Genomic DNA, 72,089 nt, shown 5'->3' on the forward strand with positions numbered 1-72,089 from the left:
AGTAGGGCCTTTTTTTTTTTTCATGGTTTTTTGTTTGTTTGTTTTTGTTTTTGTTTTTTGGAGACAGAGTGTTGCTCTGTTACCCAGGCTGGAGTGCAGTGGTGTGATCTCGGCTCACTGCCACCTCCGCCTCCTGGGTTCAAGTGATTCTCCTGTCTGAGCCTCCGAAGCAGCTGGGATTACAGGTGAGCGCCACCATGCCCAGCTAATCTTTTGTATTTTTGTAGAGACGCGGTTGCACCATGTTGGCCAGGCTGGTCTCGAACTCCTGACCTCAAGTAATCTGCCCACCTCAGCATCCCAAAGTGTTGGGATTACAGGTGTGAGCCACCACGCCCAGCCTTTTTTAAAAATGTTTTTATTTGTTCTCATAATTGTTTATATTTTCTCCCACCTCCCCTTTTTTGTTTTTTGGGTTTTGTTTGTTTCACTTCTGGCTTTCACGTTGGAATTTTCCTTGAGTTGTTTGAAATCTTTAGTGATTTGTTCATATTTAAGAGTGAGGCACTAAAAAGCTGCCTGGAAGTTCTGAATGCCTGGGAGAAGGGGTGGGCTTTGATGTATGGCAATTGGATAGCAGGATGCTTTTTGGTTGAGGTACCTGTACATGTAGACTATTCTTTGATGTGGCTCAATTCTTCAGAGAAGGAGCCTTTAAATCTCCTATCTGGGATATAAGCCTGGCTGCTTATATTCCAGGAACTAGATGTGAGAAATAGAATCCCAGACTTTATTCCTCCTATTTTCAGTCTAGCATACTCTACTCTCCAAACTGTCTCTAAGTCTATAACCTCCTTGGTTCATTTTCACTTATTTGCATTTTCGTCTATTTTAAAAACGTTTTGTTAGTAAATAACATACAGAAATGCACAAATCATTGGCCGGGTGCGGTGGCTCACGCCTGTAATCCCAGCACTTTGCGAGGCTGAGGTGGGCGGATCAACTGAGATCGGGAGTTTGAGACCAGCCTGACCAACATGGAGAAACCCCATCTCTACTAAGAATACAAAATTAGCCGGGCATGGTGGCACAAGCCAATTATCCCAGCTACTCAGGAAGGCTGAGGCAGGTGAATCGCTTGAACCTGGAAGGTGGAGGTTACAGTAAGCCCAGATCGCGTCATTGCACTCCAACCTGGGCGACAAGAGCAAAACTCCATCTTAAAAAAGAAAAGAAAAGAAAAGAAATGCACAAATCGTAAGTGTACTGCTCAATGAACTTTTACCAAAAAATCTACATAATGGGCCGGGCGCGTTGGCTCAAGCCTGTAATCCCGCACTTTGGGAGGCCGAGACGGGCGGATCACGAGGTCACAAGATCAAGACCATCCTGGCTAACACGGTGAAACCCCGTCTCTACTAAAAAATACACACACACACAAAAACTAGCCGGGCGAGGTGGCGGGCGCCTGTTGTCCCACCTACTCGGGAGGCTGAGGCAGGAGAATGGCGTGAACCCAGGAGGCGGAGCTTGCAGTGAGCTGAGATCCGGCCACTGCACTCCAGCCTGGGCGACAGAGCGAGACTCCGTCTCAAAAAAAAAAAAAAAAAAAAAAACTACATAATGAGCATCCAGATGTCTCTTGTTTGGTTTCTACAAATAATAGACCTCTTTTGCTGGAGAGTAACATACATAAAGCACTGTCCATCTACTTTCCATCTGCCTTTCGTTCTTTCCTTTCTTTTTTTTTTTTTTTTTCAACAGGGTCTCACTTTGCCGAGGCTGGAGTGCAGTGGCACACTCACGGCTCACTGCATCTTTGACCTTCTAGGCTCAAGCGATCCTCCCACCTCAGCCTCCCTAGTAGCTGGGACTACAGGTGTGTGCCCACCACATCGAGCTACCTTTTCTATTTTTTGTAGAGATAGGGTTTCACCATGTTGCCCAGGCTGGTCTCAAACTCCTAGGCTCTAAGCAATCTTCCCTCCTCAGCCTCGCAAAGTGCTGGGATTATAGGCTTGAGTCACTGCGCCCAGCTCTAAGTAGTGTTTTCATGTAGCATTTACCTCTCTTAGTTTCATGGAAGGTAAAGTCTACATTCCAGTTTCTCCATTTTCTTGTTTTCAGGAGATTTCTGTACTTCACTATCCTCCTTACAAAATTTTAAATTTTGATGTAGTCTTACCTGTTAATGGATGGCCAAAAGGCATTGGATAAAAATCAGCAGCTATTCCTTATAAATGAGTACAATGAGCATAGAAAGTACAACGATAATAGAAAAAAAAACTTTCTGTGTTTTTTTGTTTTTTGTTTTTGTGGGAGGGGGGTTTTGTTTGTTTGTTTGTTTTTTGTTTTTTGTTTTTTTTTGCTGTAGTCTCGCTCCGTTGCCCAGGTTAGTGTACAGTGGCATGATCTCTGCTCACTGCAACCTCTGCCTCCCCAGGCTCAGATGATCCTCCCACTTCAGCCTTTGGAGTAGCTGGGACTACAGACACACACCACCACACCCAGCTAATTTTTTGTATTCTTAGTAGAGACTGGTTTTACCATATTGCCCACGCTGCTGTCGCACTCCAAGGCTCAATCCACCTACCTCGGCCTCCCAAAGCGCTGGAATTACAGACATGAGCCACCACACACAGCTAGAAAAGAACTTTCTAAACACAGTAAAAAGTATCAAAAAGCCAATAGAAAGCATCATAATCAAGTCACTTCTCCTGAAATTCAGGAATAAAGCATAGATGTCCACTATAGTGTTTTGAAGGCTCTGGAATGTGACAAAACAAGAAAACAAAATGAGCTGTATAAATCTAAAGGAAAGAGAAAAGAGGAAAAAAGTATAATTATTTGTAGATATGATTATACACATTAAGAATCCGAGAAACGTAACTTAAAAACATTAAAACTAATAAGCCTATGTAGTGGATATCTGCTGTTTTGCTTTGCCCAGGATTCCTTCCTCTCTGCTTCTAGCAAGAGCATTCTTCTTCCTTTGGATACCTGCTCCTACTTTACCCTTTCAGTATAGTCCTGGTAGGACAGGCAATCACAATAGTCCCCTCCCCTGCCTGTGGCTGGGCACCTAACCCAGGATGGACTAATCATAATATAATCATAATATCCAACCCCATTGGACCCAGTGGTAGCTCCAAGTGGTAAGCATGAGACCTGGCCCAGAGATACAAGACCTCCCTTGGAATTTTCCAAATCAAAGGTAAAGATGTAACTTTGTCTTTTCCTTGGATCTTGAACTGTAAGGATGTGATCCTAGAGCAAGTGGTAGCCATGTTGGGTCTCTACCATGTAAAAGAGTCTTAGAGAATTAGGCGATACAGAGAGAAGCAGAGATGAAAGATGAGACGGAGTGAGAGCCTAGATCCCACTGGAGTCCCTGGATCTAGTTGGGTCTGAGATCTGCCCTATTCTTCCTAGTTACATTAACCAATAAACTCAATTTTCCTCTTAAGCTTATTCAAGTTGGGTTTCTGTCACTTGCAAACAAGAGTCCTAATACAAGCCAGATGTAAAATAAATATACAGAATCTCATCATTTCCATTTTATTCCTTTTCAAAGTATTATTAAATAGCTCCCTTTTATTTTTCAACATTTGTTATAAAAATGTTCAAACATGCAGAAAAGTTTAAAGAATTTTTACAGTGAACATCAATACACCCACGACCTAGATTTCAAAATTAACATTCTTTTGTTATATTCCAATAATTTTCTCTTATTCTAGTAATAACAGAACTAGACATTATGTGTACATATATATATCACATTCACAACAGTGTGAAACACCAATAGATACAGACTAAAGCCTTAACAAAACTCGTCTCTCAAGACAAAGGACCAAAAAAGGAGCAATCTAGCAATCGAGAAAATTGTAGATAGCTAATCTCGTCAAGCCAAACGCCATGGGGAAAAAGAAATGCAGACTCACCCTCACCCACGCCAGCAATGGCGGAACAGGAGCCTAGACTTCGGCTCTTAGAAGGCTCCAGTTCCCATCTCCCATCCCCCACCTTTTCCCGCTCAGCAGAGACCACGTGGAGAGCCTGATGCCCCTCCCTCTCCCCTTGCAGGAGACGTCAGCATTACCCCGATGCCCCTCCCCCTCCCCCTCCCCATGAGGGTGATGTCAGCACTACCCAATTGTGAAGACACAATCCCTCCCCAGCAGTTTAGTTTAGAAACTGCCAGTCTTGGTATAGAACAACCTTGGCTTATCTGTTGAAGTCCCATAGGTAGTATTATTAGAGAATAACCCAGACTTTGGGAACTGTATAACTCTGAGATCATTTGAAATTTTCGTTTTGTTTTTCTTTTGGCTCCAACCAGGCCCCTGTTGTTAGTCTAGTGGGGTTTCCCCCTGCAACGATTGGTCAGATCTGCTGTCTATCATCCTGGAAGGTGTTAAATACAGGAAGTCCAGTCTCAGTGGGCAGGACCTAGCCTGAAAGGGCAGGCATTGCTAATGTGTTTTCAAAAGGTCTTCCCAATCGTCTGCTTTAGACAGATCGGACCTTAGAACACAACGGATCCTCAAGTGACTGACGGTGAGCTAATATGCCCTTTTGAGATTTTGGAATGTGGGGAGGATCTTGTTTAGGAACTTATTGAAGGTGGACCTGGTTATGTACCTGGTTATGGGTCACAAGACCTAAGCAAAGCCATATTTTTAGGCAATTTTAAGTTATCTCAATGTTGTGCTAGGTTTCGTTATTCCCAAATATTTATAAGAGGTATGTTAAAAGTTACAGCCTTTACTCACCTGTGACGTGGATAACTTAGGGAAAAGCTCGTTAGAGTCATAGTTATTTGTGAAGATCCTACCAGCAAAGTGGTGATCACAAGATGGCCTTCAACAACCATAGCACTGCAACTTAATGAAGAGGCAGGAACAGAAGAAAATCTGTGACCTGATTCAGATCGTGAGATAGTATTTTGAAGAACCTCCAGAAATAGCTGGAGGACACTTTGAGGGGAATCTGTTTTGTTGACATTCAAGCCAGTAGGCGTTCAAGCCGTTGTAATTTAAAAGGGCATGTCAGGCTTCCAATTTAAGAGAGTCTTAACAAATGTGTTTTCCTACCCAAATCAGCTTTAAATAACAAAAGAAAAAAAACAAGTAAAGAATAGCACTAAAATTGCAAAGGTTAGCAAGGAAGGATGTGATTAGCAGACCAAAATTTTGATGATTTCCTTGAAAATATCGAACAAATAGGATAAAATTGGCTGGGAAACCAGAGTCAGTGAATTCATAACACTGTACCGATATGGGAGAGGACTGCTGTAAAAGTGAATTCTCTGTTTTCTATCATAGACTCAAAGCATTGATGATGTCACAGTCATCTGGATCAGGAGATGGGAGTGATGATGAGGCTACTACCTCTAAAAACGGTGGTAAGTAAATGAACTAGTAAAACTCAAGAGTTAATCTAAATAATTGTTAACAGCATGTCTAGGAAGCTTGAGTAAATTATTATGAAATTATTCCTCAGGGCCGGGTGCGGTGGCACACCTGTAATCTCAACACTTTGGGAGGCCGGCAGGCGAGGGCGGGGGGCGGTGACGGGGGAGGAGGGGTTGCGGGGGAGGATCACCTGAGGTCAGGAATTCGAGAGCAGCCTGGCCAACATGGTGAAACCCCGTCTCTACTAAAAATACAAAAATTAACTGGGCCTGGTGGCACGCGCCTGTAATCCAAGCTACTAGGTAACAGTGAGCGGAGATTGTGCCATTGCACTCCAGCCTCAGCAACAAAGCGGGACTCCATCTCAAAAAAAAAAAAGGAAAAAGAAGGAAATTCCTCAGAAGATCAGAAGATCAAGAGTAATGAAACAATTAACAACAACAAAAAAATGAATAGCATGGTAAAAACAAGTTTTCCCAGAGAAAATTGGGATCAGGGGATGGTGGTCAAGAGGGCATTCCTGCTTTTACTTTGTTTTTGTTGCTTTACAGTGAGAATGAATTCATGTAATATTTTGGCAAAAACTTTAAGGTCTGATAAAATTTAGTGTTACTAACGATATGGGGCAGTTAACGGTCATTCAGAAGGTGGGGATCATATGTTGGCACAACATTTCTGAAGGGCAAATATAACAGTGTATCGAAATTTTAAACATACCTTCTCCTTGAGCCAATTCTACTTTTTCAAATACATCCTCAGAAATACTTTTATACATGCACAGATTTATGTTACAAGGATGTTCATTGGAGCATGTTTGTAGTCACAAAAATTGGAAATAACCAAATGTCCGAAAATAGGGGAATAGTTTAACACAATATGGTATATTTTTACTGTAAAATAGTATATTTTTACTGTAAAAAGAATGAGGTAGATCTCTATATACTGTCATGGACAGATCTCTAATATATATTAAGTGAAAAAAGCAAATTGTAGAGCTATATGTATAGTAATTATGCCTTTTAAAAAATATGAAAGCTTCCTATTTGTATATATACAAGTATATATGTACATAAATGCTGAGGAAGGTGATGCACCAAATTTAACAGGTAAAAGAGACACTTTTAATTTTATTTTATTTATTTTTCTTTTTTGTATGCTTGTCTGACAACCAACACTTACACTTTTTATCCTATATTCTTCTATATTGTTTAAATTTTTTCTTACAAAAAGAATGTTTATATATTATTTGCATAACTAAACAGAACTGAAAGGTGACCATTAATAGAATGTAAATAGTATGTAGAACTTCCAAAACACTAATAGTTGAAAAAAGAAACAAAGGACCTGACTTCAAACTATACTACAAGGCTACAGTAACCAAAACAGCATGGTACTGGTACCACAACAGAGATATAGACCAATGGAACAGAACAGAGTCCTCAGAAATAATACCACACATCTACAGCCATCTGATCTTTGACAACCTGAGAGAAACAAGAAATGGGGAAAGGATTCCCTATTTAATAAATGGTGCTGGGAAAATTGGCTAGCCATAAGTAGAAAGCTGAAACTGGATCCTTTCCTTACCCCTTATACGAAAATTAATTCAAGATGGATTAGAGACTTAAATGTTAGACCTAATACCATAAAAACCCTAGAAGAAAATCTAGGTAGTACCATTCAGGACATAGGCATGGGCAAGGACTTCATGTCTAAAACACCAAAAGCAACGGCAGCAAAAGCCAAAATTGACAAATGGGATCTCATTAAACTAAAGAGCTTTTGCACAGCAAAAGAAACTACCATCAGAGTGAACAGGCAACCTACAGAATGGGAGAAAATTTTTGCAACCTACTCATCTGACAAAGGGCTAATATCCAGAATCTACAAAGAACTCAAACAAATATACAAGAAAAAAACAAACAACCCCATCAAAAAGTGGGGAAAGGATATGAACAGACATTTCTCAAAAGAAGACATCCATACAGCCAACAGACACATGAAAAAATGCTCATCATCACTCGCCATCAGAGAAATGCAAATCAAAACCACAATGAGATACCATCTCACACCAGTTAGAATGGCAATCATTAAGAAGTCAGGAAACAACAGGTGTTGGAGAGGATGTGGAGAAATAGGAACACTTTTACACTGTTGGTGGGATTGTAAACTAGTTCAACCATTATGGAAATCAGTATGGCAATTCCTCAAGGATCTAGAACTAGATGTACCATATGACCCAGCCATCCCACTACTGGGTATATACCCAAAGATTATAAATTACTCTACTACAAAGACACATGCACACGTATGTTTATTGCAGCACTATTCACAATAGCAAAGACTTGGAATCAACCCAAATGTCCATCTGTGACAGACTGGATTCAGAAAATGTGGCACATATACACCATGGAATACTATGCAGCCATAAAAAAGGACGAGTTTGCATCCTTTGTAGGGACATGGATGCAGCTGGAAACCATCATTCTCAGCAAACTATCACAAGAAGAGAAAACCAAACACCGCATGTTCTCACTCATAGGTGGGAACTGAACAATGAGATCACTTGGACTCGGGAAGGGGAACATCACACACTGGGGCCTATCATGGGGAGGGGGGAGGAGGGAGGGATTGCATTGGGGAGTTATACATGATATAAACGTTATGCACATGTACCCTAGAACTTAAAGTATAATAAATAAATAAATAAATAAATAAATAAATAAATAAATAAAAAAGAAACAAAGAAATTGTCAGTCCAGCAACATGAGGTAAGAGAAAAAAGCAACAACAATAACGTGTGATAATTAGATTTTTTTAAGTGATAGGAATATGTATCCATATATAGTATAGTATGTTGTCCTTAAAAATAGTGAAGTAGATCTGTGTATAGTGACAAGGAAAGATGTTCATGATATAATATTAAGCAAAAAATAAAGTCACAGAAAAATTTTTAGTGTGTGATTTTTTTTTTTTTAAAAAAGCAAAAACTCTGCATGTTGGTTAATGTATAAAAAAAGAGCTTTAATCAGTAAATTCAACTGAGATTACCTTTGGGGGCTAGATTTAGTTGGGGAACAGGGACTGAGTGGAGATTTCACCTTATTTGTAGTCAAAGGTTTTTGAGACCTGGACATTTCTTTTTCTTTTTCTTTTCTTTTCTTTTTTTTTCTTTTTATTTTTTTGAGATGGAGTTTCGCTCTTGTTGCTCAGGCTGGAGTGCTACATGGCATGATTTTGGCTCCCTGCAACCTCTGCCTCCCAGGTTCAAGCAGTTCTCCTGCCTCAGCCTCCCAAGTAACTGGGATTACAGGCATGAGCCACTACACCTGGCTAATTTTGTATTTTTTTTTAGTAAAGACAGGGTTTCACCATGTTGGTCAGGCTGGTCTTGAACTCCTGACTTCAAGTGATCCACTCGCCTCGGCCTCCTAAAGTGCTGGGATTACAGGCATGAGCCACTGTGCCTGGCCAAGACCTGGACATTTCTAACTGTACCTCTGGTTATATTACTCCCTTCCATATTTGATGCCCTTCAGTGGTTACCCATGACTTACTAGATAGAATCTAAACTCTGGAGGATGACATACAATATTCGCCATGATCTGAACCCAAGCCACCTCTCTGTCTTCATCTCTCACCATTCCTCCAAGGCCTACTGAACATCAGTCACACAGCATGGTAATATGGTTGTTCCAAGGTATCTGCAGGGAACTGGCTCCAGGAACCCTGCAGATACCAAAATCGGTGCACATTCAACTCCCACAGTCAGCTCTGCGGAACCCACAGATACAAAAAGTTGGCCCTCCATTTACAGGTTACCAATCCTGCAAATCCTGTATTTTCCATCCGTGCTTGATTGCTGATGTGGAACCAGCTCATGCAGAGGGTCGACTGTATTTATTTAAAAAAATAAGTGTATAAATGGACCATCACAGTTTAAACCCCAATTGTTCAAGGGTCAACTGTACTAAACAGTTGCCTAAATGGACTATGATCTTTCTCATGCCTCCATGTCTTGTACACACTGTTTCCCTTTTCAAGTAATCCATAGATCTCTAGATCTCACCATCCTGATACTACAAATTAAGTTTGGATTTTTTTTTTTTTTTTTTGAGACAGAGTCTCACTCTGTCACCCAGGCTGGAGTGCAGTGGCACAATCTTGGCTCACTGCAAGCTCCACCTCCTGGGTTCACACCATTCTCCTGCCTCAGCCTCCCAAGTAGCTGGGACTACAGGTGCCCGCCACCACACCCAGCTAATTTTTTTTGTATTTTTAGTAGAGACGGGGTGTCACGGTGTTAGCCAGGATGGTCTTGATCTCCTGACCTCGTGATCTGCCGCCTCGGCCTCCCAAAGTGCTGGGATTACAGGCGTGAGCCACTGTGCCCGGCCTTAAGTTTGGATTTGTATGATTAATGTACAGATTACAACGTTAAGCCCCCATATTGTGGACCAAGAGAGTCCATTCTTCCACCAGGTTGGAGGGTGCATCCCCCGCCCTTGAGTAATTTCCAAAAATCCACAAGGTATGCTTAAATGTTACAAAATCAATCCTAGTTGTCATTTGTTATCTCTGCCAGCTATTCTTTCTGCATACTGCCATGGTCTGCCTTCAACAAGTCACCACTTCCTGTCTTGAAACTTTTTTAAAAAAACCTTTTTATTTAATTTTTTTAATTTTAAAAAATTTCTGCAAACACTATGGTCACTTGTGTAATTTTAATACATACAAAAGATGTATGATGTGTAATTTATGGAGCATAATTATTAAATAAACATCCAGGAATCCATCATCTGTGCATAAGAACTAGAACATTACTGATGCTTTTGAATCTACCTAAATTCCCCTTCCCTAAATTTTCCTCCCACACTTCCCCTAGAGCAATCTCCTATCCTGGATCTTATATTAATTACTCCCCCCACTTTTTTGTTGTTATCTCCCTGTGTTGCTCAGGCTAGTCTCGAATTTCTGGGCTCAAGTGATCCTCCTGCCTCAGCCTCCCAAGTAGCTGGGATGACAGGTGCATGCCATATCACCCAGCTATTTTCCTTCTATACTTTAATACCTTTACCATATTATATATCTGTAAGTTTTTCTTATTTCTGAGCTTTATTTAAAAAGTTATCAAATTGTAGGTATTCTTTGGTGATTTGTGTTTTTCACATAACATTGTTTGAGAGTTATGCACATGGCTGTAATTTATTCATTGTCCAATGCTGTATAGTATTTCATTATGTGACTATATCACAATTTATTTAGCCATTTTCTTATCAAAGAATATTCTCTTGCCATCCTTTGAAGTCTGCATGCAGACTAGGAATAGAAAATCCTTAGCATGTTCTAAATCACTTTCGCCTTTGTGCCATGTCTCTATTTTTAACAATTAGTATATTCAAATGCAAGGATTGGCAATTTTTTTTTTTTCTGTTAAAGAACTAGTAGGAAATATTTTAGGCTCTGTGGGCCATATGGTCTGTTTCAAAACTCTAAACTCTGTTGTTTTACCATAAGAGCAGCCACAGAAAACACATAGACAAATAAATATTGCAATGTTCCAATAAAACTTTATTTACAAAAACAGGTAAAGGACAGGATTTGGTTCATGGGCTGTAGTTTCCAAACTCTGCTGTAGTTCATTTGAATTTCTATAGTGTTGCCCAGTATTGTGGTTCTTATTATCAAGTCTGCCTTTGTCTTATTTTGCACGTGTCAAACCCTATTCTCACCCTTTGTGATTCTCACCTCCTATATCTAAGAGTGTGCCTGACCTGTAAATCCAGTTCCTAAACCAGCGTGGTTCAAGGCAAGAAGTGTTATCTGTAGCCACAGCTCCAACAGCAAGCAGGGTATATGAGTAAGATTTGGTGCTAAGAGGCCTAAAATTGCTGTACCAGACTTGAGATTGGGATGCTGCCTTCATTTCCTTCATTAGCTCTTCAGAGTTTCTGGTTAGGACTGAAGTTACACTCTAATAACTAGTCTCCTTGCAATGTCCTGAATGTGCCTTATTCTCGCTTCCTTTCGGATTTAAATGTGCTTCCTATCTTCTTTCTTTATGCCCCTTGCTCCCTTTCACTCCCTTTGTCTGCCTAATTCCCACTCACTCTCCGGGATTTAAATTGGATTTCTTTATCTGGAAGCTATTCTTAACTCCCTTCCCTTCCTCCACTGCACGCCACCTCACCCTCCTAGGCTGGGCCAGGTGTCCCGCCTCTGCGTTCTCATAGCGGTCTTTGTCACTCTGTCTTGTAATTGTGTGCCTTACCCACCAAATATATGACTTGGTAATAGAAATTTCCCTAAGGTGAGTGATAATTTAAAAGTTGGGCATTTAGGGATAGCTCTAAATCTACATTGCCAATTGAGAATGGAGGGCAAGGGTTGTCTTTGTATACTAAGGGAGTAGATTGTAATATGTCTGCGGGCAGGGTTCCTTCACTGTTTTCCTGAATTTGGCCAGGAGAAGCAGCCAGTTTCTACCTCTTGTGAAGATCAGCCACTGGCTGAGGGTCCAGCCAGAGAATAGACTGATTCTCAAGAACAAAATTGCCACCATCTCCTTAAATGTGCATTGCCTGCTATTTTGTCCTATCTGCTTGATGGTGGCCTGAACTGCATGCGAGCTTGGTCTCCTTTTGGGCATTTTGATTTGGCTCATCTCAATAAAGGAGTTATTTTCTTATTCTTCATTTTTTTTCTCTTGGTGAGTGGGGCTCTGAATGTCTTTTTCTAGCTTGTCTACTACTTGAGACTATTTTATGGTGAGTCTCCTTACGAAACTGTAAACTCTGGGAAGTACTGTATTTGGAGTCAGTGAAGAACTGAACTTAGGCCTGTGTGCTTTGTGACTTTAGCAAGTAATTTTAACCTCCTTTGCTGAGCCTATTTCTTATCTGTACAGTGGGGATGGTACTTGATCTATCTCATAGTGTGTTTATGAGGATAAAATAAGATTATATGTGAATGCTTTGGAAAACTGTGAAATCAACTACAAATTGAATTTTGTGTTATTCTGTATTCTCTCACGACATCTAGCACCATGCCTTGCCGAGAGTAGTTGCTCAATACATTTTTGTTGAATGACCAAAGGAATTGGAGACAGAAATAATGCTGTTGGTGGGAATAAAGGACATTTAGTAATAGAAGCAGGAAAAATACATGACTTGGTAATAGAAACTTCCCTAAGGTGAGTGATAATTTAAAAGTTGGGCATTTAGGGATAGTTCTAAACCTACATACCCAATGTCTGCTCTCTGCTTTGCTTATAAAAAATATTTAAATTTTCTTTTAGTATGATTTTGGCAGCTTAGATAAGCTGTCAAACTTGATTAGGTTTTAAATATGCAGTCATCAAAAAGCAGGATTGGCCCTAGGCAATACTGTGAGGTCAGCAAAGTGTACTCTCAGAAATCTTTCCTTCCTGGTTGGCAACTTCACCTCTCACCACTCCCTATTGCAGTGGCTTCTCCTAGTTCTGTTTACCTACAGGCTCCTAGGACTTTCCTATTAGCCTTTTTCCTCCAAGAGGCATTCACCTTAAAGGGTTAGGAACTAAGTCGCCTTGGCTAATTTGCACTTTAAAAGATTCCTAGAGAAGGAGGCAATGTGTTATCCAAATGAGTGAATAAATAATCATGACATTTCAGGCATTAAAGGGAATATAAGGGCTTATCAGCCCCATTCAAATCACAAGACATACTTATTTCACCTACAACTACGGTTTCTCAACCTTGGAGGTATGTAGAACTACCTGGAGAGCTGCTTTTTTTTTTTTTTTTCTTCAGAGTCTTACTTTGTCACCCAGGCTGGAGTGCATTGGCACCATCATAGCTCACTGCAGCTGGAACTCCTGGGCTCAAGCAATCCTCCCACCTCAGCATCCCAAAGTGCTGGGACTACAGGCATGTGCCACCACAGCCAGCTAATTTTTTGGGTTTTTTTTTTTGATAGAGACAGGGTCTCGTTTTGTTGACCAGGCTGGTCTGGAACTCCTGGCTTCAAGCAATCCTCCTGCCTCGGCCTCCCAAAGTGCTGGGATTACAGACACAGGCATGAGCCACCGCATCTGGCCAAGAGCTTCTTAAAAATACTGATAATTGAGGTCCTCCTCGCAGAGATTCTGATTGAATTGGACTGACTAGGTTTGGACCTGGGTAAAGATTTAAAAAAACAACTCCCAGGTCATTCTAGTGTACGGTGAGTTGGGAACCCCAGATTTAAATCTAAATTGGCACTGGGTGCAGTGGCTCACGCCTGTAATCCTACCACTTTGGGAGGCCAAGGTGGGTGGATCACCTGAGGTCAGGAGTTCGAGACCAGCCTGGCCAACATGGCGAAACCCCATTTCTACTAAAAATACCAAAAAATTTAGCTGGGCGTGGTGGCGCACACCTGTAATCCCAGCTACTTGGGAGGCTGAGGCAGGAGAATCACTTGAACCTGGGAAATGAAGATTGCAGGGAGCCGACATTGCGCCACTGCACTCCAGCCTGGGTGACAGAGCCAGACTCTGTCTCAAAAAAAAAAAAAAAAAAAAAAAAAACAAAAAACTAAACTGGCCTTGTCTGTGAGAAAAAGAAAAGCTGAATGACATTAGATCAAACACTGAGCAGGGTGGGGTGGAGGGACTTTGAGAGACATTGACAAAGTAAACAGAATGTTAAAAATAGGCCCATGCCATGGCACATCAGCTCGCCAAATATATATACAGGCCCAGCAACTCCATAATAAGCAAGTCCTTGGCAGCACCCAAGGAAGAAGTCATCTGTGGCTGGTCTGGCTCCCCACTCCCAGACCCCCAGGGAAAACAGCCTATCTCTAACTTTTAGTCCTTAAATCTGCTTTCCAGATGGTTCACAGGTATGACAGATAAAATCTCTGAGCTAAGGAAAGAAGTGCTTGAATGGTTGATGTACCAAGTCAGTAACTTCAGGCGATGTAAGATAAACAATTTTGTTAAAAATATGAAATCTGGCTGGGCGCGGTAGCTCACACCTGTAATCCCAGCACTTTGGGAAGCTGAGGTGGGCGGATCACTTGAGGTCGGGAGTTCGAGACCAGCCTGGCCAACATGGAGAAACCCCATCTCTACTAAAAATACAAAATTAGCTGGGCATGGTGCTGCATGCCTGCAATCCCAGCTACTTGGGAGGCTGAGGCAGGAGAATTGCTTGAACCCAGGAGGCGGAGGTTGCAGTGAGCCAACATAGCACCATTGCACTCTAGCCTGGGCAACAAGGGCGAAACTCCGTCTCAAAAAAAAAAAAAAAAAAAAATATATATATATATATATACACACACACACACACACACGAAATCTGTGTTATCTATTACATTTTATTTAGCACATAGGTTCAGCACATGTTATTACTTTCCTTGCTTTTATATAGCAATCCCAGGATGGGAAATGGATGAATTCACATTGTGTAGTTGGATTATTTTTGCTCGGCTTTGGCCTCCTCAGCAGCCCATTGGTGTTGACAGCATAACAAAGCCCTTATTATGATACAATCTTTACCATCTCAGCATTGCTTAGTTTGCCTTCTCTGTATTTTCCTGCTTCAAAGATGGTCCTTCAGAAAAGTAGATGAAGAAAATGGACTGCCTTTTACCTAGCAGTATTTTTTTTTACCCTTTTTATTTTTTTTGGTAACAAGGTCTTACTCTGTCACCCAGGCTGGAGTGCAGTGGTGCAATCTTGGCTCACTGCAACCTTTGCCTCCTGGGTTCAAACGATTCTCCTGCTTCAGCCTCCCAAGTAGCTAGGACCACAGGTGTGTACCATCACGCCTGGCTAATTTTTGTATTTTTAGTAGAGACGGGGTTTCGCCATGTTGGCTGGGCTGGTCTCAAACTCCTGGCCTCAAGTGATCCACCCACCCTGGCCTCCCAAAGTGCTGGGATTACAGGCGTGAGCCACTGTGCCCAGCCGTTTTTTCTGTTTTCTTTTGTTTTTGTTTTATGCATTCTCAGAAAGATCTTCAGATTCTCCTGGGCAAGCAGTCTCTCCCATTCCTAAGGAGAATCCCACCCACTGGATAAGAAGTCTTCCAGGAGGGTCTGTCTAGTGGCAAGCCACTGGTATGAGATATCTGGAGAGGACCTAAAGCACCTCAGATGGCTATAACTGTATGGCATTTTACATTACACATCTTGATTCCCCAAGCACACTGGGGAATCCCTGTGATCAAAAAGGGGAAATGGGTTACACTCTGCCTTTTTAGGGAGATGTCCACAGAAATAAAGGAATTGACATTATAAAAGCAAGTCCCCTGTCTTTGTATTTCTTCCTTTACGCATATACTTACCTTTACAAACAGCTTGGTTAAAAGGCGGCCAATAATAACTACACCTCATGTGGCAGCATTGTAAAGTTTAATTAATGTTTCTAAGGTATGAGTTGAACTCACAAGATGAAAGATCCTAAATATGGAATATGTGTTAAGTGCCCAGTCTGGTTTAGTCTGATAATGGCTATAATTGTATGGTGTCCCACATTACACATCTTGATTAGTGTGGCTCCCATGAGTTTAACCTTGAAAATGTATTTTAATGTTGAGAATGTGTTTAACGTTGGTTGGCAAACATTTGGGTGTATAGAATATATGCTTCTGTTCTTCAGCTAGCCTCAGTTAGTTGGTTCTTGATGTAAAAGATATTTTACAAACCAACTTGGGAGGTTTTTGTTTTTTTTTGAGACAGAGTCTTGCTCTGTTGCCGAGGCAGGAGTGCAGTGGCACAATCTCGGCTAACTGCAACCTCTACCTCTTGAGTTCAAGTGATTCTCTACTCAATCCCTCTTGAGTAGCTGGGATTATAGGCACCCTCCAACGTGCCCGGATAATTTTTGTGTTTTTAGTAGAGATGGGGCTTCGCCATGTTGACCAGGCTGGTCTTGAACCTCTGACCTCAGGTGATCCACCCGCCTCAGCCTCCCAAAGTCTTGGGATTACAAGCCTGAGCCATCTAGCCTTGTTTTGTTTGTTTGTTTTGTAATAAGGTCTCATTCTGTCGCCCAGGCTGGAGTGCAGTGGTATGATCTTGGTTCTTTGCAACCTCTGCCTCAGGTTCAAGGGATTCTTTTGCCTCAGCCATTTGAGTAGCGGGGATTACAGGCGAACACCACCGTGCCCCGCTCATTTTTGTATTTTTAGTGGAAACGGGATTTCACTATATTGGCCAGGCTGGTCTGGAACTCCTGATCTCATGTGATCCACCCACGTTGGCTTCCCAAAGTGCTGGGATTACAGGCACGAGCCATCACGTGTGGCCGGATCTGTGCTTTTTAAAACCAAGATATAACTCAGAAGACTGAAGGGCTTAGAAAACCATGTGAGATAGGGAACTATTATTACTAGAATGTAGTTATATATTAACAGGACTCAGCTATCATTTAGGTTAGTAGAAAAGTTTATCTTTGTATGGCAAAAGCAGCTTTCTCTTATCTTTATGTCCATTCCCTTTCAGTTGCACTAATATTTGTAATTTTTTAAATGGCTAGTACTTCATATGCCCTCCTAAAGAATTTAACTACATGAATTAGAACAACCGTGTTCATTAAATCCTGAAAATGAGCCAGTTAATCCTCCCTTATAAAGACACAGCATTATTTTATTCACGTGCAATGAAATACTCAATTCAATAAGCATTTACCCTGCGTTTACAGTGGTTCAGAGTTTTGTGAAATGTGAGACACGATAAAGGAAAACTCAATGTTTTAAGGCATCTTTCCTGGCCTTAAGAGTTTACTGTTTCTATTTGGGCAGCAAGAACTATATGGTAGGCCCAGCACTTTGGGAGTCTGAGGCAGCAGATCACTTGAGGCCAGGAGTTCGAGACCAGCCTGGCCAACATGGCAAAACCCTGACTCTACTAAAAATACAAAACAATTAGCAGGCATACTGATATGCGCCTGTAGTCCCAGGTACTCAAGGGGGCTGACGCACAAGAATCGCTTGAACCTGGGAGGCAGAGGTTGCAGTGAGTCAAGATTACACCACTGCACTCCAGCCTGGGCGACACAGCAAGATTCTGTCTCCAAAACAAAACCAAAAAACCTATGTGGTATATTCAAAACAAATAGGAGTGCTTCCATCTGTCCCCTTTCAGGCCCTTGTCTCCCTTCTCAGGGGCCTTGGGTTCTAAGTTTCATTAGAGCCTTGCTTTCAGCAGGTTGTCATCAAATAGCCATGATATCGTCTAATAATGCCAAAGGTTGATTTGCATTTTAATCAGGGACTTTTCAAGACACAAAAAACAAGTGAGCCTGTTTAAACAAAGTTAGAAAGTTATTTATTTGCAGGGTTCTGATTCACCTATCACAAGCCATACCATACAAGCTGCTTTTACTCCACTCACAATCCTGTCACTCCTGGTTTGTAAAAGCTCTGCTTGCTGGATTGTCTCCCTGCTATCTATGATCGCCTACAGAGTAGACTCCAAATTCTTGGCTTGGTGTGCCAGGCACTTTTGAGCCTCATCTTCCTTACTCCCAGCTAGACATCCTACTTCCCAGCCTCACTGCACTTTCCATGTTTCCATAAACAGGCCAGGCCCTTTCACTCCTTGCTTTGCCCTTGTTTCCATTCCCCAAAATGCCTTTCATCCTGTTCCCTCCTCTTTTTGGCAACTCCCACTTTGAGGCACAGCGTAAACACAATCTCTGTAAAACTCTTCCTATTCCAGATTTCCCCCAAATTTCTTGTTTTGCCTCTTCTGACAGCACTTTGTATATCTGTCATAGTATTGTTATGGAAATTAGTTTTGAAACTATCTTCCCCTACTGGCTTCTCAAGGGCAGAGACCTTGCATAGTGTCTTACCATACATGCTCACTGAATGCTTTTGCAGTTACAATGATCAACAGGTTGGCAAATTTAGTTCTATTTGACATTGCATTACCTCCCTCTGAGAATGCCCCAAGGTTAAGTAAAAACTCCCAACAGGGAATTTACAAGGTTGATTGTTGCTAATTTAACTAAATTTAAAGATTTTTAAAATCAGTCATCAAATGTAAAGCGTGGGCTCATGAAACACATTGGTAGAAAACATTGACTTTTGCCGATATTGTTCTAAAATGTCTCCTTTGGGACAGCTTGTAAGCTGAGATTTGGCAAAAGAAGGAAGTGGGTCTTAGCTTTGGTCTATAAATTACTGAGTTAAGGACTGATAGAGTGGGGGTTAAGACGGTCCTGGGAATAGTGCTCGGTGGGTGAGGGGTTAGTTACCTTTCTATTTCTTCGCCTTAGAATACACTCTTAATTTGGCCAGCCAGCTTAGAAAATGTTCCTGGTAGGAAGATAAAAGGATTTACAGCTACATGAAAGAGAAAGGCATCAAAACTCAGGCCTTATTCAGCCTTGGGTCTGTGGTGCCTTGAGATAAAAGAGAAACAATTTATAGCGGCACCGAATCAAAAAGTCCTTTTCTTCCTATCTTAGCTCGTTTTCTTCTCCTTTCCTATCTTAACATCGGGACATTCCTCTCCAGTAACGGGCATAATGGTATGATTATGTTTTCCTCTATTTAGGGTTACTCCCCTAGCCTTGCAACCACTCCTTATTCCTTTATCTCTTTCAAAGTTTCCATTCTCCCGGACCTTTACGTTTTATTCCGTCCCTCCCTCTCTCCTCCTCTTCCTCCTCCTCCGTTTTCCCAGCTAGCTCACTCCGCCCCTCGCCGTCACTACCTTCCCTCCCCCTGAGGCTCCTTCCCGCTCCTCCCCGTTCCTCCCGCCATCCCCCCACCCCCTCGCCTTCAGAAAGCTCCAATCAGGAGCTCCGAAGGTGTCTCGAAGGCCGCCCCCTCCTCCTATCCACTTTTCTTCCCCCCAATTTCTCCCTCCCCCCTTCCCCCCCCAACTCAAGTCCTGCGGCCTGGGGGCTTCGGGATCTGGGCGCTATGAAAAGTGTCTGCCCGGTCACTTCCGGTAAGGGCGCTGCGGCGCGGAGCTTCCCGCGGGACCGTTAAGGAGAGAGTGGGAGTTCCCGGTGGGCCAGGGAAGGAAGGCGCTGCCAGGAAGGGGGAGCGCGAAGGAGAGCGGCAGCAGGAGCGAACTAGCGCGCGCGTCTGGGGCACTTTAGCCGTCCCTTCCCAGCCGCCCCCTCACGCGCGAGCTCCCCCGCCCCCCCGGGCGGCTGCAGCGCTTCCCTCACCCCCAATCCCTGAGGTTGACACCGCCCCTCCCTCGGTACCGCGTGACCGGAAATGGCGCCATCTTTAGCCTCTTGTGCTATTGACAATAACAAGCCCTGGTTTTTTCCCCCTCCCCCTTTCCCCCAACCACAGCCTCTCCCCTCCCAGGGAGAGGGAGAAAAGGAGGAGGAGCTGCAGCCTCACAGACTCGCTGAGTCGCTCCTGCAGAAAGTGGGGGAGAGAGATCGAAAAGCAGGGGAGGGGGACGGCACGGCCGTTTACCTGTCTGCCTCCTCATTCGCTCTCCCCCCTCGTTCTGCTCACTCCTGGTGTCAGCCTATCCGCCTTCCCAAACCCTCCCATTCCCCCGGTGTAGCCCCCCCCCCGCCTTCACTTTCCTTCTCGTCCTCTGTGTTTCTCCTCTCTTCTTTCTTCCCTTCCCCCTCTAGCATTGCCACCTTCTCTCCTACACGCACGCAGGCATATAAACGTAGGTTTTTGATGCTCCTCTGCCTGTTGACCCCGCTATTTTCATGTTTCCAACAGGTTTTTCTTCCCCAGTCCCTCAGCTGCTGCTGCTGCTCAGGAGGTCAGATCTGCCACTGATGGTAATACCAGCACCACTCCGCCCACCTCTGCCAAGAAGAGAAAGTTAAACAGCAGCAGCAGTAGCAGCAGTAACAGTAGTAACGAGAGAGAAGACTTTGATTCCACCTCTTCCTCCTCTTCCACTCCTCCTTTACAACCCAGGGATTCGGCATCCCCTTCAACCTCGTCCTTCTGCCTGGGGGTTTCAGTGGCTGCTTCCAGCCACGTACCGATACAGAAGAAGCTGCGTTTTGAAGACACCCTGGAGTTTGTAGGGTTTGATGCGAAGATGGCTGAGGAATCCTCCTCCTCCTCCTCCTCATCTTCACCAACTGCTGCAACATCTCAGCAGCAGCAACTTAAAAATAAGAGTATATTAATCTCTTCTGTGGCTTCGGTGCATCATGCAAACGGCCTAGCCAAATCTTCTACCACCGTCTCTAGCTTTGCTAACAGCAAGCCTGGCTCTGCTAAGAAGTTAGTGATCAAGAACTTTAAAGGTAACCAAGGCCAAAATCCATAATCACCTAATAAGGATTTGACACTCGAGGGGTCACGTGCTCTATTTATGTTAATATATTAAACAGTTTGGAGGTGGCCTAATGTTTTATGCATAATCAATGAGGTGGAGGGGAGGTCCTTTTTTGGTGGAGGGTTCATTTTCCGGGGGTGGTTAGGATCCTTGTGCTGAAGCATACACCGGGTGTTTCTGTGCAGTATTTTGAGGTCTTTTTCAACCTATTGTATTTAATCTGTTATTCCTTATAACACTGACAATCGGTATGATTGATCCGGATTTTACAGGTGAGAAATTTGTATTCTAAAGAGGTTTATTTATTTCAGGTGCATAGCGAGCCTTGGCACTGCTGGGATTTTTATTTTTATGCTTCAGTAGGCCACATTATCCAATGCCTAGAAATGCAGGTAGCAATAGTGATCTTTTTGTGCTCAAATAATATTTATAATTAGATTTACACTGTATTCATGAAACTCATTTGGAAGCAATATTTGAAGAAAAATTTATGTTCTCTGCATTTCTTTTCAAAGGTAGGGTTTGAAAGTGAAAGACATTGTATATACACAGAAGTAGTAAGTCTGTGTACCACTGGTCTAAAGATAGGAACAATTACTACATCTATTTTTTCCATCACTAAAATGGATTTTAAAGTATCGACCTGCAGCTCTTGGGAAAATTTGTTCAGACCGTGTTTGAGATATGTGAGGAGAGTATTATGAATGCATTGATGCAAATATAAAATCAGCAATTTTTAAAACTGTATTTGAGCTGAATTTTTATCTGTTGAATGTGTTTCTGTTTTTCTGACTGACTTTTCAACACCCTTAACTGCCAGGTAATCAGTGCTACAGTGTTTATTAAATAGAGAAGTAAATGAATGAACTTAAGTAATATTTATGAGATAAGTGCTTTGTGGCTGAATATTAGTATTGAGAAGATTAGGTTCTCTATGCTTGTGTTTTTAACACTGAGTGGAAATCAGGAATGTGCTCTATTTTGTCTCAAGCAGAGGGCTATGGTGTTGTCTATTTTTAACCCTTTCTTTTTTATATCACTACCTTCCCATACCCAGTTTCTCAGTTTCTGATTTAATAGTAGAGCTTTCTGAAGTCAATATGAATTGTAATTGACTAATGTGTTCATTGTTTCACTTAAAAATATATGGATTTTTATAGCCAAAGATTTTTAAATGAGTTATGATCCTGGTTGCATTTTCAAATTGGTTTCAGAGATTTTTTTCTCTCCCTCCTAAGATAAAAGCATATTAAGGCATTTGGATGTTCTAATTAAAACTTTTTTCCCCACATTCATTGCTAGTCAGTGAAGTTTAAAGCCTAGAGTAAGGTGTTTCTTTCTATTCTGAAAATGCAGCATGATTTCTGGAGTCATTTGGATGTTTCAATCTTTAAAAATTTCACTCTGCTCATAAATGTAGTTTAAAACTACATGGAGTTAAGATGTTTCCATTTTTATAGATGCTGCATAAATTTGGGGGTCAAACAGACCTGGATTAGAATCCCAGCTTTGCCATTGACTAGCTATGATGACCTTGGGCAAGCTTACTAAATGAGTTCCAGCCTCAGTTTCCTCAGTTGTAAAATAGATTCCTCAGGGTATTGTTGGGAAGATTAAGAGGTTTATAAAGTACCTTGCACATAGGCAGTATTTTAAATCTCAGGTTAAAAATTCATGTCGACTTAGGTTTTACACATGATGCAATAAGATCAGGATTGTTTTTTTATGGTCATTCTTGAATTTTTATTTTTTTGAAGCAATACAATCAATAGGAGAAAAACCTCACCTTCACTTTTAATAGGTGAGTCAAAATGACTTAAATAGTATTCTGACATTTCAAATTTTATTCTTTATATTAAGCTTAAATACAGTGGTTACTTTAATGATTAGGTGTAATAGTTATAAAGATCACAATTTGCCCTAAAAATAGAGTAATGCTGTTGTATTTTATTGATCTTTGGTTACTGTATCTGACATGGTATTCTGATACCAACCTTTTACATATCATGTAGATAAGCCTAAATTACCAGAAAACTACACAGATGAAACCTGGCAAAAACTGAAAGAAGCAGTGGAAGCTATTCAGAATAGTACTTCAATTAAGTACAATTTAGAAGAACTGTACCAGGTATGTATTAATATGCATAACCAGATTTGATTAACATAAATTAAGGTGGGATGTATATTGATTTTGCTTTCTGAAATAGGTTCTTAAGTAGACTTTTGGTTCCCTTCTAATTTTAGTTTCTCAATTAATTGATGAACTCTATAATTAGACCATGTATTCTCACATAAACTATGGGTACAGTCATACCGGAATAAATTGTGCTTATCTTTGACCCTTCTGATGAGGAATTACAGTTAGGTGTACCTTGGTGTAATAGAAGTTCTACCTATAATGAAATCCTATAGCATGAATCCCAAAGATGATTTCTGGTGACATGTCATTCTATTGTGATAATTGTTTCTTAGTTGTGTTACCTACCCATAGGAAAGGCCTCAAGACATGGAGATATTATTCATATCCTTTATTTTACCTCCTTCTTTATAGTAGACTTTGCTATTCCTTTTTCTTGCTCTTTACATTTTTCTAATACCTGGGCTACAAGACGCACCTTAGCCCAGAAATGAGCAGCAGTTTGTAGTCCAGCAGCTTAGTCTGAGGTTCAGATTCTTTACTTAGCAAATGGTCCTTACACTTAAATATAATATTAAGGGCAGTTACTAATGGCAATCTCTTGCTACCGAGAAATTTTTCCCTACTGTGTATTTGACACACAACCAGTTCAAGAAGTTACTTTCATTAGAGTGTCAGGGATTTGGTGTTAAAAGATACTTCAGGCCGGGCACGGTGGCTCACACCTGTAATCCCAGCACTTTGGGAGATCAAGGCTGGTGGATCACCTGAGGTCAGGAGTTCGAGACCAGCCAACCAACATGGAGAAACCCCGTCTCTACTAAAAATACAAAATTAGCCAGGCGTGGTGGTGCATGCCTGTAATCCCAGCTACCCAGGAGGCTGAGGCAGGAGAATTGCTTGAACCCAGGAGGTAGAGGTTGCAGTGAGCCGAGATTGCACCATTGCACTACAGACTGGGCAGCCAGAGCAAAACTCCATCTCAAGAAAGATACTTCAGAGTACTTCAGAGTACAATAGCTTGAATTTTTGTATTGATGAGTACCTTGTAAGAATTATGTTGGTTCGATTTATCAGTATTTGTATATTTTAGTTGCAGAGCTAGTATGGTGGTGGGCAAATCCTGGATTAGGAGTCAGAAGATGGTTTGGTATCTAGTTTTGACTGCTGTGACCCTTGTAATATTGGGCCAGGTACTAAAACCGTCTCAGTTTTTTTCCTGTTTTTTTAAGAGATAGGGGTCTTGCTATGTTGCCCAGGCTGGTCTTGAACCCCAGGGCTACAGCAGTCTTCTCACCTCAACCTTCCAAGGTGCTGAGATTACAGGCATGAGCCACCAAACCCAGCCATCCCTCTCAATTTAAATTTCCTCCTCTCTAAAGTAGAGGAAATAATAATTTGCCCTACCTATCTCACAAGGTTGCTTATAAGAATCAAATAAGATATTTGTGGAAAAAACCTCCAGGCACTGTAATCTTACAAATATGATGATATCACGAGTCATACTTTTTTACAAGCCACAGTATAGCTTCTTCACTTGTAATATGTCAATTGAAATCACCGGTTTCTGTTGCTGTGAAAATTAGTACACGCAAAATACTCAGATCAGTGCACAACACATAGTAATAATGCCGTGTAACATTATAAACATTGTAATGCTATGTAAATGTCAGCTAGTAGTTGTAGTACTAAGCTATTACTTAAGAATAAGCCCGTTTCATATGGCTCTTTTGGCATATTATATGTGTGTCTCCTAAAATGTACAACAATAAAAGTCAAAATATGAAACTGACTTGGAAAGGCCTTAAGAGAGCATGTGGTCCAGTATTTTTCTTTGTGGTGTCTGTGACAGCCTGCAAAGGGGATTCATCTTGTATTATCTCGTATAAGCATTATGGAAACCCTTTCTGGAGTACGTAGGGTAGTAGTTACTATCTCCACTTTTTATTTATTTATTTTTATTTATTTATTTATTTATTTATTTATTTATTTATTTATTTTTGAGATGGAGTCTTGCTATGTCACTCAGGCTGGAGTGCAGTGGCATGATCTCGGCTCACTGCAACCTCCACCTCCTGGGCTCAAGTGATCCTCTTGCCTCAGCTTCCCAAGTAGCTGGAATTACAGGCACCTGCCACCACGGCCTGCTAATTTTTATATTTTTAGTAGAGATAGGATTTCACCATGTTGGCCAGGCTGATCTCGAACTCCTGACCTCAAGTGATCCACCCGCCTCCACCTCCCAAGGTGCCGGGATTACTGGTGTGAGCCACTGCAACTGGCCTATCCCCAGTTTATTGATGAAGAGACTGAGTCTCAGAGAAGTTGAATAACCTGCCCAGAGTCACATATTGGCAGTCACGTATTGGCAGAGCAGGGGCAACTCAAACTGAGATGCTGGATTTCTAGTTCGTTGCACTTTTACTCCTGTACCACCTCACTAATATACCCTGGTACTTTGAATACCACTGTAGTGCAGTGTTTGAAGCAATTAAATTGTTTTACTTTAGGGAAAAACTCTTTATCATTGAAGTAGTATTTTTATCTGTGCATGCATAAGTGGTGTTTATTTGGATAGTATATGGTGTTTATTTGGATATGCTGGTATACAGCATATTTAATTTCAATAATGTGTTATTTTATATATTCCATATTTATAACAAATGTTTATTGTAGTTGTTAATGAACCCTATTTACTTTACCTTGAATATTTTTCCAGAGCTTTTGCTTTGAAAATATTTTTCCTGATATATTGATTCTGTTAAATCTTTTTGTTTCAAGAGCATAGAGCTTGCATCTTTTGTTTTCTTGTACTTTGTTTTACCTGCTGTTGTTCAGTTGCATTTCTTTTAGCCTAGTCACAAGTCTTATAACTTCACTGTTTGCATTTTTCATAATACCTTACTGCTTTTGCTATAATGAATTCAAAAGCATTGGTTTTTAGCTCTTACTGTTTTTGACCTTAATTTTATAAATGTTCCTTTGGATTGTTCTCAGAAAGATTATTTTGAGATGTTCAAGTTCAAAAAGGAGGATAAAGGAGGTAAAGCTATTTCATATAATCCAGACTTCAGGTGCTTGTTTGATTTTGACTCATTGAAACGTAATTAGAAGTACTCTGTCAGTCTACCTGAGTGGGAAAGAAAAAAATAAGAAAAAGTACTCTTCTCTTCTAAAATCGAAATAATGTGGAAATATGTAGTTATACAAAAGTTCTCCAAACCCCTGTCCTACTCTCTTTCTCTGAAGTAAACACTTACTGGCATATATCTACTTAGAACTTACTTCTGCATGAAAAAACATTTTGCTTTAAATCTTTAAGTATGGAAGTCCCTAGTGTGGGTTGCATGTACTGCCTACTAAGTTTTTAATTTCTATAAAAGAACATGCTGTTCTAAGTACACTTGCAGTAAGCAAACATTGTCTTTTTAAAGTAATTTTAAATTAGAATTGGACCTGAGTTTTAAAATTATCTTTCCTTGACAACCTTGAGATCCTGTGGGTGTGAGGCAGTGATTATATGTTTTCATTTGACTGTTCTGTTTGTTTGCGGGCTTGTTTTTGATTGACTACAAGTAAGACTGATTAAATGCACTGACTTTTGAGCTGTTCAGCCTGCCTTAGGTTACAAATCTGTCACTTGTCATATAACTTTGGGCGAGTTACTTCTCTTTAAGTCTTGGTTTCCTCATTTATAAGATGGTGAGACTAATGGCTACTTATATGGCAAGATTTTTTAGACATAAATGAAATATCGCAAAAAAGTAATTATCACAGTCCCTGCTATACATTGGTATGTGTCATCAATGCTAGTAAATATTTGAGTCTTTAGAAAAGAAATCTTTATTTTAAAATTACATTTTATTTTAGAGCTCTGAAGCCACATGATTTTAAATTCTAAATCTACACTGGGCCAGAGCAGCTGGCTGATAAATAGATTACATTCCAAATGTGCTTCAGTAGACACCATTAGCGAAATTGAAAAACATAATAGAAAAAGACAGGAACTCTCTAGGAACAGTGTCCCTCTACACTTACAAAGAATGTGTCCTGTTTTCACATGGGGTATCGTACAGTTGGAATTTTGGTTTTGGTATGAGTTTTTTACTATTAATAAGTAATATTTTAAATAGGATTATTTTCATAATCCTATTATGAGCTCATGTTCTCAATTTTTGTGTGAGTAGTCGCAGTGTTTTGTTTTGTTTTGTTTTAAATAGAGATATGGGGGTCTTGCTATGTTGCCTAGGCTGTTCTCGAACTCCTGGCCTCAAGCAGTCATCCTGCCTTGGCCTCCTGAAGTGCCGGGCTTACAGACATGAGCCACTATGCCTGGCCTAGTACAGTGTTTAAGATCAGCTACCTTTTTTGGAGATGCTGGAAGTTTGTACAGGAGCGTGTAACATTTATCTTTCCTATAAATCTCTGGCTATTTTTAAAGTCAAGCCTAGTTCATACTTCAATTCTGATGAAAATAATTTTATTTATTATTAATGGGAACTGTAGTTATCTGTTTGTGAAATAAACCTTAAATGATGAACCTTTATTAATGATTCACTTATAGAGTAAATGACCACAGGACTAGAATCAAATAGTATAGGTTATTATCCATTGTAAAATCTGGTTGCTTAAGCAGTCAGTGATTATAAGAAAGCAGTTAGATTCTTAGCATTGTTGATGACTAGCGGTTGGATTCTATGTAACTTTTGTCACCCTGTTGGTGTCTTAAAGCTTAGTCTGTTATGTATTATGTATTTCTCTTTTTACTGAATCGTTAATCAGTACTATTGTTGCTGTTTTTTAAAATGTACAACTAAAATTCTACTCTTTAAGTTATTTTGAAATATACAGTAGATTATTAAATACTAAAAAATTTTTAAATGTGCACTTATAAATTCTTTGTCCTTGATAATTTTCAGTCTTATTTAAGCCCTGTTTACTGGAAGTAAAAAGAAAAGGAGTTTAGGTTTCATTGTAGTTGGTTTCCTTTAAACAGATTCTTAGTTTTTGAATATTTAGAGTATCTTAGCCATTTTTATTTGACATAAAAAGAGAGATAATGTAGATCTTATTGCTATATCAGTTGTTGAATTTTTGTTATGTACTTTAATTACTATCTGTAAACATAGCTTGAAAAATAAGACTGCACTCCTTAGACCAGTGACCAGAGTTCAACACCCTGGCGGAAATTCAGTATCTTTTTTATTGTCTGTTGTTCAGTAAATATTTGCATATGTCATTTGCTACACGTTTATATATATTTTTGGAGTGTGTTTTTTTTTGGACACTTTTTTTTTTAGCTCATCCTTGTGAAGAAAGACACATTTTTTTATGTATCCTGTGGATTTTGGAGGGGAGTGGCTGGGATTTGGAAGAATAAGGGTTAGAAGCTTGCTAGAATGTCTGTATTTTATACCTAAGTACCTTCAAAGGATTTAAGGCGGCATATTTACTGGTAATTAGTGGGAGCTTAAGTAAAAAGATAGTTTTATTAAAAAGACTTGTAAGGCTGGGTGCAGTGGCTCGCGCCTGAAATCCCAACACTTTGGGAGGCCAAGGTGGGCGGATCACCTGAGGTCAGGAGTTCAAGACCAGCCTGGCCAACATGGTGAAACCCAGTCTCTACCAAAAATACAAAATTCAGCCGGGTGTGGTGGCACGTGCCTGCAATCCGAGCTACTGGGGAGGTTAAGGCACAAGAATCACTTGAACCCAGGAGGCAGAGGGTGCAGTGAGCCGAGATCTCACCATTGCAATGCAGCCCGGGTGACAGAGCAAGTCAGGTTTCAAAAAAAAAAACTTGTAAAGTTATCTAGAATCTGTTTATTACAAACAGTTGTTACTTCTAGAGTTTCCCAAAGTGTTTTATTAGTGTAAATAATAAATACGTAATGCATAATATGTAAAAATACATAAATACATAATATTTAAATAAATACATAATGCATAATATGTAAAAATACATAAATAATAAATACATAATATTTAAAATAATATTTCTAAAAGTACATTTGAAAGATCTAGAGTAAAATAGAGCTTATCTCAAACACCTTCTTATTCCTGTTTCCATCCCAGCATGTAATAGGATGAAGAGTACGTAGTAAACAGTCATTCCTTGTTCAATCCATGACTGCTTACTGTGTCCAAAACTGGACTGATACCTTGGGGTTATGGAAAGCACTTAGTACTAGCAAGAGAGCATAAGTGCCTACCCTAAGGTACTTATGTTCTAATGGGTTCATGAAATTAATAGTTTGTGACCAGCATTTTTTAAAAAGAAATGAAATAGCAAATATCAGAATACGTCACATAGAGTAATGATGTGTAGGTTTGTGAATATTTCAGTTACATAAATTTATGTATGATAGATTGTGACATTAGATTTCCTACTGTGGCTTTGCGTCAAAACATTTTGGAAGCCACCGTTTTAGAGACACCACTCCAAATCTTGCCCAAAAGTGAGACAAGTGGAGTACTTGGATCAAAGGGTGTGAAAGGTTATAATCAGGGGTGGCCAAGGTGGCTCATGCATGTAATCCAGCACTTTGGGAGGCTGAGGTGGGCAGTTCACTTGAAGTCAGGAGTTCGAGACTAGCCTGGCCAACATGGTGAAACCCCAGCTCTACTAAAAATACAAAAAAACCTAGCTGAGTGTGGCAGCGCATGCCTGTAATCCCAGCTACTTGGGAGGCTGAAGTAGGAGAACCACTTGAACCCGGGAGGCAGAGGTTGCAGTGACCCAAGATTGCACTTTAACCTGGGCAACAGAGCAACACTCCATCTAAGAAAAAGTTATAATCAGACATGAGATGAAAATGGTAAGATTGGCCTTGAACACCATGCTAAAAAGTGTGGTGGTGGGGAAGTTAGAAAGGCTTTTATTGGGGAAGGCAAGTATTTAAGTTTTTTGAATACCTAATATATTTCTCTGGTTCGAAGCCCCAAAAGTATTGCAGAGCATGTAGTGAAAAGTCTCACTTTCACCCCATCCTCCAGTCCCCCAGTTAGTTAGGTTCTCTTTGTGACAGATATTATTAGTTTTTTGGGTATCTTTCCAGAGATGTTTTATATACGTAAAAAGGCTGTGTATGTTTTTATTTTGTCCCTTTTTTACATAAATGGTAGCAGACCATGTACCACATAGTTCTGTTTTTTTGTTTGTTTGTTTATACCTATTATGGGATTGCTCCATCACAGTATAGGAAATGCTTGATGGAAGGTTGTTGAGGAAGGAAAATACTAGATCTGGTCTATAGGTTAAGCAGTCAAGGCTAAATTAGAAAAACAGAATGTCGGCCGGGCGCGGTGGCTCAAGCCTGTAATCCCAGCACTTTGGGAGGCCGAGACGGGCGGATCACGAGGTCAGGAGATCGAGACCATCCTGGCTAACATGGTGAAACCCCGTCTCTACTAAAAATACAAAAAACTAGCCGGGCGAGGTGGCGGGCGCCTGTAGTCCCAGCTACTCGGGAGGCTGAGGCAGGAGAATGGCGTGAACCCGGGAGGCGGAGCTTGCAGTGAGCCGAGATTGCGCCACTGCACTCCAGTCTGGGCGACAGAGCGAGACTCTGCCTCAAAAAAAAAAAAAAAAAAAAAGAAAAACAGAATGTTGCCTTTGAACTTGACCTCAAAACTCACCTTAGATGCTCCTGCCTTTCTTGCCTTAAAATTCTTAAACCACCCTCCAGCTAAACAGGTGAGACTGTGTGCTGTAAAGCCCAGCTTAATTCTCGATTTCTCACTATTTCCACTAACTTTTTATCTGTTTCCCTGTGGGTCTTTGGGACTCTGTCCCTTTACCTCTTCCCTTAAATGCTGGGTTACGGGTCTCATCTCTCTGCTTATCCTCATCATAGCATCTAGCACACTCAATTGTAATTACATGTTTTCTGGCAATTTTTCTCATACTAGAAGCCCTTTCTATGTGCAGGACACATTGCTAGAGTTTTTTTGAATACTTGATGTATTCACTTGGTTCAAAGCTCAAAAAGTATTAGAGAAACTTATAGATAGATGACCACACAATGTCTTTCTGTCATTAAGGAGTCAGAGAGACAAGATATACACATAAAAAGATAAGTAGTTTTGTGTAAGAAGTATCCAGTGGTTGGGAGATGTATAGTGTTGACTCAATGACTAAGTGAGTGTGGTATGATGGGTGCGAGTGCCATGTGAGTCACTGGTAGCTGAGTCAATTAAGAAGAACTTATTGGAAGAAGTGGGACCTAATTGAGTAGTAAGGGAATGTGGTATCTTGTGTGAGAAGATAAGTAGATGTGCCGAGAACTGTTTTATGTGAGAAGGGAACGTAGCAGAAGAAAATGGGATAAATAGGACTTAGAGAAGTACTGGAAGTGGGCGATGTGGAAAGATGAAGTACGCACTAAGTCCTATGACAGAATCTAAGCAGAGAGATAAGAAATGCTGAGAAAACAGTTATTCATTCAAAAGGAACGGTGAGATGCAATGAGAGGAATACTATAGGTGGAAAGGGGACAGTCCACAGAGGACCTGTGTGAACAGAGAGGCACATGAAATAAACGTAAATTCCCTTAAGCATCTGTGGCCTAGCCTCAGGTCACATGAAGAGTGGGCAGGCCAGCAGGGTCTCAGCTTTCTTATTCCTCCATAGCTGCTCAATCTCATTGACCTGCTGTTTCCTGATGAGGTGTGGTGACTTGTCTCTTGTGGTATAAGAGGTTTCCTTTAAGTTCTCTTCTCTTCTCTTCTCTTCTCTTCTCTTTTTGAGACAGTCTCGCACTGTCACCTGGGCTGGAATTCAATGGCATGATCTCGGCTCACTGCAACCTCCATCTCCCGGGTTCATGTGATTCTCCTGCCTCAGCCTCCCGAGTAGCTGGTGCACACCACCACACCCGGCTAATTTTTGTATTTTTAGTAGAGACGGGGTATCACTATGTTGGTCAGACTGGTCTCGAACTCCTGACCTCGTGATCTGCCTGCCTCAGCCTCCCAAAGTGCTGGGATTACAGGCATGAGCCACTACGCTCTGCCAAGCTTTCTTTTCATTTGCTAATTTATTTACTGGACCTGCATATTGGGAATGTGACTTCTAACTACGTATTTTTAAAATTCCACTCCAACCCACAGAACTTGGATGCCCCCCTAGAGTCCATTTTAATGGAATTTTTTTCTTCTGTTGCGGTGAGAAAGGAATCTTGGTGTTATATTTAAGTCATTACCACTCGGAATTATAGATTATATCAGAGTTTTCCCAAAGAGTTTTACCATGCCTGTTGTTTTACATTTGAAAGTCTTTTATATACACATTAACAAGAAACTTACTGAAATCTGAAGGTCATCCTTCTGGAATCTGAGTATAAAAGAAGACCAGTTACTACAGTGAAGTAAAAATGCAGTCATTTCTTTTGTAATTGGTGTTAATTCCGTTGTACAAATTTTATTTATTTTATTTTTTATTCCTTTTTGAGATGGAGTCTCTCTCTGTCGCCCAGGCTGGAGTGCAGTGGTGCGATCTCGGCTCGCTGCACCCCCACCTCCTGGGTTCAAGCGGTTCTCCTGCCTCAGCCTCCTGAGTAGCTGGGATTACAGGGGTGCGCCACCATGCCCGGCTAATTTTTGTATTTTTAGCGGAGATGGGGTTTCGCTATGTTGGCCAAGCTGATTTTGAACTCCTGACCTCAAGTGATCCGCCCGCCTCAGCCCCCCAAACTGCTGGGGTTATAGGCGTGAGCCACTGTGCCTGGCCACAAATTTTAAAATCTATGTTTAACTATTATTAAGCTGAAATGTTGGAGAAAATTCCTTGGTATTATATCATACTCATTATCATACTGCTAGCAATACTTTCTGCTTTGTTCTGTTCAGGAGAACCCAAGAACGTTTAAGTAAATTTTAGTTCAGTTGTAGTAGGACTGCCTGACCCATCTGATACATAAACAATAGGTGAAATTCTTTTTTAAACCCAAAATGAAGCTCTGCTTGTGAAAATGATTAATATTTTAAACAATAAGACAGCTTTTTTATTTTTGAGACAAGGTCTCACTTTGTCCCCAGGCTGGAGTGCAGCAGCATAATCATGGTTCACTGCAACCTTGAACTCCTGGGCTCAAGTGATCCTCCTGCCTCAGCCTCCTGAATAGCCGGGACTACAGGTGCACACCACTGGGCCCAGCTAATTTTTAAATTTTTTGTAGAGATGGGGTCTTGCTTTGTTTCTGTATTAGTCAGGGTTTTCTTAGAGGGACAGAACTACAGAACTAGTAGGAGATATATAAAGGGGAGTTTATTAAGTGTTAACTTACACGATCACAGGGTCCCACAATAGGCTGTCTGCAAGCTGAGGAGTAAGGAGAGCCAGTTTGATTCCCAGAACTGAAGAACTTGGAGTCCAATGTTTGAGGGCAGGAAGCGTCCAGCACGGGAGAAAGATGTAGGCTGGAAGGCTAGGCCCTTCTCTCCTTTTCACGTTTTTTGGCCTTTATATTCACTAGAAACTGATTAGATTGTGCCCACCAGGTTAAGGGTGGATCTGCCTTCCCTAGCCCACTGACTCAAATGTTAATCTCTTTTGGCAACACCCTCACAGACACACCCGGGATCAATACTTTGTATCCTTCAATCCAATCAAGTTAACACTCAGTATTAACCATCATAGTTGCCTAGGCTGTTCTTGAAGTCCTGGCATCAAGCAGTCCTCTCACCTTGGTCCCCCAAATGTTGGGATTACAGGCATGAACCACTGCACCCAGCCCAAGTAGGATTTTCTTTGAGCGGCATGTTGACACTCAAAAAGCTTCAGATTTTTGAGCGTTTTGGGTTTCAGATTTTTAGATTAAAGATGCTCCACCTGTAATTTGTTCTTTTTTGATACAATGCATTGGTTATGAGAAAGTTTGCCACCCACATTGATATATTTTGTTGTTTTACCTTGTGTCTTAAGTGGATGAATAACCCTTTTTAATAAGCTGATGTGGTAGAAATATCAAATTAATAAGAATCTGATGTAAGTAGTTGAGAAATCCTTCATCCTCTCCTTAAGAAAGTATGTGTTTAACCTTGCAGGCTGTAGAAAATCTCTGTTCTTACAAGATTTCTGCAAACTTGTACAAACAGCTAAGACAGATCTGTGAAGATCACATCAAAGCACAGATTCATCAATTCAGAGAATATCCTTTTTAAAACAAAAAATCGTAAATAGTTTTGTCTTCCTCTCTGTCCCCTACCCCTCACTGTTTAACCCAGCTTGAAGTAGAATGCCTGTATTTTGTAGGTTTGTCATTTTTTTGTGCCTTGTGTTTCTCGAGAAAAAAACACATTTTGACTTTTCAGCCTTAATTCGTGTCCAGAACTACATGTGGTATTCATGTAAATAAGATGTCCTTATGTCTTTACCCTTTTTGCCCTAACAGATTTCCACTTGAGGAAAAATAATCTCCTAAGGGAAATCGTAAACTGAAAACATGATGTTCAGTTCTAAGACTTGTTTTTAAAGGTGTTTTTTAGTATAAACTATGTTTTTGTTTGTTTGTTTGTTTGTTTGTTTTTTACAAATTAGGAAATAGCACTTTGGTGCATAATCAAGTGCCATTTAGTTTCATTTAGTATACAAAGTATTCATATTTAAGACTAATGTGCTGTCTGTCACATGGCACATATGACTTGTACCAAATGCCTTAAAATATCCTTAACATATGTTTCAGGGATTCATTGGATAGTGTTCTTTTTTTAAAGAAGATTGATAGATGCTGGCAAAACCATTGCAGACAAATGGTAAGCTGGAAAAAGTATTGTATTACGGCTAAACATTGTATTAATAGTTAAAAACATTTCTTCAAATACAGGAATGTTAGTTTTTAAAACTTAGCAATAGGGAGATTGCTTCAATATCTGTTCCTTTTCTGAATTGGAAACTAGTTTTGGTTGAGTTTTCTATTTTAAAGCCACAAGTTACAGGTAAACCTGCATTTCAGAATGACTTGTACCTTAGGTTCATTTTTATTTTTATCACACTTACCAAAAATGTATTTATCTCATTCATTAAAAAGCTACATTTTGTCTGTCACTCTTATTTTTTTTCTCTCTTGATGGTTATCCTGTCCACTATTTGATTACCTGTGAAGGTGCCTGATGGTCCTATGTTTTAGTTTATTCAGATGACAACCTTTTCCATTTTTCTTAATCTGGTTTATACCTTATATTCTACAGATTAAAATCTTAAAATCCATCACCCCCACCCCAACCCCACCCCCTGCCAAAATAAACCCTCACATATGCAACGTAAGGCAGCTTCATTCCCTAGCACTGTGTCTCAGGAAGAATTATATGAGTGTCCCCTTGATTCCCTGTTATTATTTTCAGTTATTTCTCAAGTAGTAAAGAAGTCAGAGGGCCATTTTAAGTGTCTTTTCTAGAAAACACAACAAGGATTAAGACTGTTGAATAATAAAAATGATATGGGCATATTCTTAGATAGATGTGTTTATCTGCATGTTTGATCCCAGTAATCTAATATATATACAGACGAACCCTTCAGTTTTATTCTTATTGAAAGCAAATATTTCAGCTTCACAACATACAAAACTTGTTTAATTTCTTTTTTTTTTTTTTTTTTTCCATTGGCAGATCATGATCAGGAGCATTTTTTTGTTTCTGGATAGAACTTACGTTCTTCAGAATTCAATGCTACCCTCCATTTGGTAAGGATGCCAGAAAAACATGAAAAGATTGTTCCAAATCATACTCAGATCTTAATTATACTAATGAAAGAGTATAAGCTATACTGTGAATATTCTAAAAATTCACATTTGGCTTCTAGACTTTCCTTTGTAATGGTTTTATCTTCCTAATAATATGTTGCCTATGCTAATATTGAAGATAGCTAACGTTCCCTGGGCATATATTAATTTATCAAGAAGTTTTTTGTTAGCCAAGAGGACTAAAGTTTGCTCTGGAATGTCTATGATTGTGATTCATTTTGCTGCTGATCATCAAGAGTTCACTCATTTAACATTATGGAAAAGTATGTGTACACGAAAATAGAATAGTATCATGAACTCTTCCCCCTATCATGTACCTATCATCTGCCTACAGCAATGATCAGAATTCACTGATTCTTGAGTATTGAAACCAGTTAATAAATAACCAAATAAGCTTTCAATACCAGTACAGTGAAAACTGTTTTATGTCTTTGAACTAATTTTGTCTCTTGATTTGAGCAAGGAAGAAATCCACAAAAAGAAATAATACAACAAAACTTAGTTATGGAGGAAAATAGGAATTTAGCTTCAATTTTCAGTAAAGACAAAATGAGTTTCCTGTATGCTTTAATCTAATAATGTTATTCAAAATTAAATGTGTGGATTTTATTATTTGACAATTGCTGCTTCAAAGCCCTGGAGCCCTAATTAGCATGGGAACATGTGGTAAGAAGTAAAGCAAACCTCTTCAGAAGTGGTATTGTCAATTAATTTAGGTTATATGTGTTTTTTATTTTAGGGACATGGGACTGGAGTTATTTAGGGCTCATATTATAAGTGATCAGAAAGTCCAGAATAAGACAATTGATGGCATTCTTCTCTTGATTGAGAGGGAAAGGAATGGTGAAGCAATTGATAGAAGTTTACTTCGAAGCCTTCTAAGCATGCTGTCTGATTTGCAAGTAAGTTAACTACTACACATACTACACAGAGCTGATTGTTTTTCCTAGTTTTTTTTCCCCATGTCAGACAGGTGATGTGCTGATATCATAACAATGTCTGAAGGAAGCACATTTCATAGATGAGCATAAAAACCCAATCATCATGCTTCTAAACTACAAAAGGATCCTAGCTTGATGTTTAAAAAACAAATTCATAATGCTGTTTACATAGACATAGAGAACATTTAGTAAATATTTACTAAATAAATGAACTCCTTCATTTTATTGCCCCTCCCAGATTTATCAAGATTCTTTTGAACAACGATTTTTGGAAGAAACTAACCGGCTCTATGCAGCTGAAGGCCAAAAATTAATGCAAGAAAGAGAGGTATTTAAAAATCATGACTAATACATTCTCACTGTCTCTCACAATAGACCTTACTTTGTAGAATATAAGCTTCCCTTTGCATTTATCTTCCCAACATTGTGATGCTCTTCTCTCACTTAGGTGCTCCTTTCTTTTCTCTCTTCTTAAAGGCCAGAATTCTGGATCATAAACTCTACCTATAATTTTTACATATGATTCTACCCTGTCACATTTGACAGGGCCGCTTCCAGGATCTTTGGACTTGACATTTTCTGAGTGATTTATGGGGAGGAAAACAATAATATAAAAAACTGTCTTTGTAGGTTCCTGAATATCTACATCATGTTAACAAACGTCTTGAAGAAGAAGCAGACAGACTTATTACTTACTTAGATCAGACCACCCAGTAAGTATTACATGCTGAATTTAATAGTCTTAAACTGTCGTTAAATCACTTGCAGCACTTTAACCATCCTAAACATGTTAGTAACTGTTTTCAGGTGTGATTTGAAGTGTTAACAGTTGTTTTCATAATATAAACTTGAAGTTATTCTTTTCCCTAATTAATTAGTTTTCATCCAAGGATTCGATTAGTAGGGGTGGGTGGGTATGTGTGTGTGTATGTGTGTGTGTTTAGAATGTAATTTAGAAATAATATTAGAGGCTGATGTGATCTTTAAACTCTTCAGGCCAATTAAAATTCAGTGGATCCCCCTATTTCTGTGCTTTCCTAAGTGTGAATATTGTCAGTCGGGGGGTTTCTGTATGTAGTACTTCTTTACCTTCCTAATAAAAGTAGCAAAACTTGGAAAAAGCCAACTACAACAAGGTCTTGGAGATATTTATTTCATGATGTAAACCAAATTCTAAAATACACAGTGGTTTTTAATAATTTTGCATGTCAATTCCTTTATGTTTTTTTCTTTTAGTTGTAAAGTATAGTAACTCTGAGCACCAATAAATTTATACATAGGATAGGAATCTTGAAATTAACATAAAATGAGCTATTTGATTCCCCCCCCTTCAGGAGAGGCTTTACATTTTCTGGAAGTCAAACATCAATAATGCTAACTTTTTTTTTCCTCGTAGGAAGTCATTAATTGCTACTGTAGAAAAACAACTTCTAGGTGAACACTTAACAGCAATTCTTCAGAAAGGTAATTGGCAATTTGTAAATAAGAGATTGCTTTTTAAATGGTAGTGGCAAACTAGTAGGGAATTTTTAAAGATGTTGCCCTTTTAAAAATTTGACAGCATGTGGCTGCATTTCTGAGGATGGACACAATCCTTATTAATCACAGTAAACTTCCTGGAGGTGCCAGTTTTCTTATCTGAAAATACAGGAACTAGAAGAGAGGGATCCACAAATACCAATAAAAAAACAGTGGTTGATATGTGCCTGTAGTATCAACTACTTGGGAGGCTGAGGCAGGAGGATTGCTTCAGCCCAGGAATTTGAGGTCAGCCTGGGCAACATAGTGAGACTCTCATCTCTTTAAATAAAAGAAAAGAAAAAAAGTGGGAAATTCTTGACTTGATATGTTAGCTTTCAGTAAGGAAAGGTATTCCTTTTTACACTAAAGTGGTGAGGGTTTTTTGTTGTTATTAATGGCATGTCAAACCAAGCACTTCTAATCCAAAGTGAATTTGAAGTATACCCTGCATTTTACTTTGAGAATGCCACAAATAGGTAAAAACTTTACCTTTCTCTTCAACAATATTTTCTTTGGTACAAAAATTTATATATTTAGAAATTTAAGGCAGTTATACTGTTATTTTATCCTGAAAATCAAATATTTATTAGAGCCTCATTTAAATTAGACTTAATTTATGCAATGCTTTTGATATATCACAGGCCATATCCAGTATTCTGAACTATAACTATGTATATAATATGGCTACTACGTATATGAGGTATTTATAATGTATATTTATGTAAACCAGTTTTTATAAGTTTGTTTTTGCCTCTATCATGCTGAATGGCACAAACTATCATGAAGTTAACCATTTTTCTTTTTCTTTTTAATTTTTTTAACTTTTTATATTAAAATAGGGGGGGAGGTCTTACTATTGTGCCCAGGCTGGTCTTGACCTCCTGGGCTCAATCAATCCTCCTGCCTTGGCCTCCCAAAGTGCTGGGATTACAGGTATGAGCCACCGTGCCTGGCCTGTTTTTATTTTTATAGTGACTAAAGTCTCTATATTTAGTTTTTACCCAGAAAGATGATTGGATTTAATTCAAAGGAAATATTAGAACTCACATGCAGACTAGTCATAGTTCAAACCAGTATCACAATAATGATTATAACTCAAATTTTATTAAAATGTCTGATAATCTTGTTCACTTTTTTGTTCACTATATTTTAATGCCAAAATGTTTTAAAATACAGGTTTAAATAACCTCCTCGATGAAAACCGAATTCAAGATTTGTCTCTTCTGTATCAGCTCTTCAGTAGAGTTCGAGGTGGAGTTCAGGTTCTTTTGCAGCAGTGGATCGAATATATCAAGGTATTAACAATTTACCTGTGATTTTTCTCTCTTACAGCTTATCTACACATCAAGAGTGCATATTGGCAAGCATTTCTTGTTTGATCCATTTTTTTTTTTTTTTTTTTTTTTTTTGAGACAGAGTTTTGCTCTTGTCACCCAGGCTGGAGTGCAGTGGCGTGATCTCGGCTCACTGCAACCTCTGCCTTCCAGGTTCAAGCGATTCTCCTGCCTCAGTCTCCCAAGTAGCTAGGATTACAGGCATGCACCACCATGCCCAGCTAATTTTGTACTTTTAGTAGAGATGGGGTTTCACCATGTTGGTCAAGCTGGTCTTGAACTCCTGAACTCAAATGGTCCACCCGCCTCGGCCTCCCAAAGTGCTGGAATTACAGGTGTGAGCCACCACACCTGGTCTTGATCCAATTCTTTGAAGGGAATTTTAAATTTGTTTTAAAAAGTAATGGGAATTTTGAGAAGGTCAGCCTGAGAATGGTAGCTGTGTGGCGTATCAGCTGTAAAACTTGATTTATGTCTGACATGATTTCTGTCTCTACCACTTAAAGCAGTGAATGTAGAAAAAGAAGACTTTGAACCCCAAATTTCTTTCCTTTCTTCAATCTTACACTAAAGCCAGATTGCCATTTTAAGGAGATTGAAAGTTGACATCTTTAAAAATAAGGAAAAGATCCCAGAGGCTTCTAATATACCCTGTTATGATATCATATGCCCAGTGATCATTGCTTACTATTTTTGTGATTATAGATGAGTGGTTAACAGTGTGGATATTTTAGCACTTTATTTTTTTGTCCTCATTTCACCATCAGCTTTATTTTGCCAGGTGCAGTGGTACGTGCCTATAACCCCAGCTACTTGGGAGGCTGAGGCAGGAGGATCCTTTGAGCCCAGGAGTTTGAGACCAGCCTGGGCAGCATAGCAAGATTCCATCTTAAAAATAGCTTTATTTTACTTTTTAAAGATCTTTAAATATATATGCCACTTAAATATGATTTGGGGATTGTTTTCATTGTAGACAATTCAATTCCAGTAAAAAGTGGTAATTTTTCATTTTAGGCATTTGGCAGCACTATTGTAATTAATCCTGAAAAAGATAAAACCATGGTTCAAGAATTGCTGGATTTTAAAGATAAGGTTGACCATATAATTGATATCTGCTTTCTGAAGAATGAGAAATTTATCAATGCCATGAAAGAAGCATTTGAAACGTTCATTAACAAAAGACCAAATAAACCGCTGAACTTATAGGTATGTTTTCCAGTCCTTTTTCCAGTTGTTTAATGATGTTCTTTGAGTCATAAAATGTCAATCTGAAATTTTTGTCAGGTTGTAGTATTACTAATTCCTCCTTTCTTTGAGGTTGCTTAGCTGGTATATCAAGTTTGAAAAGTGTTTCTAAAAACCCGGATGTAAATACTGAAAGCCCACATGTCAAAACATAATGTGCTTTCTTTGAAAGACAGTATGTTGGACCCTATTTACCTTTATTGATAATAAGTTTATCTGTTTTCCAAGCCTAAAGTGATTTAGAAATGAGGCAGGGTGTTATTTCAAACTATAAGAAAGGGCAGCATGAAATTACAGTTGTCAGTGAAAAAGGAAAAAGTCCAGGGCAAAAATAAACCTAATAATCTGGGCCCATTTAGCATAAGGATGTGATATATACTACAGTGCTTCTCAGGTTTTTCCACCCAAGTACCCTTAGTGTCAGAGGAGGAGGTAACCTGAGAAGGTCTAGGGTCCTCTGCCAAAAGGATGAAGTTTTGTTGCAACCTATCTGCTATTTATCCTTAAACATGTAGCAAATTTTACCTTCTACTCTGTGATGTATCTGGTTTATTTTAATAGAAAAGTAATGTTTAAGATTGCTCACTATTCCTATAAAATGGACACTCCAGAAGATTCCCCATGTCTTTCCGTGGCTTTGATTATGCCCTCACAGGGCTACATGAGACCTCCCCCACAGGATATCCCGATCCTATTTTCATAAACGTCAGTATAGTGGAAAGTGCATTTGATCTGGAGTCAGAACACTTGGGTTTATGTTCAGGCCCTGATATTATTAGCTCTATGGCATTGAACACTTGATCTCCCTGACTTGGAGACTTTAAAAAATGCATATAAATGTCTGAAGTATTGAAAAACTCAGTGTATCATACTCCTCTTTGGGTATATATAGTGCCCAGTACCTCATGTATTCCCCTGGTTATTAAACAACAAACTTTTTCCCCATTTTAGCTAAGTATGTAGATTCAAAACTTCGTGCAGGCAACAAAGAAGCTACAGATGAAGAACTTGAGAAAATGTTGGATAAAATTATGATCATATTTAGATTTATCTATGGTAAGTATTTACTAATGTTTTAATACTTTTCTTTTAAAATAGCACTCAACGCCAGGCGCGGTGGCTCACGCCTGTAATCCCAGCACTTTGGGAGGCCGAGGCAGGCGGATCACGAAGTCAGGAGATCGAGACCATCGTGGCTAACACGGTGATACCCCATCTCTACTAAAAATACAAAAAATTAGCCGGGCATGGTGGTAGGTGCCTGTAGTCCCAGCTACTTGGGAGGCTGAGGCAGGAGAATGGCATGAACCCAGGAGGCGGAGCTTGCAGTGAGCCAAGATCGCACCACTGCACTCCAGCCTGGGCGACAGAGCAAGACTCCATCTCAAAAAAAAAAAAAAATAGCACTCAACAGAGAAACTAGCAAGCATATTCAGCCTGGAGGGAATATTTATTGGGAATTACAGATTTAAAATTGTTTTTAATTCATTGGGGGGATACATGAAGAATGTTACCTGATTGTCCTATGCTTTGATTCTTCTAGTATTAAGTGCCTTGATTTTTGCTACTTGACTTAATCTCTTAAATATTGGCACCAAAGCTACCAGTCCACAAAAGCTTTTCTGAAGAAAAGTTAATGCAGTCAAGACAGTTCTCATGCAAAAAAGTTTTACAATAAAGACTTTGAAATGTCTGGCACAAAAATGGATTTCTACTGCTTCTTGCATTTAACAAACTTAGATAAAATGTATAAAGTAAAATAACTTGGAATAATGGTGTGCTTTATTAAAGCACTTTGAAGCAATTTTGTCAGAACTTTTTATTGGAATATTATAAATTTTGCATTTTTTTTTTTGTTTTAACATAGGCAAGGATGTTTTTGAGGCCTTCTATAAGAAAGATTTAGCCAAGCGCCTGTTAGTCGGGAAGAGCGCGTCTGTAGATGCTGAAAAATCAATGCTGTCCAAACTTAAACATGGTAGGTTTCTCATTCTTTCTGTTCCTTTTCTTGGATTTCTGAAGGAGAATATTAGCTTCTTACCCTTTCAATCGATTTCCTCTTTTGTCAGTTGTGTCTATGTATATATGATGAAAACATAATTGAGCAAGCTCCTGAGGTTTCCAACTTATTGTACATATATCCAGAGCTGTTGTGTTTTTTAAGATAAAGCATTGTTCTTGGTTTTATTATTTGTATAAAAATTTCCCATTTATTTTATACCTAAATAGTAGATAAGGTTACTACAGGATTAAGAGTTTGACTCTGAATTAATGGGGCATACACTTTGGGGTAAGGATTTCTTTTTATTCTTATGAAGTTACAGATCATACTAAAGTCAGTTTTATATTTCATGTTTCCCACTTTTAAACCTCTTTTGTTTTTACCACTTTAAAATATTATACATGTAAAAACATCTTTAATAGAATGCGGAGCTGCTTTCACCAGCAAACTTGAAGGAATGTTTAAAGACATGGAACTTTCTAAAGACATCATGATTCAGTTCAAACAGGTAAAAGTGAGTTAAACTCTTACTTAATTCCTTGAACTTAGTTATATTTAGTTACCTGCTTGCTGTGATTTGTACTGAAGAGGATAAATAGAAACGTGTTTGTTGTAATTCATGGCAACTGAGGTGATATTCACAGTAGAAAAAAATCATTGGTGAAATATAAGTATATTTGACCTACTTTAGGATTTACTTTTAACAAACACCCAGAATAACACAAAAATAAAAATAAAATGTATTGAACTGAAGTCAGTACAAGAAGAGCTATAGTGGGAACAGGGCTTTCCCCAGCGTCTTATCATTTGGTGATTTGCATGTTCAGAGCTTGCAGTGGGGAGAGAGGAGAAGTGATAATGTAGCTGTATAAAGCCTTTGGGGACACTGGGGATAGAAAGCTAGATCCACAGTTTGAAGATGTAGGTAGAAAGTAGTTTTGAAATGTTTAAGAACATAGGTGATAGTGATGGCAAGTTAGATTTTCCTCTTTTGGGGTTTTAGTAGTGACTTCTTTACCCCACAGTGCTGCTAAGGTGGGAAGTGGAAGTGAAAGAATTAAGAAAAAATCAGGGTCAGTAAGATTATGAATTCTATAGTAGCTACAGAATAGGGCTTATCTGCTTTGCCCTTTTCCCCTCTTTTTCCTTCCCTAATCCAGGCCACTCCCTGCAGACAGGCAGTGGAGCAAGCGAAAATCTGGAGACTTGGGCTGGCTGGTGGGGTGAGGAATGGGGATTGCTGCAAGATGTTTAAGCCATGTAGGGGTATTCAAAGGTGGGGACTGCAGGTGGTACTGGGGAAAAGAGTGGAGGAGAGATCCTATAACAGCCCAGCTGTATGTGAGAAATTATTTAAGTTGATAATGCCTGTAATGAGGTCATGTGATCCTTGTATGCCTTTGTATCAAAATACTAACCTCTATACTTGCCTAATGCATTTGTGTAGGCTTCATTTAAAGTCCTCTTAATAATTGCCTTTTATTTTAAGGATGGTCAGTGTTTGCATGTAATTTCATAACGGGGAACTTCTTAAATAGGTTATTATGATACGAAATGTATGCAGTTTTAAGATCTCAGTGTGTGTTTTGATCTTATAGTATATGCAGAATCAGAATGTTCCGGGAAATATTGAATTAACTGTGAATATCCTGACAATGGGCTATTGGCCAACATATGTGCCTATGGAAGTTCATTTACCACCAGAGGTAAGAGTTACTGTTTAGAACCTGAGTTATAGGCATAGAAATCATAGCATTTCCATTTTGCTTGTCATTTAAAAATAGATACTTAGAAAAAAATAGAGACCCAGGGCCTCACTGTATTGCTCAGGCTGGTCTTGAACTCTTGGGCTCAAGTGATCCCCCCGCCTCAACCTTCCAAAGTGCTGGGATTACAGGTGTGAGTCACCAGGCCTGGCATAGATACTTTTAAAAGTGAATGTCAGTAAACACACCAACACCAAATATCAACTGCTTTAATATTTTACTTTTGTACTTCTAAGTCCAGTTAAGAGCATAGCTAATAATGCCAAGTTCTGGGTTCAGGGTCAATTTCCCTGGCTCTCTTCCATCTTCCCAGATTATACCCCTCACTCTACCTAGTTATTAAGAATTCTTGCACGTATTTCACCCATAGGTGGGATTGCTAAATGATGCTTGATTAAATCTATCCTGACTCCTGGGAAACTGTCTAGCCCAGGACTGAAGTCCATAAAAGGGATTAAGGCTAGACAGATAGATATTGAGAATCCTCCATGGAGATGATTATGAAGGCCCAGGGAGTAGATCTGTCTCAAAGAGGAAGAAAAAACAGCAGAGGCAGAACTTTAGAAAAGGCTCACATTTGGCAGATGGTAGAAAGAGGAACCTGTGAAGGAAACCAGTGCAGAAGCAACAGTGAGATAAAGGAACCAGCATAGTATAGAGGCACAAAAGCTGCTGCAGGTCAATGTTTCAAAAGGGGATGATTAAATGGTTCAGAGAGAGCAAAGGGTATAAATCCTAATAAATCCCATTGATTTGGTGGTTGGGAGATCATTATTTTTCATCAAAGTGATTGGTGGACCTACTGGATGTAGTCTTAAAATTTTCCAGAAATTATATCACATGAGGTAAGTATAAAAAGTGGTAAATGTGGTATTGGGTACAGAGCTTAAATAAAGCCTTATTTTATTTACTTTAGATGGTAAAACTTCAGGAGATTTTCAAGACATTTTACCTAGGCAAACATAGTGGCAGGAAACTTCAGTGGCAGTCAACCTAGGACACTGTGTGCTTAAAGCAGAATTTAAAGAGGTAAGTGGATGTTCCCAAAACTTTTAGTTTTCATCTTTGTCTTAATATTTAGGTCATCTTTCTTAACTGAAAGATTAGGCTATTGTTTTGTGGGGTTTTTTTTTTCAGACAGAGTCTCACTCTGTCACCAGGGTGGAGTGCAGTGGCGCTATCTTGGCTCACCACAGCGTCCGCCTCCCAGGTTCAAGTGATTCTCCTGCCTCAGCCTCCCGAGTGGCTGGGACTATAGGCATGCGCCATCATGCCCAGCTAATTTTTTGTATTTTTAATAGAGACGGGGTTTCACCATGTTGGCCAGGATGGTCTCTATCTCTTGACCTTGTGATCCACCTGCCTCGGCCTCCCAAAGTGCTGGGATTATAGGCATGAGCCACCGCGTTTGGCCAGTTTAAGCTATTGTTTTATAATTGTATCCTAGATATCCGCATGACAACAGTCAGAGCTTGTCATAGCTTTATGTATTTTTAAGTAATTTTAGCTGTGTGGTCTTTCCACAGTTGATTTGGCCCTTCTGCAAAACGAAAAGCAATGAACTTTCCCCCTACTCTTTCCTCACCTGTAGATGAAAACTTTATACTGCCACTTCCTATTTTTATTTATTTGTTTACTTTTAGAGACAGGGTCCCACCCTTGTCACCCAGGCAGGAGTACAGTGGCACAATCACAGTTCACTGTAACCTCAAACTTATGGGCTGAAGCTATCTTCCTGCCTCCGCTTCCTAAAGTGCTGGGATTACAGGCATGAGCAACTACACCCAGCCTAACACTGCCACTTCTTGACAGAAATCTTGTTGCTGGGAGCTACGAATAGAGTGGGAGTTAAGGGGAACAGTGTGCAATATCTAATCTCAAAAAACTTTAGCTTTTCATGACTAATCTGAGCCAAACAAATAAAAAATACATTTGAAATAGTGATTTCTTGCTGCTTGTGATAAAGATCTAGAATGACACATAAGGCTGATTAATTTTCATTACTTATTCTATTTATAAGGCTTAAAAAAAAACTTAAAAGGTCAGCTAATCCTTCCCCCTGTTTTAGGTAGGGTCACACCTAAACCCCACACTGAAATACTGTATTACCACGTCAAGTGGCTTTGCTGGATAATGCTAATCATTTTCTAAATCTACTAATTGAAAAATGCTTTTCCTATAAGAGATGATTTGATTAATTTTGCATGTGTTTTTAAAAAAATGATGGCTAAACACTTTTATTTCTTCAACAGGGTAAAAAAGAACTCCAGGTCTCTCTTTTTCAAACACTGGTGCTGCTAATGTTTAATGAGGGAGAGGAGTTCAGTTTAGAAGAGATCAAGCAGGCAACCGGAATAGGTTTGTGTTGAATTGGTTGGTTAGCAAACATTAAGTGTTCACTATGTGCATACCACTATGTTAAGAGGTCTGAGGGACATATTATAGGAATAATCCCTTGCCTCAGAACTCTTTTGAGGGTTGTTTTTTTTTTTTTCTTTAACGAGGGTCTCAGTCTGTCACCCAGGCTGGGGTCCGGTGGTACAATCATGGCTCAGGCTCAAGTGATTCACCTGCCAAGCAGATGGGACTACAAGTGCATGCCACCATGCCTGGCTAATTTTTAAAATTTTTTTTGCAGAGACAGGGTCTCACTATGTTGCTTAGCCTGGTCTCAAACTCCTGAGCTCAAGGGATCTTCCTGCCTCAGCCTCCCTAAGTACTGTGATTACAGGCATGAGCCTCTGCACCCAGCCAGAACTCTTTTTTTTTTTTCCCTGTCAAGATGGAATCTTGCTGTGTCACCCAGGCTTGAGTGCAGCAGCGTGATATCAGCTCACTGCAACCACTACCTCCTGTGTTCAAGTGACTCTCCTGCCTCAGCCTCCTGAGTAGCTGGGATTACAGGTGCCCGCCACCACACCTGGCTAATGTTTGTATTTTTAGTGGAGACAGGATTTTACTATGTTGGCCAGGCTGGTCTCAAACTCCTGACCTCGTGATCCGCCTGCCTCAGCCTACCAAAGTGCTGGGATTATAGGTGTGAGCCACTACGCCTGGCCAAAACTCTTAATATAACCATAGGGAAAGGGGGAAATGACACTTGAAATAACGTCAAAACCAATAAGTACTGTCTTGTGGTACTAAGTGTGGTAGGAGTTCAACAAAGCAAGGGATCACTGTGGACTAGCACAATTGGGAAAGCTGTCATGAAGCAAGTGGCATTTGAGCTGGGCCTTCAAGTTTTGGTCAGGGAGAAGGCATATACAGCAAAGGGAAATATTTTGAGATGAGATTGGAGGTAGGAATGGGCACAGTATAGGCCCATGAAGAGCTTAATTGTAGCATGGAATCATGAAGAATCATGAAGAGCTTAATTGTAACAGAATAGTGAGTTAAAAACTTAGGTAGGATGAGTAGGGCCTGATTGTGGAGAACCTGATAAATCTAGCAAATGCAAACCTACATTGTAGTGTCTCAACTATGTGGCGTGGTGGAAGTAATTATTTGGACCACTTACTGAAATCAATGTTCAGGGCAACTGGAAGGATCAAGGGATTCCAGTTTAGACGCTGTTGGGATGATTCAGGCATAAAGTGGAAGGGCCTTAGACTAGAATGAGGCCACGAAAATGGAGAAAACTCATCTCTGCGGAAGCAACTGCTAGCTAGTATGTTGAGGATGAGGGAGAAGGAAAAGTTAAAAGATGATTTCAGGGTTTCCCAATTGCGAAGGTTAGTAGTATCACCACTGACAGCTGGAAAGAGGACACAGTTATATAGAGATGATGAATCAAATTTTGGACGTGACTACAGTTGATAGTAAAACAGCCAGGCAGAATTGCCGTTTAAACGTGCAACTGGAGAGAAGTGAAATGTCATTTTGGAAGATTTGGTAGTTGCCCACATCGTATGATAATTGACACCTTTAAAAGATGACTAGGGGCCGGGCATGGTGGCTCACACCTGTAATCCCAGCACTTTGGGAGGCCAAGGCGGGTGGATCACTTGAGCTCAGGAGTTTGAGACCAGCCTGGGCAACATGGTGAAACCCGTCTTTATTTTTTTTATTTTTTTTTTTTTTTTATTTTTTTTGAGACGGAGTCTCGCTGTGTCGCCCAGGCTGGAGTGCAGTGGCTGGATCTCAGCTCACTGCAAGCTCCGCCTCCCAGGTTTACGCCATTCTCCTGCCTCAGCCTCCCCAGTAGCTGGGACTACAGGCACCCGCCACCTCGCCCGACTAGTTTTTTGTATTTTTTACTAGAGACGGGGTTTCACCATGTTAGCCAGGATGGTCTCGATCTCCTGACCTCGTGATCCGCCCGTCTCGGCCTCCCAAAGTGCTGGGATTACAGGCTTGAGCCACTGCGCCCGGCTATATTTTTTTTTTAAAAAAGGAGAGGACTAGGGAAAAAACCATTGGCTAGGACAAAGAAGAGTTGTTGGTGACCTTTGGGAAAAAATGAAACAGTTTTAATAGGGGGATGGAGTGGAAACTAGATTGAGGTAGAATGTGGTAGTTGTTCATGCTGGTAACAAATAACTAAACCTCTCTTTCTTCTTCAGAGGATGGAGAGTTAAGGAGAACACTGCAGTCATTAGCCTGTGGCAAAGCTAGAGTTCTGGCAAAAAATCCAAAGGGCAAAGATATTGAAGATGGTGACAAGTTCATTTGTAATGATGATTTCAAACACAAACTTTTCAGGATAAAGATCAATCAAACCAGATGAAAGAAACGGTATTTCTTTTACTTTCTCCTAGTCCTAACACATTGGAATTATACATGTTAATAATCAAAATATATAAAGATTTTATACCTGTAATACTGCCAATACCATTAACATTTTCTATGCTATGTCCAGCTAAATATATTTCCATATTTGATTTTGGGTTTTTGGGAGAGTGGTTGTACAGAATTGGGTTGATACTCAACATGGTTTTATATCCTACTTTGTTTATTTAATATTCAATCTTTAGAATTTTTCCATGCCATTAAATAGCTTCAAAAAATGGCAAATTGCAGTGTAATATTTTTACATGGCTCTTACAATTTATTCAACCACTGTTCATTTTGGGGCAATTAAATTCATGACTTTTTAGTATTATAAATAAAATTGCAAGAAACCTCTTTGAACCTAAATTTTAATCTCTTTGATATATGATAAATGTGTGGAAATAGATTTTTTTGGGTTAAAGGGTATGAACATTTTAGGAGTCTTAGTACATAATGTCATATTGTGTTCCAGAAAGACTGGACCAGTTTATACTCTGTCCAGCAGCATATGAGAGCCTGTCTTACTATGTCCACCAGCACTAAAGATTATATTTTCTTTTTCCAGCTTGCTTGGTGAAAAATCTGAATGATTTATTCACTCTTTGTTTGATTAACAGTGAAGGTGGACCAGGCATGGTGGTTCACGCCTGTAATGCCAGCACCTTGGGAGGCCGAGGTGGGTGGATCACCTGAGGTCAGGAGTTCAAGACCAGCTTGGCCGACATGGTGAAACCCTGTCTCTACTAAAAATATAAAAATTAGCTGGGCGTGGTAGTGCGTGCTTGTAGTCCCAGCTACTTGGGAGGCTGAGACATGAGAATCACCTGAACCCAGGATGTGGAGGTTGCAGTGAGCTGAGATCGCGCCACTGCACTGCAGCCTGGGTGACAGAGTGAGACTCTGTCTAAAAAATGAAAAAAACAAAAACAGTGAAGGTGAATATTTTGTTTGTTTTTGCCATTTGAATTTGTAAGAGACTTCCAACTGCAGCATCCTGAAACTGATGGTTTCAGTTCCAATAAGATTTAATGTAATATTTCAAAAAAAAAAAATTTTTTTTTTTTTTTGATGTGGAGTCTTACTCTGTCACCCAGCTGGAGTCAGTGGCGCGATCTTGACTCACTGCAACCTCTGCCTTCTGGATTCAAGTGGTTTTCCTGCCTCAGCCTCCTGAGTAGCTAGGACTACAGGCGTGCACCACCACACCCAGCTAATTTTTGTGTTTTAAGTAGAGATGAGTTTTCACCAGATTGGCCAGGCTAGTCTCGAACTGCTGACCTCATGATCCACCCACATCGGCCTCCCAAAGTGCTGGGATTACAGGTGTGAGCCACTGCGCCCAGCCAAGAAAAGTTTTAATGTAGGACAGCGACCAGTATCTTCAAACAAGTTCCTGTCATTTTCACGTACACATCAAAGGATATTTTCTTAAAGGATTATCATGTCCTTACTTTTAAAACGTTTATGCTGTACCAGGAAGAAACTGCTGCAAAAAGCCCAGACTTTTTTTGGTTTAGTTACGAAAGATGAACATTTTTGCTTTAGCATCAAGATTGGTAAACCGCCTCCTAAATACCTACATGTCTATAAGTCTTGAAGGATTGTAAGCATTAATGGCATGCATGTCTGATTTATATATTACAAAATAAAAATTAATTTTCAAAGAGTTTGACTCTTAACTAGTTTGCTTAGCCAGTTAATACCATGCCTTGAGTCAGGTCAGACAGAGTCAGTCACTTTATAAACAAGCTATTGTCGTAGAGAAATCTGGTTAACAATCCATTGAAACTGATATACATATTTAGAAGATATCAAAGACAGAGTAAAAAAACAAAATGTTAAATTCCACATCAGCTATCTCTACTTCTAGAAAAGCATTCAAAGATGATGTTTTTCTATTAACTAATATTAGCATTACTTCATTGGTATAGGGCAATATAATCAGAACAGAAAGGAGTTATGTTTGTAGGCTTTTTCTCTGTCACATCTATATGTATAAGACCCAATTAGAAAATTCAGTACCTTTAAAGCAATAACAATGCCATGTCCCTAAAATGCACAATTTATGTAAATAGTCAGGTTTTGCTTCTGGTATAATTCTTAGGTTTAAAACTTTTTTGTTAGGTTGAAGAACAAGCAAGCACTACAGAAAGAGTATTTCAAGACAGACAATATCAAATTGATGCTGCAATTGTTCGAATTATGAAGATGAGAAAGACACTTAGCCACAATCTCCTTGTTTCAGAAGTGTACAACCAGTTGAAATTTCCAGTTAAGGTAGGTACTTCTGTGTTTTCCTATTGAGCATGTTATAAATAAAAGAAAGTACATTAGATTTTCAGACACAAATCTTGCAGACATAAAGCGTCATGACCATTTAGAGAGAGAAAAGTTTTAATTTTCCATGTTGATGCATATGATTTCCAAAAAATCTTTGTTGGCATATGTGGGCAGCAGTGACAAAAGGGGAAAATAACAGAAAATCCTGGATACCTGAAAGTTTAACTGCTAAGTGAGTCTTTGAAATTTTCAAGTTTATTCACTATATTTCTTTTGAACTTCTGGTTGGTTTATTTACTTCTTTTCCTCTTGAAATACCATGGTATTTGTTGAAATTTGACAGATTCGGTTATTGTGGATTGAGTTAAATCTCCTGTTTAGTTAGCTTATATAAGAGATCATCTGTTAAAGACCATGCAGATAACTAGTCATCATTAAGCATCTTTTTGAAAAGTGTAGTGATAGTTCTGGTAAACTGAAATTGGTCATTAAATGGAAACGTTCCACTGTGAGTGCCCAATAATAAAGTCACTTAATGTGATGTCGTACTGGCCTATTTTCCAAGTTTTAGGAGGTAGATAGCCAAACCCTTGGATGATAAACATGGATAGAGTTTGAATAGACTGCTAGCTATTAGGGTTCTTATGAGCTTTAGACTTGCATAAATCACTTCACTTTGCTGATCTTGTTTCCTCTTTTGTAAAATTGAGATAATAGTGCTTACCTTGTAGGGTTATTGTGAGGTTTAAATGAGATCATGAATGTAAAAATCTTAGCACTGGACCTGGTACATAATAAGCACTCTGTAGCTCTTAGTTCTAATAAGGTAAGCATTTTCTTTTCTCCAAACCTAATATTGCACTCCTTATTACCACACTCTTACCCTCATGCTCTGCCTAACAATCATTTCACCTGAAGCCAGAGAGATCACTGATGCTGGGGAAATTAGGGGATCGCTGTAGTTAATATTTTGCTGATATTCTAAGTCTTTCACCGTAATTAAGAGAAAGTCATTTGATTTCCAAACCTTGGGATTACTGGATAAAATTTTCACTGTTGCATCGGACTGTCTCCCCTCTTTTCCCCTCTTGAACAAGTGGTCATTTTACTTATACTAAAAAACTTTCTATTAGCAAACAAGATTATATTATATTTACAGGCTAGATACATAAGATATATAGTGGAATTTTGTCATCCAGGAGCTTAGAATGCAATCATGAAGATAAAGCCACAAGCTTTCTTGATTACTTTTAAATCACAGGATGCAGAAATCCAAGTCAGATGTGTTAAACCAAAAGTATGAGGATCTAAATTATGAGGTACTTCATTTATCAAGCCATTTCACGTAGTATTTTTTTTTTTTTTTTTTGAGATGGAGTCTCACCCTGTCATCCAGGCTGGGTTGCAGTGGTGTGATCTCGGCTCACTGCAACCTCCGCCTCCCGGGTTCAAGCAATTCTTCTGCCTCAGCCTCTCGAGTAGCTGGGACTACAGGTGCGCACGACCACGCCTGGCTAATTTACGCCTGGCTAATTTTTGTATTTTCAGTAGAGACAGGGTTTCACCATATTGGCGAGACTGGTCTCAAACTCCTGACCTCATGATCCGCCCACCTCAGCCTCCCAGAGTGCTGGGATTACAGGCATGAGCCACTGCACCTGGCCAGTATTCTTTTAAATAGTGGTTTTTTGTTTGTTTGTTTTGTTTTTGTTTTTTGTGATGGAGTCTTCTTGCTCTGTCACCCAGGTTGGAGTGCAGTGGTGCAATCTCAGCTCACTACAACCTCCACCTCCCAGGTTCGAACAATTCTCCTGCCTCAGCTTTCCTAGTAGCTGAGACTACAGGCGCCCACCACCGCACCTGGCTAATCTTTGTATTTTTAGTACAGATGGGGTTTTGCCATGTTAGCCAGTCTGGTCTTGAACTCCTGACCTCAGGTGATCCACCTGTCTTAGCCTCCCAAAGTGCGGGGATTACAGGCATGAGCCACCGCACCTGTCTAAATAGTGATTTTGTCAATACATTTTAAATCTTAATTTATAAAAATTAAGCCAACTAACTCTTGCCCAAAGTAAAGGTGTACTTCACAAACTATCTTGACAAAACTAGTATTCTGTGTTCTTAAACTACCTTATAGTCCTCATGTGAAGTTACAATAAATGTAGTCTTTTGTATTTAACCACGCAAAGGGTAGCTGCTTCTGGCATGACCTCTTTAAAATAGAAAAGTAATAGAAAGTATTGCATAACAATATGACAAGGGTGGGACAGTTTAATGTATGTATAGTATATATAGTACAGGTTGAACACCTTTAATGAGAAAATCCAAAATCTGAAATGCTCTAAAATTGGAAACTTTTTGAATGCCAACATGATGCCACAGGTGGAAAATTCCACACTACGTCATTTGACAGGTTGCAGTCAAAACTTTGTTTCATGCACAAAAGGTATAAAATTATCTTCAGGCTATGTAAGGTATGTATGAAACATAGATGAATTTTGTGTTTAGACTTGGGTCCCATCTCCATGATATCTCACTATGTATATGCAAATATTCCAAAATGAAAAAATCAGGACCAGGCATGGTAGCTTATACCTGTGAGTACTAGGATTCCAGTACTTTGGGAGGCTGAGGCTGGGGGGATCACTCAAGAACAAGAGTTTAAGGTAAGCCTGGGCAACATAGCAAGACCCTGTCTATTTAAAAAAATTAAGAACTATAAAAAAAAAATCAAAAATCGAAAACATTTCTGGTGTTAAAGAATCTTCAACATAGCTGAGCATGGTGGCTCACACCTGTAATCCCAGCACTTTGGGAGGCCGAGGCAGGTGGATCACCTGAGGTCAGGAGTTCAAGACCAACCTGGCCAATATGGTGACACCCTGTCTCTACTAAAAATACAAAACTTAGCCGGGCGTGGTGGCTTGTGTCTGTAGTCCCAGCTACTCGGGAGGCTGAGGCAGAAGAATCGCTTGAACCCAGGAGGTGGAGGTTGCAGTGAGCCAAGGTGGTGCCACTGCACTCCAGGCTGGGTAACAGAGTGAGACTCCGTCTCAAAAAAAAAAAAAAGAATCTTCAACGTGTATAAAACATTTTTAAACCTGGTTTATTTTCATGATATTTTTCTCTAAAAAAGAGATTTAAATAAATAAAATTTTTAAAAAGGAGATTAAATTCATGAGTCAAAACTGTTGTCTTTTTAATGGGGTGTTAACTAAATGGGCTTGAGCCGATGATAATGAACTTTGCATTGAAAATTTGCCTTCTCTTACAGCCTGCTGATCTTAAGAAGAGAATAGAATCTTTAATTGACCGGGACTACATGGAAAGAGATAAAGAAAATCCAAACCAGTACAACTATATTGCATAGAATGTTGCAGCATTTGGTGTCATATGCAGTAGCCAGTGGATAAACTAACCTGTTGATTCAATATTATTTGACTCCTTTTTTACTACCGATGACCAAATGAAGCAGTGTAATTAATGGAAATAGTTGAGTGGACTTTTTCTCAGTGGTTAACATGCCCATTTTAAAGAGTAATACTTACCTTTAAGAAGAATGTTGTTGAACTCTTTGCATGTTATTTAGTATGATGTGCAGAAAACACTTAAGAACGTACTTGGTCTTCATGAATTCCTCTTTGGAACTGGGAAAGAGATCCCTGTGGCTATTAAAAATGGGGGAGGGTTCTTATACATCATTAATTATGAAGCAAAAGGTTTATTTGCTTAAAATGTCATTTAAAGATACTTAAACTGCATGCAAACTTTATTTACTGTACAGAGTTCTGGATGTATTTATCAAATAGAAAAACCACCCTTGACTTGGTTGTTCACCCGTTTTGTGATTTCCCTTGAAAAGAGAAATGAGTTGTCATAGCTATTGATATTTTACTAGGTATGTTCTGTTACACTGAAAGGGATGTTTTTTAAAAAAATTATTTGGAAACAAGTTTTCAAGTAGGGGGACAGTTGCTTACATAATATCTTGTATATTCACATCCTAAAAATTTTCATTTATGAGTATGGGATGTGTATATATGGCTTAGCCCCAAGTGAACTGTGCTGATTAACAAGTACTTATAAAAATAGCTAAAATAGAAAATTAATGATCAGTTGTACTAGAGGAACATCATAGAAGAGAAAAATCCAACTCTTTGTATTAAAAATGAATACAATAAGAAAATTGCGAAAGAGACCAAAATGAACGTGTTTTGTAAATTGTTACAGGAGCAAAACTTCTCAACTAGTTTTCAACATACTTTAGACTTTAAATGTTGTTTGGACCGTTTTGTCTTCAACTTGGACCAATTGTAGATTGTTACAGGCTTCCTAGGATTTAGCATTCCTATTTTCTCTACCAAAGTTTTTTTAGAAGCATCCCAACTCTTCTCTTTGTTGATAAATAAGCCTTTCCTGTCATCTTCATTTTAACTTCCTAAAACCCTAGATACAAAGGTCCTCCCTCATTTTTCCCACACAACCCCTGTTTGGGAATTTGAGATTCTGTGTCATGCTGGTTTTCCTTTCAGAATTGCTTGAAATTGAGTTCTCTTAGCCACTGGACACTAGTTTTCAGGAGAATGTCCCAGGATTGTTTATATATACAAAATGGCAAAAGTACTGTTTTTCGAATTGATAATTCAAGCAAAAGGCTTCTCTTTACCATCAGTGTTTGTTTTTGTTTTGCTTCCTTGTTTCTATTTCCTTGAAGCTTTGAAGGGAGGAGAAGCAGAAAATTTTGTTCTTGTTTTTTAAAAATCAGAACTACTTAATGCTTTTTGCCACAGCATATTTCTTTGCCTGTTGGAGCCGTTAGGAAGATTACCTATGTCCTAATCTTCAACCTGAGGAGATTTTTGACTCTTGTGTCTACTGTTGATTGTTTCCTTGAGTTCTCAAAGACCTGTGGCCAGGTATTTTAAAAAGTTGCCTATTTCTTTCTAGTTGCATCAACTTGCACACTGGCGTCTAACTATATGTGGTATTCGGAACTTGTAATTCTTATTGAGCAGCCATTGCCTGTATTTTCTCAGCTCCTCACTGATTTCTTTATATGAGCTCAGCTGACAAGCAAATGCAGCTATTTTGTTTGCCCTCTCTTCATACCGTACCATCAACAACAGTGTTCTAACTCATTTCTGATGGTCTGTGAGATGTAGACTATTACACAAGATTCAAGTTACTTGTAAGCAACTTTTAGATAGAGTTGGTCCTGTTAGGAGGAGACTCTTGATGTCACATTCGGTATCTTGAAAGCGGGTCCCCTCCCCGAGGCTCTTAATTCTTTGAAAACTTGATGCTGTTTCAGCTGGAAAATTAGCAAGACTGTTAAAAAAACAAGTTGAGGGGAGCTGTTTAAGAAACTGAAAAGTAATTGCAAACTACATTGGATAATTGTGACTTTCAGTTGTTGTTCTGTATCAGTTGAATTTTTGTGCTCTTTTCCCTGTGTACGTGGTGGTTCTATTTTTCTCCAATAAAACTTTTATTTAAAAAAAGTTTCTAGAGAAGATCTTTAAAATTCAAGTATTGAAAGAAAGTTATAAAATCACAGGACTTAAAATCTTCCTAACAACTTCTAGTGAACTCACATTTGTCGATTTTGTTACTTTTAAACTTTTTAAAATTTTTGTGATGATTTTGTGATAATTCTATACAAGTATGGGGGAGGGCATGGTTAACAGGGTGAGGAAAATTCCCAGGAATCCTCAAGGTGGATACTTATTCTTAAACATGCGATACAAGTATAAACATTGCTTCGTTCAAATCTTCAGTGTCAAATTGTTTCATAAAGTCAATATGAAATGAGTCTGGGTTTGAGTTCAGGGGAGAAGAAAATACTACTCTTAATTATGGCATTTCATTTGCCTTTTCTGTTAATAGTTTTTTGAGTTCTGGACCAAATAATCTCATCGTAAGATGTTCTCAAAGTTTTTGAACCCAGTTCCTGAGTCTGCTTGAATGGTCTTAATATGATGTCTAGCCATACATACTCTTGATATTTTTGCTGTGTATATGAGTGTACAGTTCAGAAAATCAGTTTATTTAGGCATCTGGATCTAAAGATTTGAGAAGTTTGTTTTTTAATCTTGATATTCATAAATCTTTTAAAATGAGCTGGTCTTTGTTTGTTTTCATGACCACTCTGTTTGATGCTGTGAATGGCAGGAGTGTCGTGAGCATGTTCTGTTCTCTTATTTACATAAAATTGCCGAAACAAATTGTTCATTAAAAAGAAAAGACCAGCACTGATGAAAATTTGCATAATTATGCTTTGTAAAGTGATATCTTGCTAATGCTTCATTATGAATATTTTTCAGTGTCCTACAAAAAAATCTGCTTTACATTTGAATATGGAAGTTTGTTCACCTACAAACACTTGGTTCAAATCAAACACTTTGCTCAATTATTTTCCTTTTTCCTCTTGCTATTATAAAAAAGAGTATTTCTTCTTTTGAATGGACACATAATGTACCTTTATGTTTAACAATCCTTAGAAGTCATCTCTAGCATAGTGAAAAAGACCCTAACCTTTCTTTTGTAAAACCCTTTCTATTTGATGCAGAATATAAGAATATGCTGCATTGGCATGTTAGAACTTAATAGTTTTGCCAACTATAACAACAGATCCTCCTCATTCTCTAATTTCAGAACTTTTCTTTAATTTTTGTTTTTCATTGTGGGTTACACACAAAATTTACCATTCTAACCATGATAAAGTATACAATTCTGACATTTACTACATTCACAATATTGTGCAACCACTATTATGTAGTTGCAGAACATTTTCATCAACTCTAAAGGAAACTTGGCACCATTAAGCAGTCATTTCCCATTCCCTCTTTCACCCAGCCTCTGGAAACCACTGCTTTCTGTCTCTCTGGATTTGCCTATTCTGGATATTTCCTGTCAATGGAATCATTATGTGACTTTTTGTATCTGGTTTCTTTCACTTAACATGATGTTTTCAAGGTTCCTCCACATCATATGTATTGATACTTCTTTCCTTTTTATGACTGAATAATAGCATGTATATACCAGAGCTTGTTTATCCACTCGTCAGGTGTTGGATATTTGTATGGTTTCCACCTTCTGGCTCTTGTGCATAATGCTGCCATGAAGATTTGTTTACAATTATCTGTTCAAGTCCCTGTTTTAAAATCTTTTGGGAATATACCTAGGAGTGAAATTGCTGGGTTATATGATAGTTCTATGCTTAACTTGTGGACGAACCACTAAACTTTTCCACAGCAGCTACACCATTTTCTGTTCCCACCAGCAATGGATGAGGTTTCCAATTTCTCCACATCCTCAACACTTGCTGTTTTCTGGTTTTCAGGTATTATCATAATCATCTTAGTGTGAAGTGGTAGTTCATTGTGATTTTGAATCTCATTTCTTTAATAATGTTGACCATCTTTTTATGTGGCTATTGGCCATTTGTACATTTTCTTTGGAGAAATGTCTATTCACATTTTTGGGCTGTTTTTTAAATAGGTTGTTTGTCTTTTAGTTGAGGTGTAAGAATTCTTTTTATATGCTAATAGTTTCTCCGGTTCTGTGAATTGCCTTCTCACTCACTTGGTGGTGATCTTTGCACATGAGTTTTTAATTTTAATGAAGCCCAGTTTATTTTGTATCTGTTGCTTGTGCTTTTGGTGTCATATATATTTTTTTATTTTCACTTATAAGCTCTCTATTTGTCATGGTGTCATATTTAAGAAACCATTGCCAAATCAATGCTCATGGTTTTACCCCTGTTTTCTTATAAGAGTTTTACAATTTTATTTCTTATGTATAGGTCTTTGATCTTGAGTTAGTTTCTGTATATGATATGAAGTAAATGTTTAACTTTATTTTGCATGTGGTTATCTAGTTGTCGCAGCACGATTTGTCAAAGAGACTATTCTTTCTCCCATTGAATAATCTTATCAACCCTTGTTGAAGATCAATTGGCCATAGCTGTATGGGTTTATTTCTTAAGACTATTCCATTTTTCTTGTATGTCAATCTTACACTGGTACTACACTGTTTTGATTACTGTAGCTTTTTAGTAATTTTGAAATCAGAAAATGTTTGAGTGTTTCACCTTTCCTCTTTTTCAAGATTGTTTTAACTATTTGGGTACCTTACATATAATTCCATATGGATTTTAGGATCAGCTTTTCCATTTCTGCAAAAAAAGGCCATTGGGATTTTGATAGGGATTGTATTGAATCTGTATATCACTTTGGGGAGTATTGTCATCTTAACAATATGAAGTCTTCTAATCCATGAACAAAAGATGTCTTTCTGTTTTTAGATCTTTAAATTTTTTTCAGTGAAGTTTTATACATGTCAGTGTACTTTTCTTGTATCTCCCTAATTATGTTCCTAAATATTTTGTTCTTTTTGGTGCTATCATAAATGTAATTGTTCTCTGAATTTACTTTTCATGCTATTCATTGTCAGTGTATACAACTGCATACAACTGATTTTTGCATGTTTATCTTGTATCCGGCGTTTTTGCTGGATTTGTTTGCTAGCTCTTATGAATTTTTATGGATTTTTAAGGAGTTTCTATTTATAGCATTTTTGCCATCTACAATTTACTTCTTCCTTTCCATTTTGGGTGCCTTCAGTTTCTTGCCTAATTTCTCTAAGTGGGGATTTCAACAGGATTAAATACAAGTAGCTAAAGTGAGCATCCTTGACTTGTTTCTGTTCTTAGGTGGGACGCTTTCAGTCTTTCATCATTGAGTATGATGTTACCTGTGGGTGTTTTATCTTATTGAGGAAGTTTTATTTCTCTTTTATTTAGTTTTTTAGAGATAGAGTCTCACTCTGTCACCCAGACTAGAGTGCTATGGCACAGTCATGGCTCACTACAGCCTCTACCTCCTGGGCTCAAGCAGTCCTCCCACCTCAGCCTCGCAAGTAGCTAGGACTACAGGCACCTGCTACCACACCTGTCTAATTAACATTTTTTTAAAAAGTAGAGACGGGGGTGTCACTGTGTTGCCCAGACTGATCTCGAACTCCTGGCCTCAATTGATCTGCTTTCTTGGCCTCCCAAATTGCTGGGACTACAGGAGTGAGCCACTGTGCCCAGCCTGAAGTTTTCTTTCATTCTTAGCTTTCTGAGTGTTTTTATCATTAAAGGGTGTTCAACTTTGTCAAACGCTTTTTCTGTATCAATTGAGATGATCATGTGGTTTCCTTCATTCTATTCATGTGGTGTAGTACATTGATTTGTTTTCATATGTAGAATCACTCTTGCATTCTTGGCATAAATCCCATTTGGTCATGTTGTATAATCCTTTTGGTATGTTGTTGGATTTGATTTGCTATTATTTTTTGAAGATCTTTGCATCTATATTCATAAGAATTATTGATCTGTACTATTCTTGCAGTATCTTTGTCCAGCTTTGGTATCAGGGTAATGCTAGTGTTATACAATGAACTGTCAAGCGTTTGGTCTTCTGTTTTTTGGAAGACTTTGAGAAGGATTGGTGTTCATTCTTCTTTAACAGAATTCACCAGTGTGAAAGTCAGAGGATGAAGGAAAAAAAAGAAAATTCACTAGTGAAGCTGTCTGGTCCTAGGCTTTTCTTTTGGGGATGTTTTCGATTATTCAGTACCTTACAGGTCTGTTCAGATTTTCTATTTCTTTTTGCATCAGTTTTAGGTCATTTGTATATTTCTAGGAATTTGTTCTTTATTATTATTATTATTATTTTGAGATGGAGTTTTGCTCTTTTCACCCAGGCTGGAGTGCAGTGGCGCGATCTCGGCTCACTGCAATCTCCACCTCCCAGGTTCAAGCAATTCTCTTTCCTCAGCCTCCAGAGTAGATGGGACTACAGGTGCACACCACCATGCCCGGCTAATTTTTGTATTTTTTATGTACAGACGGGGTTTCACCATGTTGGCCAAGGTGTTCTCGATCTCCTGACCTTGTGATCCGCCCGCCTCAATTTTATCTTAGATATTTAATTTGTTAGCATACAGTTGTCGATAGCAATCCTTTTTTCTTTTTTTGAGACAGGGTCTCACTCTGTCACCCAGGCTGGAGTGCAGTGGCACGATGATAGCTGACTGCAGCCTAGATCTCCCAGGCTCAGGCAATTCTCCTACCTCAGCATCCCAGGTAGCTGGGACCACAGGCATTCACCACCACACCTAACTAGTTTTTTTTTATTATTATTATTTGTAGAGATGGGGTCTTGTTGTGTTGCCCAGGCTTTTCTCAAACTCTTAAGCAATCCTCTCACCTAAGCCTCTCAAAGTGCTGGTATTACAGGCATGAACCATTGTGCCCAGCCTCATGGCAATTTTTTATCATCCTTTGTACTTCTGCGAGATCAGTAGTAATATCCCACTTTCATTTCTGATTTTAGTAACTTGAATCTATTCTATGTTTTTCTTTTTTCTTCTTCTTCTTTATTTTATTTATTTATTTTTTTTTTTTTTTTTTTTTTTTTTGAGACAGGGTCTCACTCTGTCACCCAGGCTGGAGTGCAGTGGCACGATGATAGCTGACTGCAGCCTAGATCTCCCAGGCTCAGGCAATTCTCCTACCTCAGCATCCCAGGTAGCTGGGACCACAGGCATTCACCACCACACCTAACTAGTTTTTTTTTATTATTATTATTTGTAGAGATGGGGTCTTGTTGTGTTGCCCAGGCTTTTCTCAAACTCTTAAGCAATCCTCTCACCTAAGCCTCTCAAAGTGCTGGTATTACAGGCATGAACCATTGTGCCCAGCCTCATGGCAATTTTTTATCATCCTTTGTACTTCTGCGAGATCAGTAGTAATATCCCACTTTCATTTCTGATTTTAGTAACTTGAATCTATTCTATGTTTTTCTTTTTTCTTCTTCTTCTTTATTTTATTTATTTATTTATTTTTTTTTTTGAGGCAGGGTATCGCTCTGTTGCCCAGGCTGGAGTGCAGTGGCACAGTCACAGCTCACTGCAGCCTCAAACTCCTGGGCTCAAGCAATCTTCCTGAATAGCTGGGACTATAGGCGCATGCCACCACACCCAGCTAATTTTTTTAAACTTTTTGTAGAGATTGGGTCTCCCTTGTGTTGCCCAGGCTAGTCTTGAACTCCTGGCCTCAAGCAGTCTTTCCATATTGGTCTTCCAATGGAATTGCTAGGATTACAGGCGAGAGCCACCATACCTGGTCTCTTTACTCCATGTGGCCAGAGAAGATAGTGTATGGTTTCCAAATTGCTGGGATTACAGGCAAGAGCTACCATACCTGGTCTATTAACTCCATGTGGCCAGAGAAGATAGTGTATGATTTCAGTCTTGTTAAATTTATTGATAGTTGTGTGGCCTAACATGGTCTGTCCTGGAGAATGTTTCATGTGGAGTTGGGAAGAACGTATATTCTACTGTTTTGTGTGGAATGTTCTATATATGTCTACCAAGCTGAGTAGGTTTGTAGTGTTGTTCAGTTTTTCTGTTTCCTTATTGATCTTCTGTCTAGTACTATCCATTATTGAAATTGGGGTATTGAAATCTTCAACCATTATTGTAGAACTGTTTATTTCTCCCTTCAATTCTACCAGTTTTTACTTCATATATAGTGGGACTGTTAGGTGTGTCTGTGTTTATGATTATTAATACCTTATTGATGGATTGACCCCTATATCAATATATATTATTGTTCTTTGTCTCTTGTAATAATACAGTTTTTTACTTAAAAGTCCGTTTTATCTGACATTAGTGGAGCAACCCTAGCCCTCTTTTGGTTTGCTTGCAATCAATGTCTTTTTCCATCCTTTCTCTTTCAACTTGTTTGTGTCTACAGCCTAAAGTGAGTCTCTTGTTGACAATCTATAATTAGATCTTGGTTTTAAATCCATTCTGCCAATCTCTGACTTTTGAAATTGGAAAGTTTACTTTTTTTACATCTAAAATAAATGATGAGGAAGGACTTCTGTCGTTTTGTTATTTGTTTTCTATATGTCATATATTTTTGTTCCTTAATAGCTTTATTACTGCCATCTTTCGTGTGTGTTTCTTTTTAAATTCATGGGTTTTTGTTTTACTGCTGTGCTTGATATGTAGGAAGTAACGGATACTGCATTTTTACTTATGTATTTATTCTTGGTTGAATTACAATAACCATAAACATCTGGTAGAAATAACATAAGCTTATTCGACTAGTAAACTCAGATAGAATAAAAGTTGTGTGTCTGCATTATATTTAATGCTGATGCTGACAACTCTGAAGGCATTTTCTTTCTTTTTTTTTTTTTTAAACTAAACCAACAGTATTATTTACCAAAGATTACCAGTCAAGTGAACTTGAAAAGCATTTGGGTTAGTTCTTCTGTTTTCTGAGAGAATACTTAATTTATCTAAGTTTATCTTTCTGTCTTTTTTTTTCTTGAGACAGAGTCTCGCTCTGTCGCCCAGGCTGGAGTACAGTAGCTGGGTCTCGGCTCACTGCAACCTCCACCTCCCAGGCTCAAGCAATTCTCCTGCCTCAGCCTCCCAAGTAGCTGGGACCACAGGCGCGAGCCACCACACCCGGCTAATTTTTGTATGTTTTGTAGAGACGGGGTTTTGCCATGGTGCCCAGCCTAGTCTTGAACTCCTGAGCTCAGGTGATCTGTCCGCCTCGGCCTCTCAAACTGCTGGGATTACAGGCGTGAGCCACCACGCCCGGCTTTTTGTTTTGTTTTGTTTTGTTTTGTTTTGAGACATGGTCTCTGTTGCTTATAATGGAGTGCAGTGGCAGGATCATAGCTCACTGCAGGCTGGAACTCCTGGGCTCAAGCAATTCTCCTGCCTCAGCCTCCTAAGTAGCTAGGACTACATGCACAAGCCACTATGGCTAGCTAATTTTTAAATTTTTCTTTTGTAGAGACGAGGGTCTCGTTATGTTGCTGAGGGTGACCTTAAGCAATCCTGCCTGGGTCTCCCAAAGTTCTAAGATTACAAGCCTAAGCACCACACCCGGCCAAGTTTATTTTTCTTAAAGCCAGTGAAGTAGACCTTGTTTACAAACTAGGTAATACCATGGGGATAGAAAAATGTCATATCTACAGAGACATACATAAACATACAGATACAGATTTTACAGCTTTCCTTTAAAAATTTTAGCCATGTATCAGGGCTGGGCACGGTGGCTCACACCTGTAATCCCAGCACTTTGGGAGGCCAAGGCGGGCGGATCATGAGGTCAGGAGATCGAGACCATCCTGGCTAACACAGTGAAACCTTGTCTCTACTAAAAAATACAAAAAATTAGCCAGGCGTGGTGGTGGATGCTTGTACTTCCAGCTACTTGGGAGGCTGAGGCAGGAGAATGGCGTGAACCCGGGAGGCAGAGCTGGCAGTGAGCCGAGACCCAGCTACTGCACTCCAGCCTGGGCGACAGAGCGAGACTCTGTCTCAAAAGAAAAAAAAAAAAGAAAATTTAGCCATGTATCAGGTACAATAACATGAAACTCACTAGTTTGTAAGAGAATAGCTGTATCTAATTTGTGTTTCTAGCAGATAGAGTAAGTTAAGGTTACCTACTCAGATGGCTACAGACTTTTACAAATATTTGTGGAAAAGACAAGATTCTTCATTTGCCCAGTTTCCAAACAGCTCCTTTTTTTCCTTCAGGTGAGAGTCATCTCCTTGAAATTTTCATTTCAAAAGAGATAGCCCTCAGGCCCTAGGGAAGAAATTTTACATCTCAAAGACACAGAGAAAGGATGAAAGTTCTCTCCTAGGAGTTTGGTAGCATGTTTGCCTATTTCCAGAGGTCAGTCTTATGAGGCTATGGACTAAAATGTAGGTGACTGAGGAGACACCTAGCAGTTGTCTACCTCTAAAGCCCATCGGAGTGGATGAAATATCCAGCCTATTTCTAACTAGCCTTCCTTTTCTTTTTAGCCTCAGGTAATTGCTTTTGGAGGTCCCTAAGTCCCTTGAGAGCCAGAGTTCTACACTTCAAGAGACTAAGGGGCTGGAGTGGGAAGGTCTGGGAGTGGTGGACAGAAGGATGGAGGAGATTGGGGCTTGGAGGGGGAACAGATCAAGGTTCAAAGGAACTGAATTAAAGATCGAAAGTGGCAGAAGGAGGAGCAGAAGCAATGGGGAGGAAGAGGTCTTAGCACCAGTTTGGGGAGATCTTAAGTTTCCTGAAGAAGCCAATGAAGTTTCAAGTTATTAGCAAAATTGTGTCAACAAAAAGGAGGTGGCCAGAGTTGGCAGAGCGTATAGTTTGCAGGATTTTGAGAAAGGAATTTCAGTTGACTGAGGTTTCCATGGGAGGAGCAGGATCAAAAAGAATAGAGAATATTCCTGGCAGAATTGAACTCCTTTTTTTTTTTTCTTTTAAACCAAAGGTGTAACCATAGTAGGTTTCTTGCCCAATGTACACAGCAAATCGATATGCTGAGACGCTGGGTTACAGCAGAGAAAGAGGTTTTTTGTTTTTTGTTTTTGAGACGGAGTCTTGCTGTGTCGCCCAGGCTGGAGTGCAGTGGCACAGTCTCGGCTTACTGCAGCCCGTGCCTCCCAGGTTCAAGCGATTCTCCTACCTCAGCCTCCTGAGTAGCTGGTATTAGAGGTGCGTACCACCACGCCCAGCTAATTTTTGTATTTTCAGTAGAGACGGGGTATCACCATGTTGGCCAGGCTGGTCTCAAACTCCTGACCTAAAGTGATCCGCCTGCCTCGGCCTCCCAAAGTGCTAGGATTACAGGTGTGAGTCACTGCGCCTGGCCAAGAAAGAGGTTTAATGGTAGGATAATTAAACAAAGAGATTGGAAGAAACCTCAAATCTGTCTTCCCAAGGAATTTGAGTTTAGGGTTTTAAAGGGTTTTGGAGTGGGCCAAAGTGTGGAGATTGTTGATTGGTTGAAGAGTGCACGATGAAGTCATAGGACACGGAGATGAAGAAACTGTATTCTTGGCCAGGTTGATGCCTATAATCCCAACACTTTGGGAGCCCAAGGCAGGAGGATTGTTTGAGGGCAGGAGTTCGAGACCAGCCTGGCTAACACAAGAAGACCCCATCTCTACAAAAAAAAATGTTTAATTAGCTGGGTGTAGTGGTATCTACCTGTAGCCCCAGCTACTAAGGAGGCTGAGGCTGGAGGATCACTTAAGCCCAGGAATTTGAGGCTTTAGTGAGCTATGATTGTGCCATTTCACTCCAGCCTGGCTGACGGAGCAAGACTCTATCTTAAAAAAAAAGAAAAAAGTATATTCTTATGCTGATTTGGTTCCTCTCTAAGGGTCTTGAAACTGGTTCGCTTCAGCCTTTCCACTGGAATTCAGGATCCAAAGAATATCTTAAGCAGTCTTTAAACAAAAGCCTTATGATTCCAATGTCAGAGATCCTATCTATAGGAACAATGGGAATGCAAATAGTCAATGTCTAGTACTACATGACTTTCAGCAAGAGGAAAGTGGGCCAAAGGGCAGCCTGATTAATTTTTAACTATATATTTCTGTCCAGAACCTGGCATGCAATTCATGTCACCCCACTGGGGACATTTTCAGAGGTATATTTATCGAGTGACTTGACCAACACCAATAAGCCCTTAATGGCTTAACTGTGGGTATAAGAGGTGTTTTCATAGAGGATGCAAAGATACAGTCCCCCCGCCCCCAAGATCCAGAGCCACTCCCAGAGATAGCCAAAAGACAGAGAACCCCCTGAGAGCTGGCAACAGTTGGTAGGACCCTAGATATAAGTAGGGTACAACCCCCATTTCCGTCCGGCCATGTTATTGGGGGCTGCCAACCTTTCAGTTGGCTGCCTGCAAACACAGGCTTGATAACCTGTGTGCCCAGACAGGTAGAAAGCCAAGCTAAGCTTTCAGGACACAAGATGAGACCAACAGGAAAGCAAAAGCTGTCTCTGAGAGGGAAAGGATCAAGCCAGAGTCATAATCCAAAAAAACCAATTTGTACAGATTTTTTCCTCCTGCTAATCAAAAGTTAGAAAGTAAGGAGCAAAGAAAAGTGTTTGCCTTCCTCTTCTCCACTAGGTACTACAGACAGATCCAGGAGAGTTGCCTTTGGTAAGAATTCTTACCTTTAGCCACCTTCTGTCAGTTTCCCCAGGATCCCATTGGCAGGTTCCAGAGTGAGCAGGGTACCCCAGAGATCCTATCCTCATCACCAGAAACTCTACGGGAGGAAAGGTAATTTTCTCTCTACCCTTTATAGTTTTTAGTTGTGATGGACTCCTGTAACAAAAGATAGATTCACAAGAGAAAAACAGTTTAATAGCTTGTACAGCAGTCCCCCCTGATCTGAGGAGAGTATGTTCCAAGACCCCTGGTAGATGCCTGAAACCGCAGATAGTACCAGACCCTATATATATGTTTTTTCCTATAAATACATACCTATACTTCATTTATAAATTAGACACAGTAGGAGATTAGCAACAATAAAATAGGACAGTTGTAACAATTTGCTAGCATTACTACTATTGTGCTTTGGGGCTATTAATTAAAACGGGTTACTTGAACAGAAGCGCTGCAGTACTGCAACAGTTGATCTGATAACCAAGATGGCTATTAAGTGACTAAAAGAGTGGTGTATACAGCATGGATGTACTGGACAAATGAATGATTTGCATCTTAGGTGGGATGGAGCAGGACGGCATGAGATTCCATCATGCTATTCAGAATGGCATGCAATTTGAAACTTATGAATTATTTCTGGAATTTTCCATGTAATATTCTTGGACCATGGTTGACCACAGGTAACTGTACTCAGGGAAAACAAAACTGCTTATAAGGGGGGACTATTATATGCCTCATGTATACATCCAACCAGGGAAGGATGAGTAAATCTCCCCTTATGTTGTATTTGATTTTTTTTTTTTTTGTAGTATATCGTTTTGATTCTCTTCTCATTTCCTTTTATGCGTATCTTTTTTTTTTTAATAGAAGCAAAGTATCACTATGTTACCCAGGCTGGACTAGAGCTCCTGGGTTCAAGTGATCCTCCCTCCTCAGCCTCCTGAGTAGCTGGGAGTATAGGTGCACGCCACCTCGCCTGGCTTCTTTTCATATATATCTTTTAAGTTTTTTTTCTTAGTGGTTACCCTGGGGATTATGATGGGCATCTTAAGTTTACAACAAACTAGTATGAATTAATACTAATTTAGCTTCAATAGTGTATATAAAAACTGCTTCTATACAGCTCTACCTGTCCTCCTTTATGTAGTTATTGTCCCAAAGTACATCTTTATACATTGTGTGCCTATTTAGAGATGAAATCTTTCTCATATTTCTTAGTCTGAAATAGCCAATGAGACATTCTTAAGTTGAAAGCAATATAAATATCAGTGCGAGTTGCTTTTAGATATTCAATTGTTTTGTGTTAATTTAAAAATCCCTTCTGTGCATAAACGCATTTTCTTTTCATTAACTCTATGTCAGAAGTTTGGTTTTTTTGTTTTTGTTTTTGTTTGAGACAGAGTTTCATTCTGTCGCCCAGGCTGGAGTGAAGTGGCATGATCTTGGCTCACTGCAACCTCCGTCTCCTGGATTCAAGCTATTTTCCTGTCTCATTCACCCGAGTAGCTGGGATTACAGGCATGCACCACCATGCCTGGCTAATTTTTGTATTTTTAGTAGAGATAGGGTTTCACCATGTTGACCAGGCTAATCTCGAACTACTGACCTCAAGTGATCTGCCCACCTCGGCCTCCCAAAAGTGCTGGGAGTATAGGCATGAGCCACCGCGCCCAGCCTATATGTCAGAAGTTATTTTTTTAAACATTTGGCAGATAGTAAGAAATTTTTATTAAGTACAAAGACATTTTTCCTTTGTTGATTTGTTTAAATCATTGGTGTGTGAATATCTTGTGAAAGCATTTTTAAAAGTGCTCATAAGAGTCTTCAGGCCAGGTGTGATGGCTCATGCCTGTAATCCCAGTACTTTGGGAGGCCGAGGTGGGCGGATCACCAGGTCAGGAGTTCGAGACCAGCCTTGCCAACATAGTGAAACCCTGCTACTAAAAATACAAAAATTAGCCGGGCATGGTGGCATGTGCCTATAGTCCCAGCTACTCGGGAGACTGAGGCAGGAGAATCGCTTGAACCCAGGAGGCGGAGGTTGCAGTGATCCGAGATCATGCCACTGCATTCCAGCTTGGGTGACGGTGTGAGACTTCTTATCAAAAAAAAAAAAAATTATTTATAATGGTTAACATTATACCTAAAAGGGCAGTATGGAATTTGCTGGATTTTTTTTTTTTTTTTTTTTTTTTTGAGACAGAGTCTCACTCTGTGCCCCAGGCTGGAGTGCAGTGGCCGGATCTTGGCTCACTGCAAGCTCTGCCTCCCGGGTTCACGCCATTCTCCTGCCTTAGCCTCCTGAGTAGCTGGGACTACAGGCGCCCGCCACCGCGCCCGGCTAATTTTTTTTGTATTTTTAATAGAGACGGGGTTTCACCGTGGTCTTGATCTCCTGACCTTGTGATCCGCCCGCCTCGGCCTCCCAAAGTGCTGGGATTACAGGCGTGAGCCACTGCGCCCGGCCTATTTGTTGGATTTTTAAAAGATAACACAAGTGAGAAGCAAAGACAAATTTTCTTAGAATCAGGCCTACATAGTGAATTATACTTCTGTCCTAAAACACAAGCAGCAATTCAGACTATGGAGTTAGCATCTTTCAAAGGTTTATTTCTAATTCCTCTTTGAGTTAAGGATTATGAGGCAGAAAAATAACTGTATAAGCATTTTCCTCTTTATCTTTCAAACATATTAAATTTTTAACATTTATATAACATTCAGGAATTTCAAGTATCCTATTTAATCAATATGGTTTTGCATGTGATTGTTTAAGAGGAAACTAGATATAAACAGGTCAAATGTTTTAACCAAAGATAAGAGTAGTATGAAAATCTCAAGCCTCTTTGAATGCATGAGGCCCATATTAGCCTTTTCACCCTCCTCTCGTGTAGGAATGAATAAATGGAGAGTCACTTCCTTTGCAACTAAAAGGAACAAGAAAAGATTATTTCAGACCAATATATATAATTCCTACCTAAAAAGATCACTAGATTCCGTCATCTAGGAATGAGTATCTTGGGGATATCAGGCTCTAGTATAACACTAGAACATTCTGCTAATTTAATTTCTAATTTATTGTTCTAAAGCACATCATTAAAATGTACATTTTATTTTATTTTATTTTATTTTATTTTATTTTATTTTATTTTTATTTTATGACAGAGTCTCGCTCTATCACCCAGGCTGGAGTGCAATGGCATGATCTTGGCTCACTGCAACCTCCACCTCCTGGGTTCAATCAATTCTGCTGCCTCAGCCTCCCAAGTAGCTGGGCTTACAGGTGCCTGCCACCACACCTGGCTAATTTTTGCATTTTTAGTAGAGATGGGATTTCACCATGTTGGCCAGGCTGGTCTCAAGTGATCCGCCCACCTTGGCCTCCAAGACTGCTGGGATGACAGGCATGAGCCACTGCGCCTGGCCTAAAATGTGCTTTTTAGAAGAAAGGAGTGGGATGCAAGAAGCAATGATGACCAAAGTAATTGATAAAATATATTCATATACCTAAATAAGCATTGGCTAAAAATAAAAATTACTGATTTTGTTGGGGAAGATTATTATTAAGAGTAGCACTAAAATACTAGACAAGCTAACATGGAAGACAGAAGATAAAAGTTTGGAGTTAAAATGTATTAAGATCTTTGTTTTATTCACAAGAGGAATAAAGATACTAACTTTGGACTGTATGCATATTAAAATTTAAGAGTACCCAGAAATCCCACCCCTAGGTATTTTCCAAGAGGAATGAAAACTAATTCTCACACAAAAGTCTGTATGTAAATGTTTTTGGTAGTTTTATTTATAATTGCCAAAAACCTGAAACAACCCAAATGTCCTTCAACTGGTGAATGGGTAAATAATGGTACATCTATGTAATGGAATACTACTACTCAGCAATATACAGGAATGAACTATTGATACATTCAACAACATGAACAAATCTGCAATTCATTATTCTAAGTGAAAGAAGCGAAAGTCAAAAGGCTACATACGGTATAATTCCTACATTACATTACGCAAAAGGCAAAAACTAAGAGTGGAAAACAGATCAGTAATTAGCATGGGTGGGGGTGAAAGGAGGAAAATATAAAGGGGTATTAAGAGGGAATTTGAGGCATGATGAAACTCTTTGGCATCTTAATTGTAGTAGTGTTTACACAGCTCTGCATTTGTCAGAACTGTACAACAAAAATAAATTATACTGTATATAAATTTAAAAATATATTTTTAGGGTGACTCTAAAAGAATTAGAATGTGTAACATCCAAACCAGTAGAAGGGGGAAACATGATCGGTGAAACAGGGAAAGAAGGAAAGACGCTTAGAAAAAGTAAAGTTAGGCCGGGTGCAGTGGCTCACGCCTGTAATCCTAGCACTTTGGGAGGCCGAGACGGGCAGATCATGAGGTCAGGAGATCGAGACCATCCTGGCTAATATGGTGAAACCCCGTCTCTACTAAAAAATACAAAACACTAGCCGGGCGAGGTGGCAGGCGCCTGTAGTCCCAGCTACTCGGGAGGCTGAGGCAGGAGAATGGCGTAAACCCGGGAGGCAGAGCTTGCAGTGAGCCAAGATCCGGCCACTGCACCACAGCCTGGGCGACAGAGCAAGACTCCGTCTCAAAAAAAAAAAAAAAGAAAAGAAAAGAAAAAGCAAAGTTAATACAAAGCACAAAAATAATATGGTAGATATAGTTCCAATA

At 39.4% G+C, this 72,089-nt stretch overlaps 1 protein-coding gene and 1 non-coding gene across 2 annotated transcripts; one reads left to right on the plus strand and one right to left on the minus strand.

The window, feature by feature from the left end:
• The first annotated feature begins 4,309 nt into the window (after positions 1-4,309).
• CUL4B (cullin 4B) lies at positions 4,310-56,849 on the plus strand. Its single transcript, XM_033200857.1, is given in 24 exon segments — positions 4,310-4,497; positions 5,265-5,348; positions 20,039-20,580; positions 22,625-22,740; positions 33,796-33,899; positions 34,434-34,503; positions 35,356-35,429; positions 36,229-36,391; positions 36,669-36,758; positions 37,061-37,143; positions 37,827-37,894; positions 39,128-39,246; positions 40,300-40,495; positions 41,482-41,586; positions 42,398-42,508; positions 42,955-43,040; positions 44,131-44,238; positions 45,215-45,290; positions 45,293-45,327; positions 46,551-46,656; positions 48,861-49,013; positions 49,016-49,032; positions 51,193-51,345; positions 54,623-56,849. Coding segments are annotated over 23 exon segments (2,742 nt in total). The 5' UTR covers positions 4,310-4,497; positions 5,265-5,277; the 3' UTR covers positions 54,719-56,849.
• LOC117078681 lies at positions 36,453-36,556 on the minus strand. Its single transcript, XR_004435112.1, has one exon. It is a non-coding gene; the product is annotated as a small nucleolar RNA U13 (small nucleolar RNA).
• Positions 56,850-72,089: the final 15,240 nt, after the last annotated feature.

Source organism: Trachypithecus francoisi, unplaced genomic scaffold, assembly GCF_009764315.1.
Source record: "Trachypithecus francoisi isolate TF-2019V2 unplaced genomic scaffold, Tfra_2.0 Lachesis_group6, whole genome shotgun sequence".
NCBI classification, from domain to species: Eukaryota; Metazoa; Chordata; class Mammalia; order Primates; family Cercopithecidae; genus Trachypithecus; species Trachypithecus francoisi.